Source organism: Mustela lutreola, chromosome X (genome assembly GCF_030435805.1).
Source record: "Mustela lutreola isolate mMusLut2 chromosome X, mMusLut2.pri, whole genome shotgun sequence".
Lineage (NCBI taxonomy): Eukaryota > Metazoa > Chordata > Mammalia > Carnivora > Mustelidae > Mustela > Mustela lutreola.
This window is the reverse complement of record NC_081308.1, coordinates 103,731,101-103,803,189: the sequence shown is the minus strand read 5'-3', so window position 1 is coordinate 103,803,189 and position 72,089 is coordinate 103,731,101. Positions and strand designations below refer to the sequence as shown.

The following is a 72,089-nucleotide window of genomic DNA, read 5'->3' as shown; positions in this document are numbered from 1 at the left end:
CAGGTTCCCCGCTGAGCAGAAAGCCCGATGCGGGGCTCGATCCCAGGACCCTGGGATCATGACCCGAACTGAAGGCAGAGGCTTTAATTCCATGCTCTTGGATCGGAAGAATAAACATTGTTAAAATGTCTATACTGCCTAGAGTAATCTATACTTTTAAAGCCATTCTGATCAAAATTCCACCAGTATTTTTCAAAGAGCTGGAGCAAATAATCCAAAAATTTGTATGGAATCAGAAGAGACCCTGAATCACTAAGGAAATGTTGAAAAACAAAAATAAAACTGGGGACATCACGTTACATGATTTCAAGCTTTACTACAAAGCGGTGGTCACCAAGACAGCATGGTACTGGCATAAAAACAGACACATAGACCAGTGGAACAGAGTAGAGAGCCCAGATATGGATCCTCAACTCTATGGTCAAATAATCTTCGACAAAACAGGAAAAAATATACAGTGGAAAAAAGACAGTCTCTTCAATAAATGGTGCTGGGAAAATTGGACAGCTATATGTAGAAGAATGAAACTGGACCATTAATCTTACACCGTACACAAAAATAAACTCAAAATGGATAAAAGACCTCAACGTGAGACAGGAATCCATCAGAATCCTAGAGGAGAATATAGGCAGTAACCTCTTCGATATCAGCCACAGCAACTTCTTTCAAGATATGTCTCCAAAGGCAAAGGAAACAAAAGCAAAAATGAACTTTTGGGACTTCATCAAAATCAAAAGCTTCTGCACAGCCAAGGAACCAGTCAACAAAACAAAGAGGCAACCCATGGAATGGGAGAAGATATTTGCAAATGACAGTACAGATCCACGATCTATAAAGAACTCCTCAAACCCAACACACACAAAACAGACAATCATATCAAAAAATGGACAGAAGATATGAACAGACACTTCTCCAATGAAGACATACAAATGGCTCTCAGACACATGAAAAAATGTGGAGAAAGGGGAACCCTCTTACACTGTTGGTGGGAATGACAGGAAACAACATGTGTTGGGGAAAATGTGGAGAAAGGGGAACCCACTGTTGGTGAGAATGCAAGTTGGTGCAGCCACCTCGGAGAACAGTGTAGGGATTCCTCAATAAATTAAAAATAGAGCTTCCCTATGACCCTGCAATTGCACTACTGGGCATTTACCCCAAAGATACAGATGTAGTGAAAAGAAGGGCCATCTGTACCCCAATGTTTATAGCAGCAATGACCACGTCGCCAAACTGTGGAAAGAACCAAGATGCCCTTCAACGGACGAATGGATAAGGAAGATGTGGTCCATATACACTATGGAGTATTATGCCTCCATCAGAAAGGAAGAATACCCAACTTTTGTAGTAACATGGACGGGACTGGAAGAGATTATGCTGAGTGAAATAAGTCAAGCAGAGAGAGTCAATTATCATATGGTTTCACTTATTTGTGGAGCATAACAAATAGCATGGAGGACAGGGGGTAGTTAGAGAGGAGAAGGGAGTTGAGGGAAATTGGAAGGGGAGGTGAACCATGAGAGACTATGGACTGTGAAAAACAATCTGAGGGTTTTGAAGAGGCGGGGGTGGGAGGTTGGGGGAACCAAGTGGTGGGTATTGGAGAGGGCACGTATTGCATGGAGCACTGGGTGTGGTGCAAAAACAATGAATACTGTTAGGCTGAAAATAAATTTAAAAAATTTTAAAAAACAAAGAATATCAGCAAAAAAAAAATTTATTTATTTGACAGATCACAAGTGGGCAGAGAGGCTGGCGGTTGGGGGGGGAAGCAGGCTCCCCACTGAGCAGAGAGCCTGATGTGGGGCTCGATCCCAAGACCCTGGGATCATGACCCGAGCTGAAGGCAGAGGCTTTAACCCACTGAGCCACCAGGCTCACCCACATTACATTTTTTTACCTTACTTTTGTTGATTATGAAACAGAAGTATCATACATTGATATAGTACTATTTGAGCCACCCAGGCGCCCCAGTAATTATGGTTCTTAATCACATCTTCAAAATACCTCCACATCAACATGTAGACTGATGTTTGACCTAACAGCTACACACCGTCGACTAGCCAAATGGACACATAAAATTGACTATCTTAGATACCAATGCCATGTAGGAAGTGTAAGTGTTTCATCAGCTTTTAACTATATATCTTTTAAAAAGGACTAGTGAGTTCATTTTGCATAGGATTCCTAGCCCATGAATGCCTGGGCAGCCTTACCCCTAAAACAAGTGGTCACCTGCTCCATATGATCAGGCCTCCAGGCTGTTGCTGTTGGGTTCCTCCCAGGCCACGCCTACTTGTCTCTATAATGGTAGTTATGTGGGATAGCACGCAAGATCTGGTTTCTCTAGGACTACCTAAGACATAAGCCACAAACCCAACCAGTATTGCCAATGCTCAACATGCTAGGACCTACTGATAAAACATGCTATACGCCTTCTAGCCAGAGAAGAAAGATCCAGCTCCTTCTCCTCTATCAGATCACCCCACACCCTGTTTGGAGTGGTGAACAACCTTATTTGTTGTTTGCCTGGGAAGCGCCTCCCAACCTTTCTTCTCCACTAGGTCTCTTGAGGAAACAAAAATGGCCTTAACCAAAGTCTGCTTAGATTTATATCCATACTCTGTGAGGCTGTGCCTATGTTAAGGTCCATTCATCTAGAGAGAGTGCCTGCTTTACTGCCTCTAGAAACTAAAAAAATTAACTTCAGCTTCTTTGCAAATTTTCTTAGGAATACTTTTCTCTAAAGAAATCTTATCCCCAAATCTACTACTACTTTATCTAAAACAGATAAAGGCAAAGTTTCTGTGATTTAAAATAGAGGGTCCTCCCCTAACTTCTCTTGGCTCCCCATTCATCCTGCCGCCATAGGGGCCCCTATGGGAGCTTCTCAGAACCCCTAGGGCTCTGCCAGGGAATAGTTTAAAAAGCACAATGAGGGCATCTGGGTGGCTCAGTTGGTTATGCAACCGCCTTTGGCTCAGGTCATGATCCGGAGGTCCTGGGATAGAATCCCATATCAGGCTCCCTGCTCAGCAGGAAGCCTGCTTCTCCCTCTCCCTGCCACTCCCCCTACTTGTACTTTCTCTTCAACTTCGAAGCCCTTCTATCTGTATCCTCGGGCAGGTTTCCAGCCTTTTTTAGGCATCTAAAAATGGAATGATAATACTTTCCTCAAACACTTCTTGGTAAGATTATATGTAATAATGAAGTTTTTTTTTTTTTTTTAAAGTTCTACGAAAGTTAGGTATCACTTACTGCAAGGATGATTTGGAAATCAAGACCACGTGTGAACGTAGAGTGCTATCCTTCAAGCTGCCCCCAATGGCAAAAGAAGATTCTATAAGAGCATCTCGGCCCATGAACCTTCTAGTGGGGAACTGGCCAGATCAGCCACTACCTCCTGATTTGTATGTCTGAAATGAAACAACATTGAGCTCAAGAAACTTGTCTGGGTTAGCTGAGCATCTGGCACATTTTGTTTCCATTTGAAGAAGCTGATCAACTGAGGAAGGCTAAATAAGTTTGTGAAAAAAGATTATATAAACTTAAATGACTTTATGGTAGGATTTATCAGAGCCGTAACATGAACAATGAATCTCTAAAAGCTCTAAAAGGGCTTTATAGCATGCAGCATCACAAATTTATTTAACAACAGAACACTTTTTTCTTTTCTTTTCTTTTTTTTTTTTTTTGAGATTTTATTTATTTATTTGACAGATTACAAGTAGGCAGAGAGGCAGGCGGGGTCGGGGGTGGTGGAGGAGCTGGCTCCCCGCCCAGCAGAGAGCCCGATGCGAGGCTCCATCCCAGGACCCTGGGATCAGGTCCTAAGCCGAAGGCAGAGGCTTTAACCCACTGAGCCACCCAGGCACCCCTAGGACACTTATTTTCTATTAATTTTTGGAGGGAGAAAGAGAGAGAAGCAAAGGGAGGGAGAGGGAGAGAGAGAATCCCAAACAGGTTCCAATGCTGGGCTTGATCTCAAGATCCTGAGATCATGATCTGAGCTGAAATCAAGAGTTGGACACTTAACTAACTGAGCCACCCAGGCATCCCAACAACACAAAACTTTTTTTATTAGCAGAACCACAATTTCCATTTCATAGAACACTTCACACAACATAGTTTAAGAATCGGTACATCACAGACCTCGTTCAACTCTGTTATTTTATTGTTACTGTTTATTAGAATGTCTTACCATTTCTACCTACCACTTGTGTTTAATCCTGAAAGGTTGTAGAAGATCCCCAGAATGGCTGGTGTATCATTAGAGAGCATCACAAAGTGTTACATGACCTTTCCCTAACTAAATTTAAAATGCCAGCTATAATTGTACTAGACTTGAAAATGAAACTGGAATGTTTCAATTAAAAACTGAACACACAAATAGAAATTCAAGAATCAAGAAGGAATTAGAGGCTTCTTGACAAAAGGCACCTTCTAAAATAATGACCTTATGCTTTTCTTCAGCAATCATTCCTCAGCTTGGAATGGGCCTAGTCAGAGCTCTTCTGGAAACAATGCCTATGTCTATATATGCCATCTAGCTTTCTAAAGAGTGCTTAATGTCACCCAAACAATCAGGGGTTCTCTGCAGCCACTTTAGGGGAAGTATAGAACTCACCTTTTCTTTTCAAATTCTTTTACACATTCAGACCCAATCGTTGACATAGGTAACGTCATTTCTGCCCAGCACACCTGTGCCATGCCTGACTTCTAGAGAACTAAGCAAACCCCATGGGGTGAGGGGCTGGACCCCCAGGAAAGACAGACTTGCAGGTGCACTGGTTTTGGTAGCACCCTGCCAGCAAATATCAACCATTTTTCAGCCCACCAAAATTTGTATGAGGCTATTGCCCCTCCCAACAGAACCATGAACACTATAATGAGAGGTTTCTAATCTGATCATTCTATCTCTTAATTTGGTAAAGGAGCATGATGGTTGCCCCGTGGCAACTACTGCACTCCTTCTTGTCCAGTGGTTCTCAAACTTGAGCCCGCATCAGAATCCTCTGAAGGACTCCCTGCACCCAGATTGCTAGGTCACATTCCCAGAGTCTCAGAGCCAGTGTCTACATGGTATTGATATCAGCCTGGCAATAAGCTTCTCTCCATCCCTGATGTAAACAGTCCATGGGCTATACTCCAATATATTATCATCCTGGACACATCAGTCAACTGTTACTAAGTAAGAACTGATGCCTAACTAAGGCCAACTCAGACCCAAACATAAGATTTCTTCAGATGTGGAAAACTAAAGAAGAAGGGTTATGACACAATTTACCCACAGGCTCACTTTCTAACAGCGGTATAATCGCTTTATTAAGAAAATGCATTGTGGATATGTTAACTTATCAAGACAACAAAAATATTAACGCTTACTTTTTTTTTTAAGATTATATTTATTTATTTGACAGAGATCACAAGTAGGCAGGGAGGCGGGCGGGGCGGGTGGGGGGAGGTAGGCTCCCTGCTGAGCAGAGAGCCTGATGTGGGACTCGATCCCAGGACCCTGGGATCATGACCTGAGCTGAAAGCAGAGGCTTTATCCCACTGAGCTACCCAGGTGCCCTATTAACACTTACTTTTTAATTACAAGCAACCCATTACTTACTGAAACAAAAAACTAAAAGAATTAGGAACTCCTGAGTACAAAGTGAGCCCCTTGTCTTTATTGAAATGCTATAATAAGGTCTATTTACCTAAACACTTTCTTTTTTCCTCCCTTCCTTCCTTTCCTTTAGAAAAAAAAAAAAAATCTGAAGGAAGGCCACGCTCTTTCTTAGTCACATCTGGACTCTTTTGGGATCTTCTCAGGGCACCCAGCCCTACCACCTGAGCCTGGAGATTGTCATTCATTCAGCAAATATTTCTTGGGCATCAGTGACGTATCTGACACATCACTAGGCACTGAAGGAGAATGGTGATCGAGAAAGACAAATCCTCACCCACCTGGAGCTTATTACATTCTAGAGGGAGAGATGTACAAGTAACGAAGCACTTACAAAACAGAGGAAAGGGTACAGGGAGATCACATCAAAGGAACGTCCAACCCAGACTTAAAGGTGGGGCTAGACAGTCAGATTTCCCAAAAGCCAGCATCAGCCTAAACGAATCTTGAAAGATGAAGGGAAGCCGAAGGAATGACAGAAAGAACACAACAGCTTTTAAGGAACTGAAATATTAACAGGACACGGCATGTGATGATGGGGGGGGGGGGGGTAGGGCAGACAATGTGGAAAGGAAAGCAAGTGACAAGACTGAAATGAGGAACGTTGCTTCTTTACTACCTTTTGCTTCCGTGTGAGGTTTCTTACCTTAGAGTTTTGTTCCATCAGCATTGGGCAATAAACTACGAAGGAAAAACACAAATGGGGGGGGGGGGGCTACCTGGTTCACAGAGGTAGGTACCCCAGGGGCCCAGTCTGTGCTGCCTTTCCCCTCTCTTCATTCAATGAACCACTCCTCCTCCCCTCCAGCTCCAGGCACATGGCCCAATTTGTGGCTGCCATGCTTTTTACATGATTCAGCATCCCCAGTCATAGTAATTGGATGAAAAGTGAATGCTGGTTCCACAGCTGGCCGTGGTAGGGTCCCATGCTCTTGGTGATTAGTCCGGTGGTAGGCACACAACCCAAGACCAATCCATCAGAACCCTTCCCCGGGTTTTCTTAGACTGGAGCTGGCAAGGAAGAACCCCTTCCTCTCTGGTCAAAGAGCTGTGAGTCCGAGAGCTCAGAGCTAGCCGCAGCCAAATGCACCACCGTGTGGAGAAGCCTGTCTTTGGTACAAGGAATGAAGCCAACACAGAGAGAAAAGCAGAGACAAGAAGCTGAGAGAGGGTCCTGATAGCTTTTCAGCCTCTGGTTTTGGTCCCTAAGCCCAGCACTGAAGCTGCCTTAGTTCTATCTTTCCCAAGGCCTGGCTGGTCAGCATTGTCTCCAGACCTGTGGGCTACCAGGTACTCTTCCTACAAAGTCTCTTTTAACGTAAGCTAGTTCCACTTGGGTCTTTGTCCAATGCTCGTGTGCCCTCCGTTCAGCATGTTCCCTTGAACTGCTTTTCCCAAAATGGTATGGAACAGTCGTGGACATGAAGCTTACTTCTAACTTGTTCAAGAGGGTTTATCCTTTTTTTTTTTTTTTCCTCATTTCCTTACATCTTTACTCACTTTCTCTCTTCTGAAGATTTAGAAACCAGCAACAGAAACAGAATCAGGTCTCACACAGGACTGAGAAGGTCTCCTCGTGTCTGCCTTCCTTACTGCCCTCCTGGCAGCAACCACTGCTCCATGGAGCCAATTAGCTATTTCAGGGTGAAGGAGAAAAGGAGTAAAGTAGACCTTTTCCGAGAAGCTTCCCACATGCCTTCTAGCCTCTGGCTTAAATCATCTGAGTCACTCAGTACTCTACCCTAACAGGATGCCCAAGTTACAGGAGAAAGGAGGTCAGTGAGCGAAGGGCACAACAAAGATGTCCAATAGAACAGAATCCACTGTTGATTCCTGCACGACACAGCAAAAACAGAACTCACTGTCTCTCTCTCTAAATTAACTCCTAGTCCCAGCTCCCTTCTTCTTTACCTTAGCATTCACCTAGTCACCCAAACCTGAAATGTGAGATTACCATTGTCATTAATTATCATTAATTTCCCAATCTCTATCAAACCCTGCAGCCAATGAGATACCAATTTCTACCAATTTGTTTGTTTGTTTGTTTGAGGCATCTTTTAGATCCATTCTTTCCTCTCCATTCTCACTGCCAGAACCCATATCCAGGACCCATCACTTCCTTTATGACCAATCTCTTAGAGGATCTCTCTCTCTCTCTTTCTCTCTTTTTTAAAGATTTTATTTATTTGTATTTGAGATAGAGAGCATGAGCCAGGAGTAGGGGGCAGAGGGAGAGGGAGAAGCAGACTTCCTGCTGAACAGGAAGCCCAACACAGGGCTCAATCCCAGGACCCTGAGATCATGACCTGAGCCAAAGGCAGATGCTTAACTGACAGTGTCACCCATCTTAGGTGACTATGTCACCTCTCCATCACCTTTGACCAAGGACAGCTCCCTGACTCATTCTAGCCAGTGATCTAAGATAGAGCCTGGCACAAAAATAGGAACTAGGACAATCAGAGCCTCCCTCAAGAATTTGGCCTAAAATTATTAGAGGGAGAGGGGAAGGGGGGAGGGGGTGGGGGGAGGAGGTCAGGAAGAGCAAGAGCTGAAGTTGAAAGGGTGCCCAGAGAGAAGCCATGAGGAAGAGTCAGAACTACAAGGGAAAAAGGAGAAGATTGGAACCCTGATGGGTCATACAAGCCAAAATTATAAGGAAGCCGAAATGATGAGTAGAACAGAAATTGTAAAGTAGAGAAAAGAAAAGAGAACATGAGCACAGGGGAACATCAAGGCAGTGAGGAGAGAGGGAGACTAGAGCTAAGGAGTGCTCATGGCAGACGACTAGAGTTAAGTCTCCAAGTCCTGCTGCTCAAGTCCCTGAAACTGCCATGGCTCTGAGCATGGTTCACATGAGGGCCCACTGCACTCTGCTGCCCCCCCATCTTTGAGTCCCTAAAATCCCTTTCTCCCTTAGAGCTCTTTTACAATAGTCCCCAACCCTTTACTGAATTTGAAAGAGTCTCTATCCCGTGCAGACCAAAGAGCCTAATGAAAATAGTTCAAATCAAATCTTGTCTGGCTTCTGAGATACTCATTATCTGTCCCTCTACCCGCATGCTTATTCAGCCCCCCAGTCCCACAACTCTTCAACAAGGACCATCCACTTCAGAAATATCAACCTTGCTGACCCATCGCTGCCTGGCAGTCAGTCCTATCTCCATACTTTTGCTGACCCTTCTACCTCAAATGCACTCACTTCTCTTTACCCTACATCCTCCAGGAGGACTCTCCTAGCCTCGCCAGCCCGCATCACTTCCCTACTAAGCCCTATAGTCTGAATCACACCGTCTAGCACCCCATTTTATGCTGACCTATATTTTTCTCTATCTATTCCAGGCTTTTAAAATCTCCCCAGTTGGCTCTTAAACTCACGAGGAACAGGAATATCTTTCATATTGTTTTCAAGTAGCCTATGGTAATGAACACAGTAGATATTCATAAGTATTTGTTGCTTGAATAGTATCTACATGAAGCACTAATAGTCCAAGAGACAGATCATAGAACCTCATTACTACAAAACAATCACTAATGAAAAGGCTGCATTAATGGGGCCAATGCTGAATGTGTGGTAGTTAAGCTAAAACCCCAAAGAGAAGGGCTCAGCTCCAAGTGAGGCTGCTTTCAGGCCCATTGTTCCTAGTGGCAGAAGTACCTATTTTCTCCAGCAGGGAAGAGAGTAGAGCAAAGGCCTGAGCCCTGAAAATGTTGCCAAATTGCTTGATATTAGCCAAGATCTCTCCATCTACTCTAGGGGAAAGCATACAAGTCTGACCCTATCCTCCTCTGAAAACAAGCACCTCAACACACAGGCCAGGGAAATGCCAATCTTTCTTCTCATTTCATTCTGGCAGCTTGGGTCCTGGGCTGCCCTTCCCCTAGAAAAGTGCTCTAGCCTCCTCCTCTGAGGACAGCTGCTTTTCCAGGCTGGCCTCAAGTCACCTTTGAACAAGGCCACTGCTCAGCATGGGTCTTTTAAATATCAAGAGATGCTGAACGTTCTTGTTAGAAACTTTCCCTCAATCACAGTATTTCAATACAAGAGAAATTGTGGCTCTACCCAGTGTCATTTCCAAAATTGATAAGGGACCCATGCATCAGCAGTGGCTATTTTGACACTCCATTATGAGTCATAAAATCTCGATTCAACACCCACGTTCTCAGCCCAAGCTATTATTTATTCCACGGGTTCGGCATGAGGTCTCAACTAAGTACAAGATAATCTGCTTCTGAAAAACCATAGTTAAGAAAAGGGCAAGTTTCTTGTCATCCTCAGAAACTGATATGCAAAAAATAAATCTGACTAAGAACATGTGGGCGGGAAGGTACATGGGAAAATGGATTTAAGAAAAACTTCTCCCATGTTACCCACTCAGAAGCTATTACTGAGCTGTGCCTTTATTTCTTAGTTTCCTGTTTTTGCTTATAGCAGATAAAAACTTGATGACAATGATCTTAATCTTCCCTGTCAGCCTTCCAAGCTCATGGTGGTGGCAGGGTGTGGGGTGAGAAGAGAGGGTAGAAATTGTTCCCATCTTCAGGCAGGAAACCAAGGTTCAAGAAAATGGACTCCAACAACAGGAGGAAAATGCAGATGGTCCCCAGAGGCTGCTGTGCAGACATCTAAAACCACCTCCAGACCTGGGACAGGGAAAGCACATTAGCAAGGAGTCTGGATGGAGGTGCAGACATGTGGAGACCATGAGTCTGTAAAATGCAGATGAGAAATGTTAATAGACTTAGAGGGGGTATTTCCTTTGCCTAAGTAGCCCAGGGTTTGAAATTCCAACATTACAGGCTCAGTCATTTCATTCATTTATTCGTATATTTGCTCCTTTTTCCCTGGTGTCTTCTTTTAAAAAGGCAAACATTCATAGAGGAGATTACATACAATCACTGACATTTTAGTGTGAATTAATCTATCAACTTTTTTTTAACTTTTTTTTTTTAAAGATTTTATTATTTATTTGACAGAGAGAGATCACAAGCAGGCAGAGAGGCAGGCAGAGAGGCAGGCAGAGAGAGAGAGAGAGAGAGAGAGAGAGAGAGAGAGAGAGAGAGGAGGAAGCAGGCTCCCTGCTGAGCAGAGAGCCGGATGCGGGACTCGATCCCAGGACCCTGATATCATGACCTGAGCCGAAGGCAGTGGCTTAACCCACTGAGCCACCCAGGCGCCCCTAATCTATCAACTTCTTTTACTAAGTATATACAGAGAGAAGAGGGGGAGAGAGGAATAGGGAGGAAGGAAGGGAGAGAGGCAGGGGTGGGCGGGGAAGGAAGGGAAGGAGGGGAAGAAAACCAAAGTCATGTTTTCCAGGCTCCTAAAAATGAATTCACGATCATCTCTGCCAACTCGAGAATATCAGGATAGGTGTCAGAGATGGAAAGCTTCACTTTCAGTTCCTTCTGTGTCTGGTCAAGGCACCTGCCAGCTATCTGAGTCCTTATATGTTTGGAGGGATGCAGATGAAAGGAAGATCAATAGAGAAGTCTTCATGGTTCCAACTCCTCCCCGCTCCAAAGCCCACCACCATTGCGTTCCATAAAACTGCCTGAGCCACCAAGACTTCATTTCTATTCCCTCAGCCTAGAATGCTGAGTCCCAGCTCACTGCCTCAGTACTGGCTATCCCCTCTGCCAGAATGCTATTAGTCCTCCTGCAATTTATATAAATTACACATGGCCTCCCCAGGCGGGCCTTTCTTACCTAGCACATGTCTACTCTAGCACCTTGCCAATTTCTTTTCTTTGTAACACTGGTTAGTACCTGATCTTATCTGATCACCTTTCTTTACTTGTTTAATCTTTTCTCCCCTCCATACCACCAAATAGAATTTCATGAAAATTTCAAGAATATTATCTGTTTTGTCCACATGTGAGCCTGGAACAGTATCTGGTCCATTAAAAAGCACTGAGTAAATATTTATTGAATAAAGGAAAGGATGAGTAGATGAACAAAGGAGTCTCTACTTTCAGTCCCAGCCATAATGGTTGTTCCCATGACATTAAAAAGATACTGCTCAGAGGGGGCCTGGCTGGCTTAGTCAGTAGAGCGTGCAACTCTTGATCTCGGGTTGCGGGTTCATGTCCCACTTGGGGCTAGAGACTACAATAAGTAAACTTATAAACAAACAAAATCTTTTTAAAAAAGATACTGCTCAGCATACGAAAAGATACTCTACACCACATGCATCAGGGAAATGCAAATCAAAACAACAGTTAGATAACACTACAGACCTATTAGAAGGGCCAGAATCTGGAACACTGATATCACCAAATGCTGGTAAGGATGTGGAGCAACCAGAACTCTCACTCACTGCTCATGGGAATGCAAAAACAAAACATACTCTTATGACATACAATCCAGCAACTGTGCTCCTTGGCACTTGCCCAAAAGAAATGAAAATGTATGTCCACACAAACACCTGTACACAGATGTTTATAGAACTTTATTGGAAGCAACCAAGACATCCTTCAATAGGTGAATGGTTAAATAAACTGAGGTGTAGCCAGACAATGGAATATTATCCAGTGCTAAAAAGAAATGAACTGCTGGGGCACTGGGTGGCTCAAGTCAGTAGAGCAGGCAACTCTAGATCTCAGGGTTGTGAGTTTGAGCCCCACGTAAGGTGTAGAGATTACTTTAAAAATAATAAAACTTTTTAAAAGCAGCACATGTGAAGCACAGAAAGAACAATGGAACAGAAATAAGGCAGGAGAGTGAAAAGTTATAGGCCCTCATGTTTGACAACCAAATCATGCTGGTGCTCTAAGACTTGACAAGGCAGTCACACCTACAAGGACCTGTTTAACAAAGAGTAGGTAGAGGCCTCTGGGGAAAGGCCATAGAGGTGTTCAGCATCCGGAAGACCTGCAGAAACCAATGGTTAGGACAAAGTGAGCCAGGAGCCAGAGAGCAAACTAGTGTGCTAGGCTCAAGGAGACCCAGGTTCAGAGGTCAGTCCCTGCCCTGATCAGGAAGTTTCTTAGATGTTTCCTACAGCAAAAGAAACCAGGATAAGGAAGTAAGGAAGTAAATCAGCCTAACTCCAGTAGGGAACATAAGGCGGAGGGTAAAAAATAAAAACATCAGCAAATTCTACAAAGAGTTTTGTTGAAGACCACCTAAAATGTGAATCTAGAGAAAGAAGGCCATGGGTGGGGGGCATGGAGGGGGTGGAGGAGTGCCCTTCAGAAGTTTCTTGAATGCAGAAACCAAAGGTACTGGCAGTTATTATATGACTGGGCTCCAAAGAAGGACCGACCCCTGGAGGGGAACGGCTCTGCCCTGCGGCACCCTGGGAAATGCTTTGTGATCCTCCTGGAGCATGAGACCAGGAGAGGCCTCTAAGGAGCTATGACAAGGCCATCTCCCACTCACCTCCCTACCTCCCCTGCGAGATTGGTATAAGACAGTTTCTCATCACCTCCCCGGCTCTGATGAGGGGGGATTTTCTGCTTTGTTTCCTCAGAATATAAAAACTGCCTTAATGTATAATATATAAATAAACTATTAAAATGTTACATAACCATAAAGTATAAATATGCTTTATGAAGTTATATATGCATATATTCTGCAGAATATACGACTACTTAGTGGCAGCCTAGATCAGACTTCAACAGCGTGTCCCACAACATGCATGGCAGACATCTGGCTCCTTTTGTTTCCATGTCATCCTTTCTAGTGTGGGGGACAAGGACCACAGTAAGCTGGCATTTTAGGCTTATTCTTCTTTTCACTGTCTATGTTAAGTACAAAACCATCTAACTCTAAAAGTGGCTCACTGTACCCTTACCAGTGGAATCAGTCAGGCCTTGGCCTTGGCCTTGTCCTTGAGATTGACAGGTATCAGGCAAAAAGATAGGTTATCTAATTTGTACCATGACGTTCGTTGTGAAGGATTTCTCTGCTGGGCAGTTTGGGTTAAAACATTCTGATATGTGTTAATCCCATCGGAAGAAATGCAGAGGTAGTCCAAACCTACTGCTCAGACCTTAATCACCAGGTCCCTGCAGACACACCTGCACTTTGAAGCTATCAGCCATTTGCTATAGGAAGACAGGGCATCCCAGCAATGTCACCTCAGGGGCCCCACAGCCACTGTCCTTAGAGAATCACAACACTTCATGGTGATCAAGACCTCACTTAAGCAAGTGTCCCCTTCACTCATCTCCATCCAGTGAAGACACAACCATTTGTAAAATTCTGAGGAAAGATCTGCCACCTCTTCCCTCAACTACTGCTATCCTTAATCTACCAGGGCATTTTTATTTACTTGAGTCTTACAGGATTCTCACACCAGAGGGGGCGACCAGCAAAGTCCCTCCCTGTCTCCGTGAAGGCAGAGAGCCCAGTGCTGAACCCCTGGGTGGGGGGGGGGGGGCTTGCATAATATAGGTTTTGATTTTTTTTTTTTAAGATATTTATTTATTTATTTGAGAGAGAGACAGTGAGAGAGAACATGAGCAAGGAGAAGGTCAGAGAGAGAAGCAGACTCCCTGTGGAGTTGGGAGCCCGATGCGGGACTCGATCCCGGGACTCCAGGATCATGACCCGAGGCGAAGGCAGTCGTCCAACCAACTGAGCCACCCAGGTGTCCCCATAATATAGGTTTTGACTCCCAAGAATTTACACTCTAAGAAGCAATCAAATTGAACCACAAAAACAACCACTTAGCTATACAATATAGGGCACTATATAATAAAAAGTTGCAAACCAAGGGTTACAGATGTGAAGGAAGAAAGGAAAATTTCCTTCCAATTTAAGGGATTAGGAATGACATGATGGAAGGGATAGCATGGAGTTGGGCCTCCAAAAACTAGATGAAACTCCAATAATCAGAGAAGGGAGGAAAACTGAGCAAACAGGAATGATCAAACAGGAAAAGTTAAAAGGCCCTGGAATACAGAAAACTCTGGAAACACAAGACAATTTTAAAGATTCTATCAAGAAGGAAACAACGGCTTTGCACACATTAGACCAGATGGATCTCACAGATATATACAGAACATTCCATCTGAAAACAGCTGAATACACATTCCTTTCAAGGGCACAGGGAATATTCTTCAGGATAGATCATAGGTTAGGCCATAAAAACAAGCCTCAGTAAATTTAAGAAGACTGAAATCATATCAGGCATCTTTTCTGGTTACAATGGTATGAAGGATGGATCAATTACAAGAAAAAAAACTGGGAAAAACACAAATACATGGGGGCTAAACGATATGGTACTAAATAACCATTCGGTCAACAAAGAAATCAAAGACGAAATTAAAGAAATACATGGAGACAAATGAAAATGAAAATACAATGGTACAAAGTCCTTGGGATACAGCAAAAGCTGTTCTAAGAAGGAAGTTCAGAGTTCCTTCTAAGAAAAAAGTACAGGCCTACCTCAAGAAACAAGAAAAATCTTGGGGCGCCTGGGTGGCTCAGTGGGTTAAAGCCTCTGCCTTCAGCTCAGGTCATAGATCCCAGGGTCCTGGGATTGATCCCCACATCGGGCTCTCTGCTCTGCAGGGAGCCTGCTTCCTCCTCTCTCTCTCTCTCTCTCTCTCTCTGCCTGCCTCTCTGCCTACTTGTGATCTCTGTCTGTCAAATAAATAAATAAAATCTTCAAAAAAAAAAAAAAAAAGAAACAAGAAAAATCTCAAACCAGAAGCCTAACCTTACACCTGCAGGAAACAGAAAAAGAACAAACAAAGCCAAAGTAAGCAGAAAGAAGGACATAATAAAGATTAGAGCAGAAATAAATGAAATTGAGAATTTTTTAAAAAATAGAAAAGATCAATGAAACCAAGAGCTGATTCTTTGTAAAGATAGATGAAATTGATAAGCCTTTAGCCAGATTCATTAAAAATAAAAATAAAAGAGGACTCAAATAAATAAAACCAGAAATAAACGAGGAGAAATAACTGAGACCACAGAAATACAAATGATTATAAGAAAATGTTATGAAAAAATTATATGCCAACATATTGGACAACCTAGAAGAAATGGATAAATTCTTAGAAACATATAATCTTCCAAAACTGAATCAGGAAGAAACAGAAAATTTGAGCAGACTGATTACTAGGAATGAAACTGAATCATTTATTAAAAAAAGAAAAAAAACCTCCCAAGAAATAAAAGTCCAGGACTAGATGGCTTCACAGGCAAATTCTACCAAACATTTAAGGAAGAGTTAACACCTATATTTCTCAAACTATTCCAAAAATTTGAAGAGGAAGGAATGATTCCAGATTCATTGTGCAAGGCCAGTATCACTCTGATACTAAAACCAGAAATAAGACATTACTAAATAAGAAAATCACAGACCGGAACGCCTGGGTGGCTCAGTTGGTTAAGCAGCTGCCTTCGGCTCAGGTCATGATCCCAGCGTCCTGGGATGGAGTCCCGCATGGGGGGGGGGGGGGTGTCCTTGCTCAGCAGGGAGCCTGCTTCTCCCTCTGCCTCTGCCTGCCATTCTGTCTGCCTGTGCTCGCTCGCTCTCCCTCTCTCTCTGATAAATAAATAAAATCTTAAAAAAAAAAAAAAAAAGAAAATCACAGACCAACATCTCTAATGAACATAGATGCAAAAATCCTCAACAAAATATAAGCAAATAGAATCCAACAAGACATTAAAAAAGGCATTCACCACAGTCAACTGGGATTTATTCCAGGGATGTAAGGGTGGTTCATTATTTGTAAATCAATCCACGTGATACTTCACATTAATGAGAGGAAGGATAAAAAACATATGATCATCTCAAGAGATGCAGAAAAAGCATTTGACCAAATACAACATGCATTCATGATTAAAACAAACAAACAAACAAACAAACCTCTCGACAAAGTAGGTTTACCAAAAAAATTCTCATTATTTTCTTCAGGGTGATTTGAGATGACCTTTGCATCTACAAAATATGGACAGGTTCCTGCAAGCAAGAAAAAGAGAACAAGACAAAGCTTTGGAATTTAAAATATAATTACCAAAACAAAGGGGAAGGATAATGAGAAAACGCAGAAGGGAAATGTAAGGATAACCCGGGGGTTAGAAATATCCAACAGCTGAGGGGAGGAGAGAGGAAAGAGAGCAGGCAATTAGCAGGATAGTCACAGGAGTGAAAGTAATAGTAGCAGCTATGGATTGCCTAATCCCTACAAACTGCCAGCTGCTTTGCCCATACTCGTTTAATCTTCGCCAAACACTGCAAGGTAGGGAGCGTTACTAAGAAATTGAGGCTCAGGGAAATGGAGTTCCTCTGACGTCAGGCAAGTAGCAAGTGGATGAGGTAGGTCGGCCTCCCACCTTGTTGCCCTTACCTCCCCCTCTTGTAGGAAGGCAGGGAGAAGTTGTAAGGAGATGAAGAGGCTGAAGAGGGCCAGAGCCGAAGTTGATGTGTAGGGTTGGGGGCAGGATCCTTCAGGAGCTGGGAAGGGATAAGGTCTCAGGAACAAGGTGGGAAGGGGCAAGGTGATGCAAAATTAGCCTTTCTTCCTCCAAGACTCTGAACACCTGCCAAGAGGACCCGGCGAGGCTGAACGAAGTGGGAGCAGACACGCACAAGATCCGAGAGGACCTTGAAACCAACGCCAAGCCTGCCTCCGGGAGCAATCTGCTTATGTCTAATGACTCATTCCCTAGGACAAGGCCAGATCCTGGCCAGCAGCCGCTAAGGATGCTTCTGCGGGGCGCTCCTCTGTACTCGGGGCGCTCCTCTGTACTCGTGGGTGCTGTCACATCCCGACCTCCTCCGCGAGGCTCCAAGAGGTGTGGCCGGGATCTAAAGCCACCTTTGACTTTGTGTCACTAAACCCTTTTATTCTTTGGGGCCAACTAGAGGGCAAAAAGGATAAGAGCAAACCAAGGAGGGGATGTTGCAATTCCAAATTGCTCTCCAAAATGCTTTCTAGAGGCATCCGAGAATTGATTAATTATAAAGAGCAAGAGGGCACAAAACAAACAAACAAAACAAAACAAAACAACGAATTGCCGGACCCTTGAAAATTGTTCAAGAGTAGATGCCCCGCAAATCTGAATTCCAAAAGCCCAAAGCAGGTGGCCTTTTCAAAGAGCGAAGTTGATTTTATCACTATCTTTAGTCTGAATTCACCACGCATTTCCTCCCTAATCCAGGATGTGATAAGAAACCAACATAACAGGAATTCATCTTCCCCCAAGAAAAGGTGAGCATCTCTGAGTTCAACAGAGACAACCGGAACCTAATTACATCACCTCTTTTCAAGCTTTCTGGTAAAAGTGTAAAATGAAAGAGGGCTGAAAGAGGCTGTTTAGCACAGCTACAATGTGACCACATTTTCCTTTCAAAAGTGACACACCAAGTAGCTGCCATTTTTAGCAAACGATCTGAAATCAGAGCCATTGCAAAAATAAATAAATAAATAAATAAATAAATAAATAAAGCGCTCGCTTTGAGAGCTCTGGAACCTGGGCCCGGAAGGGCAGTATTTCCTTGTTCTGTCTGATGAATATTACACAAAGGGTAGGCAGGGAAGGCTGGTCTACAAAGAGAAAAGCACCTTTGTGAAGAAAACCAAGTATGTGGCCTTCAGGGAGCTAAGCACATGTTTAATTTTGTGTTTTAAACTTCTCAGCGGACTGCAGATCTATAAAGGGAACCACTGAAAGTGAAGATCACGGCGACTTACCCAGAGCATCAGGCTGTTTTCCGCAAGACGGGGCGAGAAGTGAGAAAGCAAAATCTTTGCTTCAGTTACACAAACTCCCTCTCCTTTGCAGAGAAACTTGAGAGCTGAAATGGAGCCAGACGCTAATGCGGGACCAGCTGCGAACAGCTCTGTGCTTGTCAAACACTGACATCTACTGGACAGTTTTGAAACGCATGTTTATTTCCGAAACTGATCCATTTATGGCATCAAATAGATCGATTCCCCTGTGCTTTTTATCGTGGAGGATTTTTCTCCTTTTTGCCCTTTGGAAGTCATTGAACTATAATTTAATTGCTTTTGTAAAACACGCAGAGCTCTTTAATTTATGGTTTAGCTTTTAAAAATTACTAGGATTGCTATTCTCATTAAATAGGGCTTGGCAAGTACGAGAGAAGAGCACCGGCTCTCTAATCCGAATTCATTAGGTATAAATAATTATCCCTTATATCCATAAAGCACTAATCCGTCTCCAAAGCATGGCCGGTTATATTGTCTCATTAGCTGTCAATAACCCTGTGAGATGGGACGATCAGGATCACCCTATTCTGCAGAAAAGGACACAAACGCTCAGAAAATCTAGCTAATACATCCAAGGTCACAAAACAAGTCAGAGGTGATGCTAGCGCCAGAATCGAGGTTTTCCAATTTATAGGCCAGGACTCTTATCATCGAGGCATATTTCTCTTGGTGGAAAGAAATAAATTACTCTCAGCTGGTGAGGGGCAAGGCGAATGGGGACATGCAAACACACACACCCTTTCTTTCGCTCGCTACTGTTAAAGCCCTGACATTAACTAATGAGCAGAGGGAGAGAGCCGCCGTGGATGATAGCTGCACTCCATTTTCATACACCAAGAAAGACTTGGCTAAAGCTAATGAACCCACTGGGCATTATTAACCTTCCCCTCCAGCACGCCAGAATCAGCCGCCACAGTGAAGTGCAGGCGCCCATCTTTAAAAACACACTGACTTGTCATCCAAAGAGATTGAGAATCGGTTACCTTATGCCCAGATTGATTCACCTTCCCTCAGCCAGGGCACAGAGCTGCATCCTGATGATGATAACAAGCTTCCTAATTATCATCGAAACTAGAGGCACAGAAAGAACCTCAGGACAAAGGAGGCATACCTGAGGGTAGGGTGAATGGATTATAAACACAACCTTTTCTATGCTGTGGGCAACTTACCAAAGGCATCTGAGCTTTGTTGGGACTTTTTTTTTTTAACAGGATAATTAGCTGGAGCTCTAAAAGAAACATCAAACCATGGAGGTTGGAACCTAAGCGGGCACTTCATAAATGTTACCTGGAATGAAAATATTGCCATGAGATTCCCAAAGAGGCATGGAGCATCTGCCTTGGAGGCCTGTGGCCAAGCTTGTCCTGTTAGTGCTTTGCTAACAGAGGAGGAACTGTGCTGTGGAGTGGAGATGGTGGGGAGCTAAAAGACAGACCAGTTAACCAGACAATAGAGGGGTTCAATCCACCCTCAGGAGTATGGACAGCTCAACCCACAAAGGATCTCCAGCCCTAGAAAACCAAGGTGTCAAGGTCAACCATTAAAAGCAAATTAAAGGATAGGATATGGCTGGCTGTATCAATGCTCTTTTTGCATGCCTAGAAATTCTGTCCCAACTCGGGAGCCTGAGCTCTTAAAAACAATAGTAACAGTGAACACTAATACAGGACTCATTAATACTCATTAATCCTGACAACAACCCCATGAGGCGGGTGCTCCTATCAGTCCCACTTTATGGGAGTTACCCATCAGCTGAGGCACAGGGAGTAGGTAACTCAACCAAGATTCCACATCTTTCAAGTGGTGGGACTAGAATGTAAACCCAGGTCTGTCCAATTTCAGCGTCCATTCCCTTCACCTCTATATCAGTGGTTCTCAACATGTGGTCCCCAGATAAGCAGGATTAGGATGACCTGAAAATACAATTCTCAGCCTTCTCTCTCCACACCTGTCCCCAACAGACCGACTCAAACAAAAATTCGGGGGCCCAACCCCCTAAACTTTAACAAGCCACAAAGGTGATTCTTGTCCACAAGAAAGTGTGAAAACTACTCTGTATGATACTACTTGTCTCTAAAAGGTACCTGAAGGTCTAGAACATTCAGCTCAAAAAGAACACTGACAGGGTTGCGGTTTGCCATTTGCTGATGAAACGAGCGTGAGAAGGTAATTCAATTTGATTGTGAACTTGGATTAATCTTGGCTGTTTCGGTATCATTCCTTCATCCTAGAAAAATTCCAAGATGCAATCCACTAATAGCAGATCCAATTTTCAGATGTAGAAATCAAAGCCATTTAAGTCATCAGATCATTGGCAAAACACCTCAGTGATTAGTCCATTCTCCTTTCTCCAAAAAAAAGTGCACATTACCCATCTGAGGCTAGCAAGTGATTATCTCCACAAGAAGGTCTTCATACCACAAGGATCCAGTTTAACGTTTCCTAAAGTGTGTGTGAGCTCATTTAAGACCCTAACACTGTGAGGTGCTTTGCAGGAAAATGGTTCGAGCCAGACCAGATTAGCTTGTATTCACTGAACGTGTCCTAAGGGCCAAGAACTCTTATAAGCACTTTATATATATATATTATAACCATCCTATGAGATAAAATTGTCCTCCCCTTTTGATAGATGAAGACCAGTGAGGCACAAAGAGGAGAAATAAACTTTTCCAAATTCCCACAAGACCAATCCTAGCTGGGTTCTAAACCCAGAAAGTCTGCTGGCAGAGGCCCTCACTCACCATAGTATGCGTTCCTTCCTCTCTGTGGGAAATTCTTCATATTTCATCTATGCTTTTTGCCTTCCTGGAAAGTCTCCACACACATGAGCCCACTGGGAAGTCCTGCAGTAAAGAAATACGCTTACATCGTACAACCCGATGCCTTCCGTGCTTACTTGATCAGGGGACCCGTTCTGTGCACTTCCTGCAACAGCTGGTCTTAAAAACACATTTTGGGAAAACCCAGTTTGGCCTGACTGAGGAAGATAACTCTCGCTCAATCCCTAAAACCATTGTGAGAAGGCAAATGTACTAATGGGGTGTATGTGTGTATGTGTGTGTGTGTGGGGGGGGGGTGTTTCTTAGTGCCTGAAATAGACTAAACACTACAAAAGCATTTACTTTTGTGGTTGTTGCTGGCGGTGTCATTAATGACAGGTACCTAACCCTTTACCATATCTTGGGCTAACCTTCAAGGACAAGAAAGACAATGAAATCCTCATGAGGGAAAGAAGCTTCTTTTACTTCTCTTAGAGCAGGCAGAGGCAATCATGCTGTCATCTCAGCCCTTGCATGGGCGACACTTCCTCAGAGGAAAGTACGGCCATGCCACCCTGCTAGATACCTAGATACAAACGGCTAGCAATCTCCGTGCGTGTAGTAAATGTCGGCTGGCTTCCCCCATCCTGACCCCCGCACCTCAGAACCTCCAAAGTGTTTACCACCTTCAACCAAAACATCCTGGAAGTTTCAGCCTATTGGCTTGAGTAACTCCAAATGGTCAGACGGAGATTTGGAGTCACATTCAGAAACTTCTCCAATCTCTGTGCTTCTAGGAATTCTGCTAGATAGCATAGAGTCTTGAACTTGTAGCATGTTGGAGCAGGAGGAAGGAGGTGGGATTCTACCTTTAATAATTAGTACTTCTCATACTGGGGAACAGGGCTCCAGACTAGTGGGTAAATTGTTATCAATCTGACCTTTGGAGTCAGGTTAGTCATCTGAAATTTCTCAAACTATACCGAACTCTAGGTTAAGGAAAAAAAAAAAAAAAGGAGTACTAATGATTTCCATTCAACCCTAGGTCCTCTATTTATCTCTCCTACTCAGCAGCGATGGTCTCAAGTCTGCTTCTCAGTGTTGGAGTCTCCCGAGGCTGCCACTGCCTACGAAGCCACATCACAAGCACCTCCTCTTTGCTACCAGTATTTACTATGAAAGATAAAGGGTATTAATGTCTGTACCAAGGACACTGCTCCCTCTGTTCCCAAAGCCTCCAGAGCCACATCAAGCCTGACGCTGCTTCGTGCTGCTCTTGAAACAAAATGGCACCAGGTGCGGCTGCTGGGCCAAATACTGGCGTCTGGGTAGCACCTGCAGTTCTGTGCTGCCCCTGGCGTCACTAACGTGCTACAGCCCTCCGCGTGCCAAAGCGGAGTTCTGTTCCCTGGAAACCCCATGTGCCAAAGTTGGCTACGTTCTGAGCTAACTCTCAATTAGGTAGGCATAAAAGCTGTGCTGCCTTATCTCCCTTCCAACGTCTCACAGAGATCTTTAGCGAAACGACTGTTTTCCCGGCTTGTATTTTGTTTTTCCTTTCAGCACTCCTCAACCATTGTGTCTAGACACACATCCCAGGGGAACTAGAGTAAATGTGAATGGCAGGCAATGAACTCTTCTCAGATTTGTCCCAACTCTCTAACAACTAAGGCTCCATTAGTGGACCTAGCATGTGTACATGGCCCTCTCTCAGAAGTCTCCTTGGTAGCCCGTGGGGCAGTCGGGTGGGGAGCCTCTTCCCAGCACGCCCAAAGATACCAGCAGCCTAGGGGAAAACCAAGCCAAGGCTTTCGCTAGAGTCTCTTCTACAAGAGCTTTTATTCCCAGCACAGCAATCTTGCAAACCAATCTGAAAGACCATAGGAAGATGCAGTGGACTAGACAAAAAATGGCCAGAATTCCAATTCCAGGTCTATTAATTATCAGCCATGTGGGCCCTGGGCAGGCCATTCCACCTCCATCTACTAGGATAACAATAGCTTCCCTGACTAACCCCAGGCCTAGCCACTGAAGAAGGACATGTTGGGCTTCTTTCTAAAAGATAGAACACTAAATGCTGGGCCTGTTGGAGATAACAAAGAACAGTCACAGATTTCCCTAGCTAACAGCGTACAGACATGATTTTTGAGAAAAATGTTAGTGGAGTTCTTATCGTTTCATACTTTACGTGCTATCTCCTTCCTCATAATAACCCTATGAGGTGAGCATAATTAAGCCCATTTTACAGATGAGGAAGACAAGTTCAGTGAGGATCACAGACTTATCAGTCGCACATCCAGTAAGTGAAGGATCTAGGATTTAAATCCAGGTTTGTCTCATACCAGAATCTGTGATTTTTTTTTTTTTCCCCACCAAACCACACTGCCTCCTGTATATAAATAGCTATAGTACGAGGTAGGAAGTTATTCATCTCATAAGGCATAGATGAAGTGCCATGGAAGCAAATGAGATGCATACGAAAATGTTTTATAAACAGTCAAGCTGACACAAATGTAAGGGGTTTCTGTTATTATCATTAGGGCAAGTGCTCTATAAATATATGCTGGCTGTAAAGTTCCATCTGTAAATAGGAGTTAACCAAGCCTTGTAGAGGTATAAAAGAAAGGAGTATTTAATTTCAGCTGCAACAGATCATTGGAAGGCAACTGGTGCCTCAGATTCCATCACTATTCTAAATAGCCCAACATCTGTATATGGGCATGGGGAACCTATGTGAACAGATCGAGAGCCCCCAGAGCTCAATGGTGGCACCCAAGCAGAATGAAAATCAGTTTAGCACGTTGCAACACGCTGGATGGGCCTCCTGAGAAGACATGTTGGGATGGGTTATTAAGATCACTTGGTGAAGTGAAACCTTGTTCAGGGTGTGTGGTCTGCTGTGAGCAAGAGCTGTGTAATCCAGCAGGGTATGAGAAGCCGGTTTTTTTTTTTTTTTTAAAGATTTTATTTATTTATTTGACAGACAGAGATCACAAACAGGCAGAGAGGCAGCCAGAGAGAGAGGAGGAAGCAGGCTCCCTGATGAGCAGAGAGCCCGATGCGGGGCTCAATCCCAGGACCCTGGGATCATGACCCGAGCCGAAGGCAGCCTTTAACCCACAGAGCCACCCAGGCGCCCCAGAAGCCGGCTTTTGAATGTGGACTGACACAGAGGCTCTTTGTTGTGAGTTCAAGGTCTAATCATCATAACTTATGTATATTAAGCACCTACTATGTGCCAATCACTGAGCTAAGCATGGGAAGAGTCCATATTAAGTCATCACATTATGATGAAGCTAAATATACTCCTCTGATTAAGAGCATAAGTTTTGAAGTAATACAGACCGCTGTTTGTTTTACTATGGACAAGTTAGTTCATCACACCAAGCCTCAGTTTCCTAATCTGTAAAACAGAGATCATAATACCCACATCATAGAGTTGTCATGAGGATTAAATAAGCTAATGACTTTAATACAGTAGAGCAATTAATACTATACTTAGCACAAATAAACTACAATAAATGGTAGACGATGTTGTTACCATTAGATTTTTCTCTTGAAAGTCAGCAGGGATCGTGCGTGGGGTACCTGGCTGGCTCTGTGAGTATAGCATGTGACTCCTGATCTTGAGGTTGTAGGTTTGAGCCCCACATTGGATATAGTGATTACTTAAAAATAAATTCTTCTTTAAAATTATTATTTATTTATTTAGAAGCTTTTATTTATTCATCTGAGAGAAAGAGAGAGCACAAGCAGGGGGAGGGGCAGATGACAAGGGAGAAGCAGACTCTCCACTGAGGGAGGAGCCTGACATGGGGTTTAGTCCCAGGATCCCAAGATCATGACCTGAGCTGAAATCAGACACTCATTGACTGAGCCACCCAGGTGCCCTGCTCTTTCCCTTCTATTACCATCTATAAAAACCCTATAATAAAAAATAAGTAAATAAAATAAAAAATCTTTTAAAGAAAGTCAGCAAGAATCATTCTTTTTTTTTTTTTAAGATTTTATTTATTTGACAGACAGAGATCACAAGTAGGCAGAGAGGCAGGGAGAGGAGGAAGCAGGCTCCCTGCGGAGCAGAGAGCCTGACGTGGGGCTCGATCCCAGGACCCTGGGATCATGACCTGAGCCAAAGGCAGAGGCTTTAACGCACTGAGCCACCAAGGTGCCCCAAGAATCATTCTTTTAAATTTTAGGAAATAGTACTAGAAAATAAATTCTAGGCATATTGGTTACCTATCACATAACAAATTACCTCATAATTTAGTGGCTTATAACAATACATTTTATCTCAGCGTTTCTGTGATCAAGATCTGGGCATAGCTAAACTCAGTCCTCTGCTTTAGGGTCTCTCACAGGCTATCATTTAGGTGTTGGCCAGGGCTGGGGTCTCATTTCAACGCTCAATGACTAAGGAAGGATCCACTTCCAAGCTCATTCATGTGGTTTTCAGCAGGATTCAGGTCCTCACAGGCTGTCAATCTGAGGTTCCTCACTGCCTATTGGCTGGAAGCTACCCCTGGTTCCTTGCCAAATGGGCCTCTCCAGTCCCCACTATCTTTCTTCGTCAAAGCCAGCAAGTGTCAGCTGGCAAATGGAATTCACAGACGTATAACCTAATCACAAGAGTGATATTCCATCTTTTTTGCTGTATTATATTCCTTAGAAGCAAGTCACTAGATCCAGCTTATACCCAATGAGAATTATGCAAGGACATGAACACCTGGAGGTGGGGATCATTGGGAGCCATCTTAGAAGTCTGCCTTCCACACGGGGAAAAGTCATAAACTCAAGAGTCAAAGAAAATCTTTTAAAAGTCTATAGGGTATATGGGAATGCAAGCTGGTGCAGCCACTCTGGAAAACAGTATGGAGATTCCTCAGAAAGTTGGAAATAGATCTACCCTACGACCCAGCAATTGCACTACTAGGTACTTACCCCAAAGATACACATGTAGTGATCCAAAGGGGCATCTTCACCCCAAGGTTTATAGCATCAATGTCCACAATAGCCAAATGATGGAAAGACCCCAGATATCCATTGACAGATGAATGGATAAAGAAGATGTGGTAGATATACATGATGGAATATTATGCAGCCATCAAAAGTTGAAATCTTGCCATTGGCAACAATATGAATGGAACTAGAAGGTATTATGTTAAGTGAAATAAGTCAATCAGAGAAAGACAATTATCATATGATCTCACTGATGTGTGGAATTTAGGAAACAAGGCGGAGAACCATAAGTAAAGAGAGGAAAAACTAAAACAAGATGAAACCAGAGAGGGAGACAAACCATAAGAGACTCTTAATCATAGCAAACAAACTGAGTGTTGTTGGAGGGGAGGTAGGCAGAAGGGACAGGGTAACTGTGTGAGGGACATTGGAAGGGGATGTGTTGTAATGAGCCCTGGGTATTACATAAAACTGATGAACCACAGACCTGTACCTCTGGAACCAATAATGCATTATATGTTAAGTAATTAAATTTAAATTTAAAAAATTTTTAAAAAGTGGGGCGCCTTACTTTTGACCATGAACATATATATCCTGTTTTTATCTCCCATACCCGTAATTCATAAAATTTATCCCCTGCAAGATTGATAGTAGTTGTTGTTTGGAAATTGAATACCAATTTTTATAACCTATAGCAAAACATCTTTTTTAATTCATAGAGGTGATATGTTGTTTGTGTTTCTGTGGTCCTCCTCAGGTGTTAGGTGGTATTCTGTTAATGCTTTTCTAAAAGTACAAATACTAGTCAGGATTGGTTTTCATACCATGCTTGTCCATATCAGCAACCTTTGCCAGTGTGCAGTAAGCTAGATTTTCAGCATGATTCAAAATATGTACACTGAAACATTCAGAGCACCTTAGTACTTAAGACCAAACACGGACAACAAAAGGAGTTATCATGGGAGTGGTATAGGAGTAACCCAGGCTCTACTACAAGAATATATTTTTTAAAGCTAAAAAAGCAAGTTTTACAGGCAGACATATAGTCATCATTGACTTAGCACCCAGGGTATACACACAAGGAACTAAGCTCATTAAATAGTGAGATGCAACACTCTACAAGACATAGGCGATCCAGGCATTCAGGTTGCATTGCAAAAGCCCCTCAAAGCAGACACTTCCAGACGGAGTCACTTTCTATCCAGATTAACTGTTTAACACTACAGAATGAATTTTTTTTTTTAAAGATTTTATTTATTTATTTGGTAGAGAGAGACATAGCGAGAGAGGGAACACAAGCAGGAGGAGTGAGAGAGGGAGAGGCAGGCTTCCCGCTGAGCAGGGAGCCCGATGCGAGGCTCGATCCCAGGACCCTAGGATCATGACCTGAGCCTAAGGCAGACGTTTAAGAACTGAGCCACCCAGGCGCTCCCAGAATGAATTTTTTTTGCTGCACCAGGTTTTTCCTGCATGTAATATAAAACATCCTATCCATCCTGTCCTCACCTGTGTTTGGCTAGTGGGCTTTCTCAGATCTTGGAGATGGTGTTACTTACCAAGGCAGGATTTCTGAGTTAGACTGGAAACATCAGTATGTATGATGTGTTTCCATTAATCTTTTAAGGGAGTGTGTGTATGTGTATATAGACAGATACTGAATATACACATACATACATACATACATATTCTGTATATGCTCATAATGTATTTCTGGAGGGACATGCAGAACAATAGCAGCAGCTTTTAGGGAGATGAACCGGAAGACTGGGAACGTGGAACTGGAACAGGTGGGAGAAGGAGGCTCACTTTCCATTGTATGATCTCTTGCAGAATTTTAACTTGTTACCATGATTTTGTATTACTTTTTTACTTAAAATACTTTTAACTTTACTGAACATGATTTTAAGGGTTCAACAAATAAATCAAGAGATCTTTTTATTTTCTAAAGATTTTATTTATTTGACAGAGAGAGATCACAAGTAGGCAGAGAGGCAGGCAGAGATAGAGGGGGAAGCAGGCTCCCCGCTGAGCAGAGAGCCCCATGCGGAGCTCAGTCCCAGGACCCTGAGATCATGACCTGAGCCAAAGGCAGAGGCTTTAACCCACTGAGCCACCCAGGCGCCCCAAATCAAGAGATCTTAACTAGGTATACAATCAGAATATCTCATAGAGCTTTTGTCAAAATACGCATAGAGGTAGTTTAACCTTGATAGCTGGGCCTCTGGAGTCAGACTGTATGGACTAAAAGATCTCTAGTGCTGGGCAAGACATGAGGCAACTTATCTGACCTCTCAGAGCCTCAGTTTCCTCCTCTGTAAATGGTGGCTCTGTTATAAAGCCTACTTTTCTGGGAACTGGGATGAAAGGAGGGGGCCTTGCAAGGGCTAATCCTTTCAAGGACTTGCCTCAACCTCATCCACCTGCTTGCCAGGCTAAATGAGCTTCCACTCCGCTTACTAGTCTACAGTACACCAAAACACTTTGCTCTGAGCATGAAGAGACACAAGTGAAAAGGAAGACCGATTGGATATTTCTAAAACAACAACAACAAAACCCCTCTAATCTGCTCTCAACAGAAAATACTCTCATTGAGGGATTTCTTTTCAAACTTGGTCCAAAAAGATGGCTATTGGCAGGCAAATACTTTTCAATCGCACAAATTTCTGGAGATGTAATGAATCCCAAGTGGCTTCCAGGAACATGGCTGTTACTCTAGCACACAGCTGTCTGGTACGATTTACTCCATTAAGAGTCACTACTGGGGCGCCTGGGTGGCTCAGTCGGTTAAGCCTCTGCCTTCAGCTCAGGTCATGGTCCCAGAGTCCTGGGATGGAGCCCCACATCTGGCTCCCTGCTCAACAAGGAGTCTGCCTCTTCCTCTCCCTCTGCCCCACCCCCACCCCACTCCCTCTCTCCCTCTCTTACTCTCTCTCTCAAATAAATAAAATCCTTTAAAAAAAAAAAAAACCCTCACTACCGAAGTATTGGGGGTTATGCTGTAGTAGGGAGACTAGCGTAATGTGGAATTAGAGGAGACATGATCACGTCACAGCGGGGACATGTGGCAGGATGCTTCTTCCATTTAAAGGCCTAGGAATCGACTAGAGAAGACTTTATAGAAACAAGATTTGTAGGACCCTCTTCAAATCTACCAAATTAGAATCTCCAAGGAGCAGTAACAGAGCTTGTACGATATTAGTAAGTCTGATATCTAATATCTATTGAGCATCTGCTCTGTAGACCAGGCTCTATGCTAAGCATTTTTCATGTATTATCTCATTAATCCTCACAACACTCAAAACTTTAAGCACTACTATTATCACCATAACCCAAGACTCTTTTCACTGGGCTCCTTGTTCAGCATCTTTCTTCAGTATCCTCCCTTCATTTGAAAACAAATCCTCTTCTGTATGACCTAAATTGTTGGGATTTTTAACCTCACATGTACCCATTTTATGGTACCATTTCCTTAGGGGAAATAAATGCCTTTTCTCAGCTGAAAACCCAAGATCCAAGCCCATAGCACTGCCTGCCTTATATGGCTTCCCTATCTTGCTTGAGGACCTATAGAATTCACAGTGAGGCTGCTTGGAAAATCAGTTCTGAAAAGAAATTCTTTGCACATGTGAAGTGTTCAATAAGGGGATGGCAGAGGCCCTGAGGCTGTCTTTTGAAGGCAAAAGGGTCTTCTTGGTCTTAGAATAACAACACATATCAACTTCTACAAGTAGGTTATTTATAACAACAATAACAGCTAATATTTATTGAATACTTTATTACTCTCCAGGCACTGTAACATATTTACTATCCCATCTAATATTAAATATGACCCTGTAGGGCAATTATTATTATTATTATTATTATTATCATCCCCCTTTTTACGGATGAGAAGACAAGGCCAAAAAGGCAAAATGACTTTCCAGAGATCACTCAGCTATTACTTGACAGAACGGGAATGAAACCCAGTCTTGTGTGACTCCAAAGTTAATATACTTAACTCCTCTGTCCTTAATGTCAAGACCAAAAGAAGAAATCAATTGGACTTGGCATCTTTTTTTTTTTTAAAGATTTTATTTTTAAGTAATCTCTAGACCCAATCTGAGGCTCAAACTCACCACCCTGAGATCAAGAGTCATAGCTCCACCAACTGAGCTCACCGGGTGCCCCCCGGGCTTGTCTTTAATTGTGCTTGTTTGTGTATACGTGGGTTTCAAGGATTGGTTTTTGTTATTTTTGTTTGTTTGTGAAAGAAGAAGAGGGTTTTACTTTCTAGTCTCCTTGGCTACAGGAAGCCAATATTGTGAATTAGTGGAATTTTGAAAGAGGACTACTTTCTCAGAGATTCCCTTTCTGGCCTGGCTGACGAATATGACAGAAAGACAGAATCAGCATGTTAGAACTATTATCCTTTTATCAAGTAGTACAAAGAAGTAATTGCTTCCTCTCAAGTTAACACCTAAAGAAATTACTCAGCACCCAATTCACTTCTCAGGGGTGGAATCTTACTCTTCGTATCATCCCCCCACGCCCATATTTCCATCTTGGCAACATAAAGAGCCAGATCTTCTAGCCTAGATGACTACACAGAGATCAGCAATTCTGAAATTCTGCACCCTGCTCAGAGATCCTCCAGTCCTCTCCCCTCCTTCGTGGTAGAGATCTTGAAAAATGCTCCCCAAACGCGCTTTAGACCCCCAAAATACAAAGCCTTTTTCTCTACCACCCACAATCAAGTGGCTGTTAGGGACCAAAAAGCCCTTGTTAGTCCACATTACTGCTTTTGAGGGGAATGCAGGAGCCCTTATAACGGATGACACAGCTCATAGTGGGTAACCACTCTCCTCTGAGAGATAGGAAAGAGGGGAAGACAATTCTCAGCAGTACAGAAGCACCTCTCCAGCTGCCACCAGCTGTCCTTCAGGTGGCTGAGCTATCAGACCTGGGAAGGGCACGGGGAGGTGGGTGCCCATTCGCCTTTGTGGCCAGATACTGAAGTGCTCTCTCTATTTTGGTCTCTCTGCAACTTTCCTTCTTACTGTCCTTAGTGACTTTCTGTGTGTCCCTACCACACACTGGCACACACACACATTCTGCTCTGCAGCCTTTGCCATTGGTTCCATGCTGTCGATACGACTTCCAATTAAATCAGTGCAACTACAAAGAAATACCATAGAGATGAGTTTATATTTGCCTACAGAATCAGGATCAATTGCATTTCCTTATAACTACACACATACACAAACACAAACATACACACACACGCCCCTACACCTACAGGAATCCCTCACTTTTCACAAAAGGATGCTCCTGAAAATCCAGTAAATGTTAAATTGCATAGATGAAAGTCGATTTCAACTCCAATGACTTTCTTAATCATTTTCACATGTATAAATGTTTATTTCAATAAATGCAATTTTCCTTGGTAGTGAGCACAAAAGCAAATAAAATGTAGCTGAAAATATTTTGCCAACTGTAAACCATCAACAAGTGATACTCATAGTTATTCACTAAGCAGGTAAGGGTGATAATGAATGCAATTTAAAAGGCTCTACTGTTAACCATTTTTATAACATGATTAATCCTTCCTTAATGTAAACGTTTGTACAAATGGATTAGAATACATTGGATCTGATGTAGGTCTTCTTACATTTAAACAAATCTACTTACATTACACTGTGATTGCTCTTCATTTCTATTATATCCAAATTGGATTATAAACTGTTTTTAAAGCAATAGTGGGTATGACATTAAAAGAGCACTGAATGAGAAAAGTTTTTTCTTTTTAATTGAAGTATAATTGACAACAAAATATTATATTAGTGATTTGCAAGTGAGTGATTTGACTTTTCTTAAATCAACAGAGTGATTTGATATTTATATACACTATTAAATGCTCACCACTGTCTAAGCTAGGTACCATCTGCCACCACATAAAGTTATTACAATATTATTTACTATATTCCCTATGCTGCACTTTTCGTCCCTGTGACTTATTTATTTTATAACCAGAAGTCTGAAGCTCTTAATCCTCTTCACCTACTTTGCCCATCCCCCACCCACTTCCCCTCTGGCCACCACCAGTTTGATCTTTGTATCTAAGGATCAATTTGTTTTGTTTGAATGATTGTTTTGTTTTTAAGATTCCACATATAAGTAAAATCATACAGTATTTGTTTGTCTCTGACTGACTTACTTAGCTTAGCATAATACCCTCTAGGTCCATCCATGTTGTTGCAAATGGCAAGATTCTATTCTTTTTGATGGCTGAGTAATATTCCATCATAGATAGAGAGATGATAGATAGATAGATAGATAGATAGATATGTCTATCTATACATATATACACACACACACACACCATTTCTTATTTATCTATTCATCTATAAATGGACACTTAGGCTGCTTCCATATTTTGACTGTGGTATATAATGCTGCAATAAATGTAGGAGTACGCATATCTTTTTGAAACAGTGTCTTCATTTCCTTCATATGCTGTTTCTATTTTAAAATTTTTGAGAAACTTCCATACTATTTTCTTTCCCTTTTTTTGGTGGGGGTAGAGAGGAGGGGCAGAGGGAGTGGGAGAGTGAGGATCTCAAGCAGGCTCCATGACCAGCACAGAGCTCGACACAGGGTTCAATCTCATGACCCTGAGATCACGACCTGAGCCAAAACCAAGAGTTGGACGCTCAACCAAATGAGGCACCCAGGCATCCCTGCATACTGTTTTCCATTCTGGCTGTACCAGTTTACATTCCCACCAACAACCCATGAGGGTTCCCTTTCCTCCACATCCTTGCCAACATTTGTTATTTCTTCTGTTTTTTTGTATCAGTCGTTCTGACAAGAGTAAGGTGATAACTCATTGTGGTTTTGATTTGCATCTCCTGGATGATTTTTTTTTTAAGATTTTATTTATTTATTTGACAGAGAGAAATCACAAGTAGGCAGAGAGGCAGGCAGAGAGAGAGAGAGGAGGAAGCAGACTCCCTGCTGAGCAGAGAGCCCAATGCGGGACTCGATCCCAGGACCCTGAGATCATGACCTGAGCCGATCTTAACCCACTGAGCCACCCAGGCGCCCCTCCTGGATGATTTTTGATGTTGAGCATCTTTTCATGTGTCTCCAATTTTTGAATCAGATTATTTGTTTTCTTTGGTGTTAACTTCTATAAGTTCCCTAGAGTTTGAATATTAACCCCTTATTGGATGTATCATTTACAAATATCTTACTCCATGCATTAGATTGTCTTTTCTTTTTTATGGATGAGTAGTATTCCATGGCATATATAAACACCACATCTTCATCTAGTCTATCAATGGACACTTGGGTTTCTTCCATACCTTGGCTATAATGCCGCAATAAACATATGGGTATATATATCCTTTCAAATTAGTGTTTAGTGTTTTCATTTTGGGGGAGGCTAATACCCAATAGTGGAATTACTGGATCATATGATATTTATGTTTGTAATTTTTTTTAAGATTTTAATTATTTATTTGACAGAGAGAAAGAATCACAAGTAGGCAGAGAGGCAGGCAGAGAGAGAGGGGGAAGCAGGCTCCCTGCTGAGCAGAGAGCCCGATGGGGGCTCAATCCCAGGACCCTGGGATCATGACCTGAGCCAAAGGTAGAGGCTTAACCCACTGAGCCACCCAGGCGCCCCTGTTTGTAATTTTTTTGAGGAATCTCCATACTGGTTTTCTACAGTGGCTGTACCAGTTTGCATTCCCACCAACAGTGTACATGTGTTCCTTTTTCTCCACATCCTTGCCAACACTTGTTGTTTCTTGTGTTTTTTATTTTAGTCATTCTGACAGGTATAAGGTGATATCTCTCTTTGGTTTTAATTTGCATCTCCTGAATGATTTGTGATGCTGAACATTTTCTCACGTCTGTTGGCCATCTGTATATCTTCTTTGGAAAAATGTCTATTCAAGACCTCTGCCCATTTTTAAATGAGATTACTTGAGCTTTTTGGATGTTGAGTTGTTGAGTTCTTCATATTTTTTGGATATTAACCCCTTATAGGATATATTATTTGCAAAATCTTCTCCCATTCAGTAGGTTGCCTTTTCATTTTGTTGATGGTTTCCTTCACTGTGCAAAAGCTTTTTGGTTTGATGAACTCCCAATTGTTTATTTTTGCTTTTGTTGCCCTTGCCTAAGAAGACATATCCAAAAAATATTGCCTAAGGCCAATGTCCAGGAGTTTACTGTCTGTTTCCCTTTAGGAGTTTCATGGTTTCTGGTCTTACATTTAGGTCATTGACCCATTGTGAACCATCTTGAGCTTTGTTTTATTGTGTGTTTTTTTTTGTTGTTGTTGTTTTGCCATTTGCATGGAATACCTTTTACCATCCCTTCACTTTCAGCTTACCTATGTCTTAGGTCTGAAGTGAATCTCTTGTAGGTAGGATATAGATGGGTCTAGCAAGATAGATGGGTAATGTCAGAATTGGTTACCCATCTAGCAGTGGGCCAACTAAGCTGAAGAAAGGCAAGAAAAATGGCACTAGCCAGTACTTTCATTCCCAAAGAAAGTTCCTATAGATTCCTGTTTCTCTGACACACATCCTAAAATTAGTCAATAAATCTGCTTCACATATAGCTTGGGGGCTTTTCAAACTGCTGTCTCTGGGCTGAGTCTCTGAGTGAGTAATATCACGTCTGCGCCTTTTAAGAGTAGAATCTTGGTTTCCTATAGCCCTCCAGCTCTCCTAGAATTAAAGCCACTGATTTTCAAAGCCAGACCTTATGGGGGCTTATCTTCCCAGTGCAGATCCCCAGGGTGGGGGTCCCTGATGTGGGGCTTGAACCCCTCGCTCATCAGGGAGGACCTCCTCACTTGTGATGTCCCTCCCACCTGTGAGTTACTTTGCTAGGGCCGTGGTTCCCAACTTTGTCTCTACCCTCCCTGCTCTTCCTAATGTAGCTATTTCTTTATATATTTACCTGTAGGAGGGTTGTTCTGCTAGTCTTAAGCTGTTCTCAGAGCGAGTCATACCATACATATTTGCAGCCTTGGTGTGTCCATGGGAGAAGATGAGCTCAGGATCTTCCTACCCTGCCATCTTTTCCTCTCTGAGAATGGGTTTTAATTCCTTCTCTGTCATCAACTGGCTGCTTTTGATTGCTCCAACTTCCTCATATGTATTTTTTAAAAAGTGGTAATCATACCATCCTGCCTATTTAATATGGTTGTTAAGAAATATGAAATCAGGGGCGCCTGGGTGGCTCAGTGGGTTAAAGCCTCTGCCTTAGGCTCAGGTCATGATCCCAGGGTCCTGGGATCGAGCCCCGCATCGGGCTCTCTGCTCTGCAGGGAGCCTGCTTCCTCCCCTCTCTCTATCTCTGCCTGCCTCTCTGCCTACTTGTGATTTCTCTCTCTGTGTCAAATAAATAAAATCTTTAAAAAAAAAAAAGAAATATGAAATCATATATGTGAAGACAAACCTTCACAGATAAAGCATAAGCAGTGTGGTATGTAGAATTCTGATATGACCCCAAGATTTAGGTCTCTGGTGTCCCAGTCATTCAGTCAGACACAAGCCTGGGTGCTCCTGTACAGAGATTTTTGCAAATATAATGAAGGTTCCAAATCAGCTGACCTTAAAACAGGGAGTTTTATTACTCTGCACTGGGCCTGACCTAGCGCATGAGCCCTTTAAATCTGAGATTCAAAATACAAGAAGGACTTGACACACTGTTGCTGGCTTAAGGATGGTGGGAGCCATATGACAAGTAACATGGGTGTCCTCTTTTTGCTAAGAGCAGCCCCCAGCTGGTAGCCAGCAAGGAAATAGGTACGTCAACCCCACAACAGCAAGGAACTAAGATCTTCCAACAACATGAATGAGCTGGGAAGCAGATGTTTCCCCAGAGCTTCCAGATGAGAACTCAACCTGCCTGACACCTTGGTTTCAGCCTTATGAGATTCTAAGCAGAGGAACCAGCTGAGCCACAATGAACCCACACTTCTGATCTAAAGAACTGTGAGCTAATAAATGCCTGTTGCTTTATGCCACAAAGTTTGTGATAATTTGTCATGGAGCAATGGAAAACTAGTATCAGGGACATACAGCTACCTAGCCATTATTTTCCACCAGCTATAGCTAGAAACACACTGAATTTGGAGTTAGAAGGTCTGGAATTAAATCCTACAGCTATTATTGGCTATGTACCTGGGATTAAATCCTACAGCTTTATTGGCTACGTAACTGGATATATCATTTGACCTCCTTGATCCTTATTTTCTTCATTTGTAACACGAGGAAAATAATTCACATTTCCCAGAACTGTTGTGTGGATTAAAAGAGGTAATATGAAAACCAGCTATCATTATGCCTGGCCCACAACAGTAGGTCCTGTATAAATTTCTTCAACAATATTTCATAAAAATACGCTCATTTATTTTACCTTTCTTGTGCTACGCCTCATGTTATGTACTTGGGATACAAGACCATTAAGACGTGGTCTATGTCTTCCAGGAGTTTAAAGTATAATAACAGACAAATGAATAAACCAGCAATTTCCATACAGAAAAATAATGACCATTATTATGGAAGCCAAGAGAAGGAAGAAGTTGATCAGACTGGGGTTTCAAGGAACTTCTCAAAGGAGGTGAAGTTTGACTTATAGTTCAAAGTGCTGGTTTTTAAACTTGGATGCACAATTTAACTACCTAGGGAGGCTTTTGATGCCTCCTCACTCCACCAAGACATTGTGATTTAATTAATCTGGGGTATGGCCTGGGCAAGGAGAGCCCTCCAAAGAAACAGCATGCGCAAAAGCTCCTGGCTATGAAACTGTATCCAGCAGGAAACTCTAAAGAGTTCCATAGGACAGGCATGAAGGGAAATTGTGTCAGGAAGAGGAGTCAAGTCATGCAGGACCCTGTATGCTAAGGTGAGGGGTTTGAAATTTATAAAGGGCAATAAATAACCATTGAAAGATAAGAGAGTCTCTATCATGATCAGATGTATTTACATTTCTAAAGATCACTCTGGCTTCAATCTGGAGGACAGATGTTTGTAAAGGTAACAGACTAGAGTTAGGAAAACTAATTGAGAGGTTTTCTGGTAAACCAGATAAGAAATGAGGGCCATACCTAAGGCAGTACTCTGGGGGTAGAGACCGAGTCAAAAGAACAGATTCAAAAGATATGAAAGCAGTAGTACCAAAAGGACTTGGTGACTAACTGAATGTCAAAGGAGGAGGAAAGGAGTCATATGTGTATGCTTGGGTAGGGGTGGGGATGCCCAAGTTGAGCTTAGGTAAGGATATAGATCTATCTAGGTACATCTAATAAACTAATGCCACCCATCAATTCTTTGGGGTCTTCTGTTAAGAAATGTGAGTAATTGGAAGGGGAGATGAATCATGAGAGACAATTTGAGGGTTTTGAAGGGGCGGGGGGTGGGAGGTTGGGGAACCAGGTGGTGGGTATTATAGAGGGCACAGATTGCATGGAGCACTGGGTGTGGTGCAAAAATAATGAATACTGTTATGCTGAAAATAAATAAAAAATAAATTAAAAAAAAAGAAATGTGAGTTATTGATTAATGGTGACCTCATTTGTATGCCAAAATAGTGATCTGGGGAAATTCGAGGTTATGCTAAGAGGACTCCAAGGTTTCCAGGTTAGGGAACTAAGTGGATACATTTTAGTGTAAGCCTCCCTAGAAATTTCTCAGATTAATAACAGGAATCCAAGACTCTAAGCATTAGGGTCAGGCCGCACTGAGGCTGGAGCCACATTGTGCTTTGGGATCCTAGATGGCTCTTGACCTACATGCTAGTGTTTCACCACTCAGTGCAGTTCTACTCTTCAAGTCTGATTATTTCTGTCATGCTACCAGATGGCAGATTCCTTCTTGGTAGAAGCCAAATGATATTGACATATTAACCACAGTGCTTCACATCCCATGATTTCCTATTATTCTTATACTTTTCTCATCCCTCCCACCCATACTAAAGGACTCTTTGGCCACAGATGATGAATCAGATGGAAGCAGATGAATTTTATGCTAATGGAATCAAATGCTAATTTTATGCTAATCCCTGTCCCCTACCAGCCTAAACCAATTTCTTGGGGACAACCACAGAACTCAAAAGATAGGTTTGGAGGTTCAAAAATAAATACGACCTGTGCCTAACTTCCTGGGTGGAGCCCGGAGAAGTGGCAAGCCCTGTGGAGTTACCTCTCAGCAACATGTAAAAGGAACAGTAGATATGGCTATGTGATGAATCTATGCAAATAAGCCTGGAACAGCCTCATGGAGCCTGCCCACAGTGGTGTGAGGAACAACCAGATGTTTCCTATATATCCAAGGAAGCAAGGAAGTAGCTGAGAGAGCTGAACTTGGAGACAGTGATCCAAATAAGAAGAACTCGACAGTGGATGGATACCATAGTAGAAAGAAGAAATACCTCAAACATAGATGTCATCTGCAGCTGGGGCAGAGGGGGTTGGTACTCTGAATTCACCAAGGAAACCCTGAATTGACTGAGATTGCTTTAAAAAAAAAAAAAAAAGACCCAAACTAAGTTTCTGCTAACAGGCTGAATGCAAGATGAAAACAGATATAGGGAAAATGTTCCATTTCCAGCAAATGTAAGTAATATGGACTGAGATGCCTATCTACTGCATTTGCTTCTAGTTGAAGTTCCTCATTAAGGAAGAAATCTGATTGCCTCCACTTATGTTACAGGGGAGGCCCTGGGGTCCTGAGCCAGCGAGGAAATTGCTGTCTTTGAAGGGTCAGATACTCATACCTAGTCTAAAACTCATTAGTAAAGGTGGGTTGATGACTTCAAAGAAATCTCTGTGGCTTAGCAGAAAATGGTCTGTTGGTTTATTACTCACTCATGTCACAGTCTAATATGGATTTTGGAGAGGGGCAGAGAGGAGGGGGTTGTTCCAAGCAATCCTTTGGCTATCCATCTCTTAAGGCCTCTGTGTCCTCCCCTGGATTCTCTTCATCCAGAGAGTGCACAGAGGGTTAGGAGGGACATTCTAATGTGCCAGGACTAGAAGTGGCATTCATCCCATCAGGTCACATTCCATTGGCAAGAACTGTGACCCAGGGCCATCGAGAGCAAGCTCGCAAGGAAAGGCAATCTGGTGGTGTGCCCAGATAGAGGAGCAAACAGATCCTAGGGAGCCCTAATCATTTCAACCAGGCAGTGCAGACTAATGAAGGGCCAAACTAAGTAGTGGTAACTCTTATCCTTTCTCCCTCTCCAGCAGGCCTCATGCAATGCTTTGCAGTAAGTAGACACTTAACGTCTAATGCTACAAAACCACATCAATAAGTTCCCTGAGGTAGCATCTGTTTTTAAAGCCGAAGTTGCCAGAATAGATAATGCTATGGAGAAGACAGGAAGAAGTCAAGTTCCTCACACTAAAGCTGCCTAAGCACTGAAGGTTTCAGACAAAAGCAAAAAAGCTTGAGCAAGTCACTTTGAAAGCTGTAATTATGATGTATGCTGATTATAGCCATAATGAGCCATAAAGCTTGGAATTTCAGCCAGTGTCAAAGCCTCCAGGTATGGAGCATTCTTGAATCTAATTTTTTTTCTATTTTAATTTTTTTTACAAACATATAATGTATTTTTAGCCCCAGGGGCACAGGTCTGTGAATCGCCAGGTTTATACACTTCACAGCACTCACCACAGCACCTCCCCGCAATGTCCATAACCCCACCCCCCTCTTCCGACCCCCCTCCTCCCAGCAACCCGTTGTTTGTTCTGCGAGATTAAGAGTCTCTTATGGTTTGTCTCCCTCCCGATCCCATCTTGTTTCATTTATTCTTTTCCTACCCCCCAAACCCTCCAAGTTGCATCTCCACTTCCTCATATCAGGGAGATCATATGATAGTTGTCTTTCTCCGATTGACTTATTTCGCTAAGCATAATATGCTCTAGTTCCATCCACATCGTCGTAAATGGCAAGATTTCATGTCTTTTGATGGCTGCATAGTATTCCATTGTGTATATATACCACCTCTTCTTTATCCATTCATCTGTTGATGGACATCTAGGTTCTTTTCATAGTTTGGCTATTGTGGACATTGCTGCTATAAACACTGAATCCAATTTTTATTCTGACCAAAAAGTGAGAAGCCAACCACCAACAAGCCAACTGAAAAACCCAGAGTCCCCTTGATACATTTTGTTCTTAAGGGAATACAGGCAGAGACATTCAAAGAGGACCGCAGGAATGCAAAACCCCCAACCTTCCAAAGTCCCAAATATCTACAAAGCATATCTATAATACAAATTCTGGTGTTTTATCTTGTAAATTAAATCCCACTTTAGGAAAAATAAAACACTTCTAGAGATGTCTGGGTGACTCAATCGGTTGAGCATCAACCCTGGATTTTGGCTCAGGTCATGATTTCGGGGTTGTGGGATTGAGCCCCGAGTGGGATGACGCACTCAGCAGGGAGTCTGCTTGTCCCTCTCCTTCTGCCCCTTCCTCCGCACATGCACACACTCACTCTTAAATAAATAATATCTTTAAAACATTTCCAGAAAAATATGAAAATACTTAAGACATATGTATCGTATTTACGAGCTGAGGAATTCATGCCATTGCTACTTCTTTCCCTTTTGCCATGGATTTTTTAAAACGTAGGTCTTCTCTGCAAAGGAAGAAGAATATTAGCAATACTGTTTTGTAGTTTAAAAAAAACTATTTTTTGTGCAAACATCCTCTTCCTTTAGGCTTTTAAGATTCTAACTTGAAAATCAACTTTAACAGTTGCCTTTTCACTTACAGGTATACATGGTTAGCCTGCAGTTAGCCAGAAAATTCCATTCTTTGAGCATTTTGTTTAAAAGAGGTTTTGCTAAAAATATTTCATAAATGATTAAATAATGAAATTGAGCCAACCTGACTGCAAATGTCCCTGATTGATCTATAGGTTTAATGTCTTCTATGTTTTTATTAAAGATTTCATTTATTTATTTGACAGAGAGAGCACAGGCTGGGAGACAGAGGCAGAGGGAGAAGCAGGCTCCCCACTGAGCAGGAAGCCCAATGCGGGGCTCCATCCCAGGACCCTGGGATCATGACCTGAGATGAAGGCAGAGCCTTAACCCACTGAGCCAACCAGACATCCCAGTTTGATGTCTTCTGAAGCACTAATTGCCTGACATGTTATCTTTGGACGAATATTGTTGCCCATCATGTTCTTACTCTCTCAAAAGTTTCATTTGCTTCCTGCAGGAAACTCTCCGAACCCCAAAATGTGAAAAGAAAACTGGGAGCATTTGTATTCACAGGCTTCTCGAGGGTCTGTCTGAGCATTACCATGGAGGTCATCTTCATGATGAATGACTTTCAGTCAAAGCCCACTCCACCCAGCCCAAATCCTTCTAAAGCAAGAGGCTAGTCTCCTCCTGATGTGGAAAATCATCTGCTCTCCCACAGATGTGACCTTGTCAAATTTTAAGGTCAAAGCATCCACCCTTCCTGTTAACATCTTTGCTCAACAATGGAGATCTATTATTTTGATTAGCATACGCACAGACCTTCCTTACAGCCTACAGAGCAAGCTCCCCCGCCAAGCAATGTCCCTACTGAACATTCTGAAAATTCTCTCTTCTTCCCTCTAAACTCTTTATTCAATAAGAATCTATACTGATTTTTTAAAAAAATACATTTTATTTATTTATTTATTTATTTGAGAAAGTGTGAGAGAGAGAGCGCAACCTGGGGAGAGAGAGAGGGAAGAAGCAGACTCCTTGTCGAGCAGGGGGCCCGATGCGGGGCTCCATGCCGGGACCCTGAGATCATGACCTGAGCCAAAAGCAGACACTTAACCGACTGAGCCACCCAGGCACCCCAAGAATTTATACTGATTTAGCCTAAACTGCAATGACGTTTGTATCGTTGCTATTTTGGAAGAATTTATTAAGCAAATAATCAGTGTGAGTACATTAGTTGTGGGGCTTCATGAGTTTCAGTTTAAAAAGCATTCTCAACACACACCTCATTTTATCCTCATAACCACCCTATGGAATAAGTTCTGTTGTCCCTATTTTATAGATGAGGAAACTGGAGCTCAGAGAGGTAAGGTGACTTGCTCCAGGTTATACAGATTGGGTTGTGAGTAAGGATACAAACATCATCATCATCCCTATTATTATACATAATAATAGCATTTAATATCTATTGGCCAATGATTATGTAGCAGGTATTAACTATTATATTTGCATATGACATTTTGTTTATATAATCAGCCTGTAGATTAAGTATTATTACAAGTCCCATTTTAACAATGAAAGACAATGTCTCAGAGGAATAAAGCAACTTACCCAGGGCTATAAAGATAATAAATCTTGGGATAAGTTTCACCTAAGAAAGTAAACTGTATTTTTTTTTAAAGATTATTTATTTATTTGATAGACAGAGGTCACAAGTAGGCAGAGGCAGGCAAAGAGAGATGAGGAAGCAGGCCCCCTGCTGAGCAGAGAGCCTGATGTGGGGCTTGATCCTAGGACCCTGAGATCATGACCTGAGCCGAAGGCAGAGGCTCCACCCACTGAGCCACCCAGGTACCCCTGTAAACTGTATTTTTAAAAAGATTTTATTTTTAAGTAATCTCTACACCCAATGTGGGGCTTGAACTCACAACCCTGAGTTCAAGAGTCACATGATCTACCAACTAAGCCAGCCAGGCTCCCCTTGACTGGCTTATTTCACTCAGCACTATACTCTCATCCATGTTGTTGCAAATGGCAAGATTCCATTATTGTTATGGCTGAATAATATTCCATTGTATGTATATACACCACATCTTCTTTATTTGTCTATCGATGGACACTTGGGCTGCTTGCGTAGTTTGGCTATTGTAAATAATGCTGCAATAAACATAGGGGTGCATGTATCCCCTTGAGTTAGTGTTCTTATATTCTTTGGGTAAATACCCAGTAGTGTGATTGCTGGATCATAGAGTAATTTCTTTCTTTCTTTCTTTCTTTCTTTCTTTTTTTGAGAGAGAGAGAGAGAGAGAGAGAGTGAGCAGGGGAAGGGGCAGAGAGGGGGAGAGAGAGAGAATCTCAAGCAGGCTCCATACAGAGACAGACATGGGGCTTGATCTCAGGACCCTGAGATCATGACCTGAGCCAAAATTAAGAGTTGGACTCTTAACTGACTGAGTCACCCAGGTGCCCCAGGGTAGCTCTATTTTTAATTTTTTGAACACCCCAATACTGTCTTGTACAGTGGCTGCACCAGTTTGCATTCCCACCAACAACGCAGGAAGGTTCCTCTTTCTTCACATCCTTACCAACACTTGTTTCTTGTGTTTTGTTGGTTTTTTTTTTTTGTTTTGTTTTTGTTTTTGTTTTTTTTTTTTTAAGTAAGCTCTATGCCCAACATGGGGCTCAAACTCACAACCCTGAGATCAAGAGTCATATGCTCTGCCCACTAAGCCAGCCAGGCCCCCCTCTCTTCTAGCATTTTTTTTTTCTGAAGATTTTATTTATTTATTTGACAGACAGAGATCACAAGTAGGCAGAGAGGCAGGCAGAGAGAGAGAGGGAGAAGCAGGTTCCCTGCTGAGCAGAGAGCCCAATGTGGGGCTAGATCCCAGGACTCTGGGATCATGACTTGAGCTGAAGGCAGAGGCTTTAACCCACTGAGCCACCCAGGCGCCCCTCTTCTAGCATTTTTATGGTTTCAGTCCTCAAATTTAGGTCCTTAATCCATTTGGGGTTTATTTTTGTGTACAGTGTAAGAAAGTGGACCAGTTTCATTCCCTCACATGTAGCTGTCCAGTTTTTCCAGCACCATTTGTAGAAGAGACATTTTCCCATTGCATATTCTTGCCTTCTTTATAGAAGATGAAAAAGCATATTGTTATCATTGCTTTTATTTGATTTTAGTCATACTTAATTCACTTTGAAATTTCAAGCGGTATGGAAAAAGAGTGTGAAATTGTATACCTATCAAAAGGCAGCAAAAATGTCATTGCTGTAGTTGATTGTTGATTCTCCTCTCCGACACATACACGCATACACACACACAGCACACACACCCAGTAACCCGTAGCAAACTAAGCCCCTACTGTATATCCACCAGCTCATAGCATTACAACACGTAATAGTCCTGAAACAATCTGACTGGAGAAATAAAACTCACGCAGGCAGAGTCAAACAACAAGCCACAAGTACTACCGAATGGTCAAGTCTTTTGGCTATTCGTTAGAATCATCCTGGGAACTTGTTCAAATATAAGCACCCCGGCCCCATCCGCAGACTCTGACACAGGGAGTCTGGCTAGGTACTGCTCCAGCTGACTCTAGGAGATGCTTAAGGTTGTGGACAGAACCTCAGAGTGTGGTTTCCTAATGTCTTGTTTTCAAAGCAGGGCTTAAAGGCAAACGTGGCGGGTCATTAGCAAATACAGACGGCATCTCCATCCAATTTACAGCAGAAGCAAATCTGGGAGGGACTGAGAAACTAACCCCGACAGTCCTTCCGCAATCCCATGAACAAATCAACCAACACGTAAAATTCCTCGAGAGCCACCACATGCCTCATGAAGGCAGGAGAAGATAGGATAACCCCCGCATCTCACACACACGCGCGCACAGCCAGTCATCTTCACGACGTCCACAGCTACCCGCCGCCAAACCCAGTCCCCCAGCCTCGTGTCTGTGCTCCGGGAGAGAACTGCTTGCCACTCTGCCTGGCCGCCCTTACATGATGTGGCAAGGCCTTTCTGCTTGCAGACTTCCAAAACCCTAGCGGAACCCCCCGTGTAACATGCCCGGGGCTGCCAAAACTCCAGAGGGGCCTCTTGGGCACCTGGGAAGAGACAGGAGGCCAGATGTGACTGTCACAGAGATGGACTGCCCAGATCCCGCTTCGAAGGAGGCCTTACCACCCAGCGCGCAGGAGTGAGGGTCGATCATCAATCTGATGCTGCTTTCGGGTTGGCTTTGGCTGCAGAGAGTTAGCCTCGCCTGAGATCGTTCCCCGTACAGCCTGCATCCGGGGACTGAGCACAGCAGCGGTCTGAAAAGGCCAAGCCATTGCGGGCCTGCCCAGGAGAGCTCTGAGGGACAGGCCTTGCTCCAGCACTTCCCTACCACCCTGGCCAAAGCTGTGACTGGCCTGTTTTACAGTTCGATTTCCTCTGCCCAATGCTGCTTCCTCCCCTTTCACTTCGCGGGTATTATTAAATCCCTAATAAATAGCTTGCACCTCAAACTCAATTTCAGCATCTGCTTCAGGAGAATCCACCAGGTGACACCAGACTGGGCCAGTTCAGTGAAAAGGCCGAGTGTGCTTGCAATAGGAAAACACAAGTGGCTTCCGGGGCCCTTGGTCAGGGCCGCCACGGCCTTGGGGGTCCCTGAGAGGCAGAAACTTGATTTGTTCTTGCTTCGAGACACTGGCACTGAGATCTACTTAGATATGTCCAGGTCCCTGGTACTAAGGGTAAATCTGATGGCAGAAAGGCAGGAGAGAGAGGCCTTATCCCTTATCCCTGAGGAGAAATAGCCATCAATATAGAAGACTGGTTAATGCATTCGGATACGCTACTATCCTGGAATGATCTACAGCCCTTAAAAGATGTAAAAATATATTTGCTGGCATGACAGGATGTCCAAAATATGTTGTCATCTGAATTTTAAAAAGCAAGTTTTAGACCAGTTTTTTAAATATGGCCCCTAAAGTTAACATGGTGTAGTCACATTTTAAATGAATTTAAATTATAAGACTTTGAAACACTTTTCTATGAGAATATTTTAGTCCCAGCTTATGTACAACATTGGAAACAATGCAAATCTCCCCAAATCAAAACCTCACTAAGAATCACACAATCTCAAAGGCCAAATGAATTGTAAGCCGTTTACACTCTTGCCACATGGTGGCGCCACTTCAGCTAATAAACAAATTCTGGCCGCCTTTTGTTCAGCCTGGTCTCGAATTATGCAAATTTCTAACGATGTGGGATCCTCAGGAACACATTCCTTGCATAAAACACATATGCCCCGAAAACGGGTAGGCGGAACATCTGGAGAAATACGTCCCAAAGTGAACTGGGGTTATCTCTGGAGAGGAGAAATGGGGAGCTTGCATGCGACCTGTGCACGCTATATGCTTCTGATTTTATTATTTTTATATTCAATCACCAAGGATGTAGAAAGGGAAACAATTTCTAATGAAAAGGGAAATTCCTTGGATTCTTAAGTAAAAAACCCCCAGTGTATTTCGAATACCAGGCAGATGGCAGATGGCACTCGTGAGACAGAGCAGGAGGCGCGTCGTCCTCTGGCCAGGCATCTGGTGCTCCGTGGGAGACAGCCAAAGCCAGAGGAATACGGATGCCTCAGTCCCTCCGGCCCCGGCAGGCCCATGCGCACCGTTTCCTCCCCGACTCCCTCAGCACAGCAGAGGGCACGCGCACAGCCATTGGACAGCACCCCCTCCCCCCGCCCGCCCCCCGCCCCGATTCTGAGCCTGCGGCTTCCAGCAACCTCAGACAGATCGCGTGCAGCGGGAAAATGCTGCCAGAACTGGCGAGGAGCCCCCTCAGAGCCCTGCAACACCATGTCACTCGGGTCGTCAGAGGAGGACTGAGGGGGCAGGCTGATCCAAACACGAATAGACCCAGGTCTCACTTATTTTTATTATTTTTTAAGATTTTATTTATTTATTTGAGAGAGAGAGAAGGGAAAAGCGGGAGGAGAGGAAGAAGGAAGGAGCCTCTATCCCAGGGGCTCAAGCCTAGGACCCTGAGATCGTGACTTGAGCCAAAGACGGCCACCTAATCCACTCAGCCACCAAGGCGCCCCCTATCATTTTTTTTTAAAGATTTTATTTATTTGAGAGAGAGAACTAAAGAGAGCATGAGCTGGGGTAGAGGCAGAGTGAGAGGGAGAAGCAGATTCCCCACTGAGCAGGGAGCCCGATGCAGGGCTCAATCCCAGGACCCAGGGATCATGACCTGAGTTGAAGGCAGAGGCTTTAACCCACTGAGCCACCCAGGTGCACCGGCAGCTATCATTTGAGAGCTTACCCTGTGCCAGTGTACCAAGTGCTTTGTATCTGATCTCATTTTATCCTCGCCATCCTGCGGTGGGTGCAATTATTACATCTTCCAAATGTGGAAACTGCGACAGACCAGAGAAGTTAAAGACACCTGCCTGAGGTCAAAAAACAACCGATAGATGGGAACCTGGATCTGTCCGACTCAAGTGTCAACGTTCACGCTTTGCAACTAGCGCTTCTCTGTTTGCACTTAAGCCCTGAAGCAAAGCAGAGCTGAACGCTCAAGAGCCTGACTACATTTCCATGGACAGATATTATTATATGGCTTGGAGCCTTTAGACCCAAATCACAATAAATCGCTGAGCTAGAGACGGACCAGATACCTAGAAAGACTGCCTGTCCATTTCTTCATTTATTCATGCGTTCATTCTGATCTCTATGCAGATAACACTCTGCTTTGTTTTCTGGTCACATATTAGATCGAGGATGTGCAGGCAGGTGAGTGTAAGGCCAGACCCTAAGCTCTGGTTAATTCGGAGATCCTTGACAATGTTTGCACCTTAGGGAGTGAAGGACATATAATAAGAGATCATCAGTAGTTGGCAGGAAGAGCCAGAAGACCAGAAATGGGAATCTGAGAAGGAACTCTGACACCGGAGCACATAGTTAATCTCAGACCCTGAACCAAAGGTCTGCTGTGTATAAAGCACGCGGGGGCAACAGAGCCCAGTGTGTGTGTATATGTCAGCGCCCCAGGCAGCAAGGGGGCAAGGGTTTCCTTTGCTCTCCCTAGATTATCTGATTTGCTAGACCAAGAACTCTCTGAAGACAGACACAAGCAACACAGCCTTAGTCTCCAGGACAGGGCCTGGCACAGAACCAGGACTCCATGAACAGTGCTCAAATCGACCTCTACCCACTCCGCCACAATCTGATCTGATTTTATCTGATTTTATTTTGATTTTGTTTTCTGCTCAGGTTTAATGTTGTCCATTCAGAAAAGATTCCTGATCTATTTGCTACCTTCTAGAGACAGGAAAATTCAAAAGAAATGGACACTATTGGCCAACCTTTCTAGGGGTTTACATCCATACTGGGAGATAAGATGAACCACAGGTACACGACACAGTTACATAAAAATATTGGAAAATGCCAGCAGTCTTCAGTTCCCAAATGCCAGGTCTTGGGACAAATTCATCCATTTGACAGCCACTGCTGTGCCACCTTAGTGCCATGAAGACTGTATCCATATATCTCCATTGTCAGAAATGCCTGGCTCACAGGGACTAGAAGCGATTTAGGATTGGTCAGACATCGTAACATAGAAAGTAGAAACTGGTGAAATCAGAATGAAACCCCGGCATGTCATTTACTAATTTTGTTTTTTGTTGTTGTTTGTTTCTTAAAGATTTTATTTTTTAAAGATTTATTTATTTATTTAATGGGAGGAGGGGCGGAAGGGGAGAATCTTTCAAGCAGACTCCCTGCTGAGTGGGGAGTCCAGTGCAGGGCTCAGTCCCACGACCCTGAGATCGTGACCTGAGCAGACACCAAGAGTTGGACACTCAACCGACTGAGCCACCCAGGCACCCCTAAAGATTTTATTTTTAAGGATTGTCTATATCCAACGTAAGGCTTGAACTTACAACCCCCAGGATCAAGAGTCGCATGCTGCAGTGACAGCGAGCCAGGCAGCCCTGTCATTCACTAACTTTGAGACCAAATTATTTTCCTGCTTAACTCTCAATACACCAGGAAAAATAGTCATAATTACTTAACCATCTGGGTCCGATGGACCTTTTTATGGTTTTATATTTTAAGTACTTTTACAAATAATTAAAGAACTAAGGATAAAGGGGGTAATGAAAAACAATTTGGTTAGGAACTTTAATAAGAATTTAGACATTGTATATCAAATGTACTCTATATTCCCCAGGATTTGAAGGTTTTCCTGGTTTCTATCTACCCCAAATGGGCAACATCCTTTGAATGTAAACTGCTCATTACCTGCCATCCAGAAACCTGGAACATATCCATCTTGTAAATACTGATTTCAGACTTCAAATACATCTCTAACAGCTTCCAGTATATCATTGCCTTTGGTTCTTATTCATATACTTAAAATGTCAAAATAACGCCTTTGAAAACTTTGATGGCTCATAATTTTGCTGAAGACAGCCATCTTCTTCACTCCAAAATTGTAAGCCATTTTCATTTTTAGAATTCTAAATACAGATGAGAATGATCAATTCAATGATGTGGTTCTTTTCTAGGGAGGGAGAGGGAGAGAATCTCAAGCAGACTTCCTGCTGGGCACAAAGGCCGACATGGGGCTCGATCTCACAACCCTGAGATCATGACCTGCACACAAACCAAGAGTCAGACAGACACTCAACTGACTGAGCCACACAGATGCTCCTCAATGATGTTTCCTTTTTCATTTCTGCATCATCTTTTCTCATCCATTCACCTTTGGATGTACATCTGCTTTCGGCATGTATCCACTAGGAACTACTTCAAGTAAATTTTTGTGCAGAAACATCATGAAAGAGGAAAGAATAATGTCACATGACCTTTTAGCAAAACAGGATAGTCCAGGTTCCTGTCACAGAATATAGCCTGATAAAGTCCTTCCTACTGAATGACTAGCTGGATAAGAATACTATATTTCCTTTTCATCCTTGGAGATATACTGTTTCCTCACAGATTCTTGACCTTGAAAATTGTACCTAGGATATCGACATCTCTAGACCCACAGCCCGAGATTTCATTTATATGATCAATTTCACCATCCCCATTAGTGTAGAGTGCTGCTGTCTGTTTGGATTCATCTTCTGATTTACCTAATAATTGGGAAACATCCTCTCAATTTTCTTCTCTTGGTATAAAATTAAAATTTCTGAATTTTCAACTGTGTTTATAAAGTCTTTTTAAAAAACCTAAGAAGATGTGTTTTCAAACTTCTTCATGTATTTTTGAAGGGCAATGAATGACTTTGGACAACACAATAAAAAAAGAAGCCGGAAGGTGGTGTAATAGTCATAATTTATTCCAGAATTGCATTATCCTTCCAGACTAGTCCACAATTCTTCTATTTCCTTATTATTTTAGTCTTTTTACTGTAGTTGAGAATAATTGATGAGTAATGATGAAATAAATCCCGAGATGTTGAAATAGCAAAACGTTTCAAGATATTAAAAAAAAAAGATCAGTAAGATACCATAATGTCCTTTAACTTTATAGAAGGATTCAATGAGTTCACATGGTAATTGCAAGACAGAATAAGTTGTATTCTGTTCTTTAAAAAACTAAGTCAAACTGAGGGTTGCTGGGGTGGGGGATAGGGAGGCTGGGTGATGGATGCTGGCGAGGGTATCTGCTATGGTAAGTCCTGTGAATTGTGTAAGACTGATGAATCACAGACCTGTACCCCTGAAACAGATAATACATTATATGTTAATTCAAAAAAACCAAAATTTCTCTTTGTTCTTTTGGAAACCTCTAAGGAAAATAAAAAGGGTCATGAAATACCAATCTTCACCATTAATAAGAACTGTCAGAAATAGACACTTAAAAAAAGAAAATTGGGTCCAATAGGTCCTGATAATGTCCTGAGGGCTAAGCCATCCAAAGGTTCCCAGTTGCCTTCAGGGTAAATTCCTTGACTAGAAGGACCTCCCTCATCTGATCCTTGCTTACTCTTCCAGCTACATCACTGGATGTCCACTCCAACTCCAAACACTCCACACTCCAGTTCTGCCGAACCAACTCTAGTTCCCCTGAATACATCAAGCTGCTTCACACTTCTGGGCCTCTGCTCATACTGTTTCCTCTGCCTGTGATGCCTTCCCTCCCCAATCTGCTTGGTGAATTCCTCATTTTCTTTCATTCTTAGCTCATCTAGCTCCTCTACCAAGCAGCCTTCCCAGGTTTGTTTCCTAGTTCAGCTCGCCCGAGTTAGCAGTACTCCGCAACATCTTCAGCCTACTCTTCTCACTGTGTGCTAACACGCTATATTGCAATGGTCTGGCTCCCTTACCAGCCAGTCTACTCCTTTAAGCCAGGAACTGTTTCTCATTCAGGCCCATAACCTCAGTGCCTGGGCACTCAGTAAATGTTTGTTGAATGAATGAATGAATGAATGCACCAACAGGTACGGAACAGAAAGTGTCTGTTGGAGTACACTGGAAAATCAGACTCGAGAGGGAAGGTAGGGCCAAACTATGAAGGGCTTTGAGTAAGGATCTTTACATTTATTAGAGTTTAATAGGCTTTCAAATACTGATTTCATGTGATCTTCCAACCACCCAATAAAGTTGGCACGGAAGAGGGATGAAGAAGTGGATTCTCTGACCTGTCAAATAACGAGCTTGAAGACACACTACCGATTGGAAACAGACTTCCTGGCTCCTATTTCAGTGCTGTATGACACCAGAGTACCTCTGGACCGAGGCTCTTGGGCTTTAACTTTTGGGCACCTTTCCACACAGGAATCACTGTGTGGCAGAGCAACTAGAAAAAGTTAATGTCAGAATTTTTAGCTAGGAGACAGGTATCATTACTGTATATTAAGAATAAAATCTGGGTATACAATATCTGCAAACTAAGTAACAAAGGCAAACTGTGATTTAATCAGACCTCCTTATGTCCAAAAGCCACCCTCCAAAGTGGAAAGGGGGTTCAAGGAAGCTTAAAGTGCATCTTTACAGGTTGTCTTGAATCTGCTTCAAAATAATCTGGGGGTGTGGGCTAAGAGTGAGGTATAGATAAAATAAGATTAGCCGTGAGTTGATCATTGTTGAGCTGGGTGATGAGTACAAGGAGGTTCTATCTACTTTTACATATTTCTTAGTTTAGATTCCCTAAAAGCAGAGCCTAAGACAAAGACGTGGGTGCTGGTAGTTTATTTGGGATTCAATTCCAGGGAGCAGGATTAAGGGAGTTGGAAGAGTGCAATAGAGAAGGTGGAAAATAGAAGAATGTTAGTGAGATCACCACTGTGGGCAGTGGGGACTCACATATGCTAGGACAACCTGCGAGGCATACAGAATGCCTCCCCAAACTGACTACCTAAAGTGTGGGAGAAAAACATATTCACCCATCCACATTGGTTGGGGGCTACCCAGAGCATAGGAAAAGGTCCTAGGGTGGAAAGTAGAAAGAAAAGAGTAATGTATTAAAGGTTGGCTACTGTCCCTGTGAGATGGGTCTGAGCTCGTGTGGACTTGTCCATTCGAGCTGTGGCTAAAATCAGAGAGGGATAGCAGGGGGCTATGGGAGCACCATCTGCTGCAATATATGCTTGCAATTTCCCACTATAACAAGCTAAACAAAAAATAAAATGTATCTTCTTCCATCTTTATTCCACCCAGGAAGGGTAGCCAGAAGGAAGAGGCCTTGGGTCTGACTATGAGAGCGCGAAGGTCTTTGGGACTTTGGGGATGCCAAGTCCAATTCACCAGGACTGAGATATAAAGAGATACAAATGCATGGCGATTGTTCTGAGAGGTGAGATAATTGCATTTGAGTCTTCTTTTTCCCCCCTTGAACCCACCCAGGAATCTGTAGCTGATGTAATTGACAAAGGATGCTTTCACTGATATATCTTTCATCTGCATCCTTGGCAAGGTTTCCTGAGCACTGCACACCCTTAACGTCCCCAGCTGCTCTGCACAGCTTGGAATTGAGGAACCCGCCAGTCTAGTCCATGAGCTCTTGGGCCACAGGACTCTTCCTAAGGATGGAAGAACAGGAGGAACAGGAATAGAGGAATAGCTGTGGAGACGTTTCATCTGAACTGTTTTGTCAAAGATGGGCACTAATAATCATAACGCTAATAGCTAATACTTACAAGTAATAACTGTTAAGCTCCGTTCTGTGGACTTTATACATAGTAATGCATTTAATTCTCACAAAAACCTTATGAGGTAGGTATTATCATTAGCTACATTTTACAGATGATGAAACGCAGGAACAAAATGGTTATGGGACTTTCCCATGATCACATGGCTAGTACGTAGGTGGCAGAGCCGGGATCTGAACTCAGTCTAACTCCAGAGCCCACACTCTTAACCTCCACCCTATACTGTATCTACTGAAAGCTCCTCCTCCCCCACACTCGTCTCTCCCCCTACCCCACCTAGAAACGTATGCCTTCACTAGTTATTAGTTGACCCTGGAATTAGTATCATTGAATCACTTCTTCAGTTTGGCTAAAACAGCAGGCATTACTCCCCAAGGACCTGTCTCCATAGACAGGGGTCATCTGGTATACAATTGGTACTTATTACATGTTTGGCAACTGAGGGAGGGAGTGGAAAGTGGGAATGAATTCTTGGCACCAGAGAGGAGGCCACTGGACTTGTACCGTGAGGCTGGAGAAACAAATCCAATCTGTCAAGCTCTAACTTTGGAAAACAGCCTGGTTCAGGATCCCTGCAGCCCCCATCTCCTCCCAAAGGGATCATTGCTTCCATTCATAGGCTGAGCCCCACTTAGCTTCTAACTCTTCTGCAGAGCAGTGACAGGAAGTCCAAAGGGGCCCTCTAACAGCGCCCAGGAGTTCACCAGCCCACCTAAGACATGGGGCCCCAGCACTTCATTAGGCTTCTGTCTTGTCCCTTAATTCAAGTCTCCACTTGCTGCCCAGTTCTGGAAATGCATTGGGATTGCTTCACTGAAACCTAGGCCCTCCAGACTTGTAGGCCCTTAAATAACAATAGCAGTAACCTAACAAAAAATGACAGACCGCTCCTTCTCAACCTTCAGTAGCCCCCTCTTCTGGTCAGTATGAAACCACATTCTGTGCAATGGCCTCTACAGCCATCAGAGTCGGCCACGTCCTATGTCTCTGGCCTCTTAGACTGTCTCACCCTCCCTCATTCTGCCCCGGCCATATTACTTCCATGCTGCTGTCCCAACGCTACAGGCCTATTCCTGATTCAGAGCCTTTATACTTGCTCTATCCTTTGCCTAGAACACTGTTTCCACGGATTGCTTATTATTTGCGAGGGGAAAAAAACTGTAAGCATACAACAGAGAAATTGGATAACATTTTAACAACGTGATCAAGATTGGCATTACCAAGGAGGGGCAGATGGATATCACCTGTGTCTGTGATACCCTGAGAAGGACCTAGCACTAGTTAGGTTGTTTTCCAGCTAGGGCTGCATAACCTGAATCTAACCATAAGGAAAAAAGACAAACCCAGACCATATACAGTAACAGTCACCTTACAGGCAATACAATGGCACTAAATTCATATCTCTCAATAGTTACCCTGAATGTGAATGGGCTAAATGCCCCTGTCAAAAGACACAGGGTATCAGAATGGATAAAAAAACAAAACCCATCTATATGTTGCCTCCAAGAAACACATTTTAAGCCCGAAGACACCTCCAGATTTAAAGTGAGGGGGTGGAAAAGAATTTACCATGCTAATGGACATCAGAAGAAAGCAGGAGTGGCAATCCTTATATCAGATCAATTAGATTTTAAGCCAAAGACTGTAATAAGAGATGAGGAAGGACACTATATCATACTCAAAGGGTCTGTCCAACAAGAAGATTTAACAATTTTAAATATCTATGCCCCCAACGTGGGAGCAGCCAACTATATAAACCAATTAATAACAAAATCAAAGAAACACATAAACAACAATACAATAATAGTAGGGGACTTTAATATTCCCCTCACTGAAATGGACAGGTCATCCAAGCAAAAGATCAGCAAGGAAATAAAGGCCTTAAATGACACACTGGACCAGATGGACATCACAGATATATTCAGAATATTTCATCCCAAAGCAACAGAATACACATTCTTCTCTAGTGCACATGGTACATTCTCCAGAATAGATCACATCCTCGGTCCTAAATCAGGACTCAACCGGTATCAAAAGATTGGGATCATTCCCTGCATATTTTCAGACCACAATGCTCTAAAGCTAGAACTCAACCACAAAAGGAAGTTTGGAAAGAACCCAAATACATGGAGACTAAACAGTATCCTTCTAAAGAATGAATGGGTCAACCGGGAAATTAAAGAAGAATTGAAAAAAATCATGGAAACAAATGATAATGAAAATACAACGGTTCAAAATCTGTGGGACACAACAAAGGCAGTCCTGAGAGGAAAATATATAGCGGTACAAGCCTTTCTCAAGAAACAAGAAAGGTCTCAGGTACACAACCTAACCCTACACCTAAAGGAGCTGGAGAAGGAACAAGAAAGAAACCCTAAGCCCAGCAGGAGAAGAGAAATCATAAAGATCAGAGCAGAAATCAATGAAATAGAAACCAAAAAAACAATAGAACAAATCAACGAAACTAGGAGCTGGTTCTTTGAAAGAATTAATAAAATTGATAAACCCCTGGCCCGACTTATCAAAAAGAAAAGAGAAAGGACCCAAATAAATAAAATCATGAATGAAAGAGGAGAGATCACAACTAACACCAAGGAAATACAAACTATTATAAGAACATACTATGAGCAACTCTACGGCAATAAATTTGACAATCTGGAAGAAATGGATGCATTCCTAGAAACATATAAACTACCACAACTGAACCATGAAGAAATAGAAAGCCTGAACAGACCCATAACCAGTAAGGAGATTGAAACAGTCATTAAAAATCTCCAAACAAACAAAAGCCCAGGGCCAGACGGCTTCCCGGGGGAATTCTACCAAACATTTAAAGAAGAACTAATTCCTATTCTCCTGAAACTGTTCCAAAAAATAGAAATGGAAGGAAAACTTCCAAACTCATTTTATGAGGCCAGCATCACCTTGATCCCAAAACCAGACAAGGATCCCACCAAAAAAGAGAGCTATAGACCGATATCCTTGATGAACACAGATGCGAAAATACTCAACAAAATACTAGCCAATCGGATTCAACAGTACATTAAAAAGATTATTCACCACGACCAAGTGGGATTTATTCCAGGGCTGCAAGGTTGGTTCAACATCCGCAAATCAGTCAATGTGATACAACACATCAATAAAAGTAAGAACAAGAACCATATGATACTCTCAATAGATGCTGAAAAAGCATTTGACAAAGTACAACATCCCTTCCTGATCAAAACTCTTCAAAGTGTAGGGATAGAGGGCACATACCTCAATATCATCAAAGCCATCTATGAAAAACCCACCGCAAATATCATTCTCAATGGAGAAAAACTGAAAGCTTTTCCGCTAAGGTCAGGAACACGGCAGGGATGTCCATTATCACCACTGCTATTCAACATCGTACTAGAGGTCCTAGCCTCAGCAATCAGACAACAAAAGGAAATTAAAGGCATCCAAATCGGCAAAGAAGAAGTCAAATTATCACTCTTCGCAGATGATATGATACTATATGTGGAAAACCCAAAAGACTCCACTCCAAAACTGCTAGAACTTATACAGGAATTCAGTAAAGTGTCAGGATATAAAATCAATGCACAGAAATCAGTTGCATTTCTCTACACCAACAGCAAGACAGAAGAAAGAGATATTAAGGAGTCAATCCCATTTACAATTGCATCCAAAACCATAAGATACCTAGGAATAAACCTAACCAAAGAGACACAGAATCTATACTCAGAAAACTATAAAGTACTCATGAAAGAAATTGAGGAAGACACAAAGAAATGGAAAAATGTTCCATGCTCCTGGATTGGAAGAATAAATATTGTGAAAATGTCTATGCTACCTAAAGCAATCTACACATTTAATGCAATTCCTATCAAAGTACCATCCATCTTTTTCAAAGAAATGGAACAAATAATTCTAAAATTTATATGGAACCAGAAAAGACCTCGAATAGCCAAAGGGATATTGAAAAAGAAAGCCAACGTTGGTGGCATCACAATTCCGGACTTCAAGCTCTATTACAAAGCTGTCATCATCAAGACAGCATGGTACTGGCACAAAAACAGACACATAGATCAATGGAACAGAATAGAGAGCCCAGAAATAGACCCTCAACTCTATGGTCAACTAATCTTCGACAAAGCAGGAAAGAATGTCCAATGGAAAAAAGACAGCCTTTTCAATAAATGGTGCTGGGAAAATTGGACAGCCACATGCAGAAAAATGAAATTGGACCATTTCCTTACACCACACACAAAAATAGACTCAAAATGGATGAAGGACCTCAATGTACGAAAGGAATCCATCAAAATCCTTGAGGAGAACACGGGCAGCAACCTCTTCGACCTCTGCCGCAGCAACATCTTCCTAGGAACAACGCAAAAGGCAAGGGAAGCAAGGGAAAAAATGAACTACTGGGATTTCATCAAGATCAAAAGCTTTTGCACAGCAAAGGAAACAGTTAACAAAATCAAAAGACAACTGACAGAATGGGAGAAGATATTTGCAAACGACATATCAGATAAAGGACTAGTGTCCAGAATCTATAAAGAACTTAGCAAACTCAACACCCAAAGAACAAATAATCCAATCAAGAAATGGGCAGAAGACATGAACAGACATTTCTGCAAAGAAGACATCCAGATGGCCAACAGACACATGAAAAAGTGCTCCATATCACTTGGCATCAGGGAAATACAAATCAAAACCACAATGAGATATCACCTCGCACCAGTCAGAATGGCTAAAATCAACAAGTCAGGAAATGACAGATGCTGGCGAGGATGCGGAGAAAGGGGAACCCTCCTACACTGTTGGTGGGAATGCAAGCTGGTGCAGCCACTCTGGAAAACAGCATGGAGGTTCCTCAAAATGTTGAAAATAGAACTGCCCTATGACCCAGCAATTGCACTATTGGGTATTTACCCTAAAGATACAAATGTAGTGATCCAAAGGGACACATGCACCCGAATGTTTATAGCAGCAATGTCCACAATAGCCAAACTATGGAAAGAACCTAGATGTCCATCAACAGATGAATGGATCAAGAAGATGTGGTATATATACACAATGGAATACTATGCAGCCATCAAAAGAAATGAAATCTTGCCATTTGCAACAACATGGATGGAACTAGAGCGTATCATGCTTAGCGAAATAAGTCAAGCAGAGAAAGACAACTATCATATGATCTCCCTGATATGAGGAAGTGGTGATGCAACATGGAGGCTTAAGTGGGTAGAAGAATAAATGAAACAAGATGGGATTGGGAGGGAGACAAACCATAAGTGACTCTTAATCTCACAAAACAAACTGAGGGTTGCCGGGGGGAGGGGGTTGGGGAGAAGGGGGTGGGATTATGGACATTGGGGAGGGTATGTGATTTGGTGAGTGCTGTGAAGTGTGTAAACCTGGTGATTCACAGACCTGGGGATAAAAATATATGTATATAAAAAATATATGTTTATAAAAAATAAAAAAAAAAAAAAAAATAATTTTCACCAGTTTCAGTGGGGAGCAGGTCTGTAGAACTTCTCATACTGTCACGACCGGAAGTGGAACTTCTTGATGAGTTTTTTGTTGTTTTTGTTTGTTTGTTTTTGGTATGAGAAAATGAATCTGAAACTCTAAAGTACAAATTGGAGATACTACTCTTATTATTCTGAAAAAGAAATCCTAAAATGTAATCCAAAGACCATATGTGGGCTGCTACATCTATGGCCTGCTAAGTTGGAAGAGCTGTTTGATTTTTTCTCCCTACACTTAGTCTCTCAATGCCTTTGTAAACATCCAAGATAAAAAATGGAATCTGAAATGAAATTTAAATTATTTTGAACTCCTATGAAGCATTCACCTTGGCCTATGATACAATTCAGCCCTTCTAAGTCAAGTTTTATGCCAGATCCCAGCTGGACTAGAACTTCAGAAAGTAAAAGGTTTAGGATGCTTTTGTGTGTGTGCATGCACACATGTGTGAATGTGTGTTTTAAAGAAATCAAAATGATGAAAATGATTATTTTTAAAGTTACTGTCTTCTAAGTAAGAGTTGTACTAGTGTCATGTAACAGAATATTCCCTAAGGTGAGACATCAAATAAAATTTGAGTCAAATTTAAAAAAAAAAAAAAAAAAAAAAAAAAAAAAAAAAAAAAAAAAAGACAAACCCAAAATGAGGAATGTTCTATTTTTTTAAAAGGACTTTATTCTTCGAAAATGTCAATGCCATAAAAAAACCCCAAAGGCTGTGGAAATATTCCAGATTAAAAGAGGCAAAAGAAATCGCTTCTCGGCCTTTTGGCTAAGATCAAGTGTAGTATCTGTTCTTATCAGTTTAATATCTGATACGTCCTCTATCCGAGGACAATATATTAAATGGATTTTTGGAGCAGGGAGGTGTAATAGGAGCTTGCTCCGTCCACTCCACGCATCGACCTGGTATTGCAGTACTTCCAGGAACGGTGCACCAAAAAAAAAAAATAAATAAAATAAAATAAAATAAAAGAGGCAAAAGAGACATGACAACTAAAAGCACCCTAACTTTAGATGGGATCCTGTACTGGGGCAAATAATGCAATAAGGAATACTACTTAATCAATTGCAAAAATTGGCAGAGTCAGTAGATTAGATAAAATATTGTATCTGTATTCAATTTGCTGAAGTTGATAATTATACTGTGTTATGCAAGAGAGTATCCTTATTCTTAAGAAATATCTGCTGAAATATTAAAAAGCTATGATCATGATGATATATAATAATTTACTCTCACATGGTTCAGGACCCCACTAAGAAAATGAAAACTCAAGCCACAGAATGAGAGAAAATATTTGCAATATATAAATCTGACAAAGGATGTTTATCCAGAGTATATAAAGAATAAAAAAATAAATAAATTAACACATGGGCAAAATATTTGAACAGACCCTTCCCAAAAGAAGATACATGAATGGCCAATAAGGACGTTAAAAGACTGTCAACAAAGAGAGGCAGATTAAAACCATAATGAGCCATCATTCCATACCCACTAGAATGGCTACAATTAAGAAGACAAACAATACCAAATGCTGGCAAATGAAACTCTCATCCATTGTTGCTAGTGGGGATGTAAAAAGATATACACTCTTTGGAAAACTGTTTAGCAGTTTCTTACAAAGTTAAATACACAATTATCCTATGTTTTCAATCCCCAGAATTCAATCCATATGTATTGCATTAATTTTTCTACACTGCGTAATAAATTACTACCAACATAGTGGTTTAAAACAACTCAAATTTATAATCTCACATTTCTCATGGTTCAGGAGTCTGGGTGTGGCTTAACTGGGTTCTCTATTCCGGGTCTCACAGGGCTGCAATCAAGGTGTCAACCACAGTTGCAATGTCTTTTTCTTTTTTTTTAAGATTTTATTTATTTATTTGACACAGAGAGAGAGAGATCACAAGTAGGCAGAGAGGCAGGCAGAGAGAGAGAGGGGGGAAGCAGGCTCCTCGCTGAGCAGAGAACCTGATGTGGGTCTCAATCCCAGGACCCTGAGACCATGACGTGAGTTGAAGGCAGAGGTTTAACCCGCTGAGCCACCCAGGCGCCCCCACAGTTGCAATTTTATCTGAGGTTTGGTGTCCTCTTCCAAGATTATGTGGCTATCTACAGAATTCATATCTTTGCAGTTGCATAATTCATGGCAATTTGCTTCTTGCAAGCCAGAAGATGGTCTCTCAGACTATTAGACACTCTTTTAAGAGTGCTTGCCTGATTAGGTAATGCCACCCAGAAAAATATCCATTTAACTCAAACCAATTAGAGACTTTAACTACACCTGCAAAATCCTTTCATCTTTGCCATATAATGTGACCTAATCATAAGAGTGATCTCTAGTCATTCACAGGGCCCACCCACATTCAGTGGAGGGAATTACACAGGATGCACAGACCAGGGAGCAGGAATCTTGGGGGCCATCTTGGAATTCTGTCTACCATAGATACTTACCCAAGAGAAATGTCATACTTTTCAGTATTGTACCACATTTCTTAAATTTGCTATTCTGTTGTTATTAGTAGTAGTAGTAGTAGTAGTAGTAGAAATTATTTTCTGTTTGCATTTCAGTTCAGTAAGTTTCTATTGCCCTATCTTCACATTCACTGATTCTTTCCTCAGCTGTGTCAAGTTTGTCACTGAGCCCCTCAAAAACATTCTGAAAAGGGGGGGGGGTGCCTCAGTGACTCAGTTGGTTGAGCCTCTGACTCTTGATTTTGCCTCGGGTCATGATCTCAGGGTCATGGGATCGATCCACACTTGGGGCTCCATGCTAGGTGTGGAGCCTGCTTGAGATTCTCTCTCTCCCTCTCCTTCTGCCCCTTCCCTGCCTCTCTCTCTCAAAAAACAAAAAAGCAAAAAAGAAAGCATCCTTCGTTTTTGTGTTATCTCTAGTATTTCCTTTGGACTCTTTCTTATACTCTTCCTCTCTGTGATTATATTACCCATCTGCTCCTACACATTATCTACTTTTTCCATTAGAATCCTTAACATATCACAGTTACTTTAAATTCTCCATTACTTTATTATTTAATTTATTTTTTATTTTTTTATTTTTTTGTAAGAGAGAAAGCAAGAACTGGTGGGAGGAGGGGCAAAGGGAGAGAATCTTAAGGCTCCACACCCAGCACAGAGCCCATCATGGAGTTTGAACCCACAACCCTGAGATCATAACCTGGGCCGAAATCAAGAGTTGGACACTTAACCGACTGAGCCCCCCAGGTGCCCCATAAATCCTCATAGTTGCTTGAAATTAAATACTTTAAATCCTGTGTCATATTGGAGTCTTGTTTTGATTACTTTGTCTCTTCAAACTACTCTCGATTGCTTTTTGGCATCCCTTGTAATTTGGGGCTGAACACCAGAGGTGATATGTCAGTAGGGAATTAAGCAAATAGATGTGGTGTATGTTAATATGGCTTGAAACTAGACTGTGTTTAAGGTGTGTTGTCATTATAGGTACTCAAGTCCTCAAATTCCTCTAGTGTCTTTGTTTTTGTCTCGTCTTAACTTTGATCTTCCCCAAGTATTTCTCCTTAGAGAACATCTGTGTCCTGCAGCTCTTCCAGCTGTTAGTGTACTAGAGGCTGATTGGGGTGGCAGGAGTTGTTGTAGGCATTCTATACTCTTCTTGTTAAGTCTCTGTCCTTGAGTCGTCCAGGATCTCTGGGATGTGGCCTTCACAAGTATTTTTGTCCCTTCTCCAGGGCCATAGCTTTTTTCCCTTCACCCTGTCCCTCAGTCCCCACCCTAGCTGTAGCCCTCCCAATCCATTTCCTTGAAACCCTATCCCCTCGTTACTCTCTGATTGTTTTTGTTTTTGTCTGTCTTGCTTCTTAAGTGTGATAGGAATTCTGGAGCCAGCTGGAATGGGGGTAGAGAGCAATGCCCTTATCCCAGGTGGGGTACAATTTCTGTATCACTCAGGGGTGATACAGGTTTTCCAGTGATACAGGTGGTTCCAGGTTTTCCCTGGAAAGGAGGACTTTGTCATGGAGCAGGCTTCTGAATTGTGTGTTGCAATGGCTCCTCTTCTTCCCCAGCTAGCCAGGGCCAGGAAGACACCCTTCCCAGGTCCTCACTTTGACATCCTGGTGGAGTTCCTGGAGGGAAAACTCAGCTGCCTGTGACTATGGCCCCCAGGAGTTTTCTCACTCTCATGCTGGCCCACATACAGACTCCAGCAATTTGTCAAAATTACTAGTCAAGAAAGTGGTCCAACTATCTATGGAATCCAGTGCCTTCTGCTCCATGTAAGCAAATCTCCAATACTATATCTATGTGCCTTGTCTCTCCAGATTTAGGGGTGACATTTGTCCTCTGACCTTAGTTCTCTGATGGGTCCCAAAAAAGTCATCGATTTTTCAGCTTGCCCAATTTTTCCTGTAAGGATGGGAGCAATGACTTCCAATCTCCAGAGCTGAAACTGAAAGTCACGTCCCTAAGAGAATGAAAATATATGTCCCCACAAAGACCAGTACACAAATATTCACAGACCTTTATTCATGACAACCAAAAACTGGGGGAAAAAATCTCCATCAACAAGTGAATGAATGAACACTGTGATATAACCCTACGATGAAATACTACTCAGCGATAAAAAGGAATGAACTAGTAACAGACATAACAATATGGTTGAATCTCAAAGTGCTCTGAGTGAAGGAAGACAGACCAAAAAACTACTATATAATGTATGATTCCATTTACATTCTAAGAAATATATTCTATTCTGGAGCACCAGGAATGAGACCAGTAGTAGAGGCAAGGATGGATTGCAACACAGAAGGAGGAAACTTGGAGGTGTTCTGTATTACGATCATTGGTGGTGGTTTCACGAGTATATTCATGTGTTGTTCCCATCACCTGGGAGTTTATGGAAATGCACCTTCTCAGGCTTCACCTGAATCAGAAACTCTAAGGGATGGACCCAACAATCTGTGACCTAACAAGCCCTCCAGGCGATTCCAATGCACGTGAAAGTTTGAGAATCACTTACACTAGTCCAACGTTCCATTTCACAAATGAGAACACTGAGACCCAGGTGTCCAAGTTCACCAAGTTCTCTCTGAGAGGTCTTGTGCTCTGACCCTCAACCCAGTCCTCTTTCCAGTATGCCACAGAGTTCCAGAAACATGTTTGCTGACTACCAGTGGAAAGGAGAGTAACCTCTTCCTTCTACTAGGAAAGAGCTTAAAATGTCATTAAGTGTTCCTGTGAACTCAGGAAGGTTACCAAACATGTGGAATGAATCAAGTCCAGCCACGTGCATTCCAAAGGCCAACAAGAGACTGTTCCTGCTTTTAGCATTAATTTCTCATCCCTTGACATCAGAGATTCTGGATAACAACCACCTTAAACAAATATTTGCGGTGGTTGGCTCACTCCGCTTGCTGCAAGCAGCCGGAAGCAACACAGAGAACGCTGAACACAGACATATCCAGGCCTTTCAGAAACAGCAAATAAAGGGCCCCTGAAACCCGGCTCTCTGGGCTGCTGCAAGATGCAGCTAGCATAGCTGACCAGGGAGGCCAGCCACAATTCACCAGCCGAGACAAGGGGTAACTGAGTAGCCAAATCTTTTTAAAAGGATCCCGATGAGTGGAGCAGTAAGGAACCCATACATCCAGGCAGGGCCAGCCTGGCTGGGCAGACTACTTCCTCTGAGCATGTTGAAACTGATTCATGTGAAAGGGAGAGGGCCTGACAACCATTCAAATGATGTCTTCAGCACTTCAAATACCACTGCTGCTACCACAAGATCCAGAAAAATCCGAGATGCAGGGCATGGGATGGTATCTAAGCAACAGTTTTAGAACAGTTAGAACTAGAATATACAGTATTTGGGGGGGGGGCACCTGGGGGTGCTCAGTCGGTTGAGTTCTGACTCTTGACTTCGGCTCAGGTCATGATTTCAAGGTTGTGAGAGGGAGCCCCAAGTCGGGCTCTGTGCTGGGTGTGGAGTCTGCTTGTCCCCCTCCCTCTGCTCCTCTCTCTCAAGTAAGTAAGTAAACAAAATCTTTTTTAAAAATTAAAAAATAAAATAATATGCAGCATGCCACCATTGAGGCACAAGAAATTACTCAGGGCCAAATTAGCACAGAATATATAAAATAATTTTGCCCATAAGTCATCCATAGAGAATAAGACATCAGCAACAGGTTCAAAGTTGGGGAGGTAAGGAAGGAGGGACTCTGCTCATTCCTTCTCTTGCCATAAGGATCTTTCCTTCACTTTGGTTTCCTAAATCTGTGATTCTACAACTTCCTTTTACATGTTTTTCCTCCCTTCTCCCAGCCTTTCTTTTCCATGCCTCTCCTCTCCTCTACCTTGTTCCTTCTCTTAGGCTCGCTCTCCTCCAAGTACAATCCTTACTCTGTCGTAGGCCCAGATAAGCAGCCCGAAATTCGGGTGGGGTCTGCCAGCTTCACCTGTCCCATGGCGGAGCAGGGGGAAGCACTGTTTGGGCGCACACAGCTGCCAGGGGACTGGGAATCACTCAGCTTGCCCCGGGCCAAACACAGCCTCCTTGCTGACTTTTTTCGCTGGAAGTTCACCTAAATGGCATAGATGCTGGTGGCATTGGCCTCTCTATGTCTGTTTACCAAGGCCCCATTAGTGCTGGCAGCTTCCGTCTCCCTGAAGCCCCAAGCCATACGATGCTAATCTTGGGGACCAGACCGGCCCTATTTTGACCAAACTCCTAGGCAAACAGGTATAGAAATGGGCATTGTCACCATCTTTGCCTTGTACCCTCCCGAAATGCACTCCTGTCACACTTCCCATAACTACAGAGCTCCCATAACTTCCATGACAGTAACCCTGTCCCCTTCTTATTGGGACTTGATATCTGGACTGTCAGGTTCGCCCTCCCACCTCAAGAAGCTGGATTTTATACCATTTTCCCCTTCCTCCTAATGGAGGTTTTATTCCTCAGTTCCCTAGTGCGTGGTCCCAGCATGACCTCTGGCTCTATCAATACCCTGCTGGGGCCGAATTAGAACCCCCTTTCCCCCACCTTTCATTGCTTTTCTCACCCCTTCCTTTTTTCCCCATCTCCTCTCTCTTTTACTTTTTTTTTTTTTTTAACTCTCTAAATTCTTCTCCCTCCCTCCTGTCCCTTCCTTTTCCTTTTCAGAATCCCTCCCCCCGACCGTAATTATGGCACATTTAGTGTTCTACATGAACAAGACAGAACAATCACTCTGTGAACAGGATCCGGAGACCGAAGTGTCTCTTTATGACCTTGACCATTTTACACAACCAATTTTCAAAGAAGATGGATTAATCAAGGTTGATTTGAACCTGCTGCCCCCTGTCAGAGTCTCTGAAGCTGATCTTCCCGACGCAACAATTTTCCATTTTAACAGAGGCTGTCAGGGATGGGGATGGTAAGACAGTCAAGTGCTCTTTGCTTCCCTCCAGCCACCAAAAAGCAATTTTCACTAATGCTGGTGAGGATTACATTAAAATTGTGTAAAAGAAAGACATGATCTCATTTTTTTTCCCCCGTCGGCTGATGCTCAGCGGGGCTGCGAAGCTGCTTTCTCCCACCAGCTCTAGCTACCAACGTTGACCTGAAATGTTAAAAACCCAGGGGTTGAGTGGACAGGAATCATTCACTTTGGATCACCATAATCTGTTACCACTGGTTGAGCCTAAAACCTCACTGACCTCACCTCTTCCAAACCATTTTTCATGCTTCTTGGAATTCAGGATAACTTCCATTTCAGATCTTTGGAAGGAACAAGGTCGGTCCAAATTGATACGAAGTTTAAATTGGTTGGTCATTCTCAACTGATTCTGATCAATTTATATATCCAAAACATCCAGGATTCCGGTACTATAATCTTCCTTCTTAATTTAAAGCACAGAGTGTGACTTTAAGTGTCCCCCTCCCCACTAGTCATTGCCAGGGAGCAGTCCTCAAGAGGCCTAAGAAGAAAGGTTAAAGCAGGGTGCCTGGGTGGCTCAGTGGGTTAAAACCTCTGCCTTTGGGGGCGCCTGGGTGGCTCAGTGGGTTAAGCTGCTGCTTTTGGCCCAGGTCATGATCTCGGGGTCTGGGATCGAGTCCCACATTGGGCTCTCTGCTCAGCAGGGAGCCTGCTTCCTCCTCTCTCTCTGCTTGCCTCTCTGCCTACTTGTGATCTCTCTCTGTCAAATAAATCTTAAAAAAAAAAAAAAAAAAGAAATGTTAAAGCAAAGGGACCTTCAAATCGCATACTTTCAAAACCCCAAAATGTGTCACTTGCACATTTTATTCTCTCTCTTTTATATTATACACGTAAGTAAAACAATTAGCTGTACCAGTACAAGTGACAAAGAACTATAAGGCTCAGATCTGCCACTAGATCTTCTATGTATTCTTGTGTTCTTAGACAAGAATCCCTGAAAATGACATGTCCCATGTTTCTAGCAAAAGAGACAATATGGGTACATTTTGTTTTCAGTAGGAGAAAAAAAAACCTCCCTACTTTTTAAAATAACTACTTAAGTCCCAAGAAGACCTTCATCAAATCAGACCCCCATTTGCTCAAACTCTTCTCTATTTAAAACTAACAGTGGCCAAACTGACCATGGCTTCTGGTCCTTGGCTCTGGTGGTCTTAACTTGCTCAAAGGATTATGGGCAGTACAAAGCTGGGGCTTTCCTAGCCAGGGAGGGTAAATTACTACCCATTTCTAAATACTGACCTTGATACCGGGGTTAAGATTCTCCCTAGGGTTGCCCTGTAACTTCTTTGTGCATTATGTCCTTTTATCTTCCAGTACTCACTATGTCATTATGTTCTTTTTTTAATCTTCCAGTATTCACTCACTCAAATATGTATAAAATGCCTGCTATGTGCCAGCTACTAGCTAGGTACTAATGAGAGAGGTGGCCATATGGCAATGAGCAAGGCAATCATAATGTCTTCCCTCAGTTTACAATACAGTGTTCTCCTGGGTCTACCGTCTGTCTGATTCTTGGACCAGATTCCTTTCCTAAGTCCCTTCCTTAACCCAGTGTTTCTACTCCACTCAGACCAATTGTGGGCATTGAATCCAGTCCACAGGGGTTTCCTGCCTTAACTCCAGGCCTGAGACCCAAAGCCTGGCCAGAAGGATCTTCATAGGCCAGAAACAAAGAGGCCAGACAGGTCACCATCACCCCTTGAACTGGTCCTATCTTTTTCCCAGTCATGATCTATCTATATCCAGATTCCTGAAACTCATGTCGCAGAAATCTGACTGATGGCCTTTTACATTCAAGTTAGATGGTCATAACACCCCAAAATCGGTTTCAGACCTGTAAAAACAGAGACATCATTCAAAACCTGTATGAGTAAGTGTCCCATCAGGAATTAGATGGCGTACTCAAAATGAGTATTTTGGAGAGAGAGGGTTAGCAAATTAACTATTTACAAAGGTGCAGACAGGGTGCCCAGGGCTAGTAACAGGAGATGGGGATGCCTTTACCATGGAGGCAAGAGGCCTTTCCTGTCATGCCTACAGGACAGCCTCCAGAGGCCGAGTGCGGGATGGAGAGGGATGGAGGGAAGCTCGGGAGGGGCAGATGGAAGCTGTCCAGCACAGAACTTCTCATTCGGATTTTGCAATAATTCAGAGGAGCGGAGATCAAGGTCTTGTTCCTTGGACCGTGAAAATTGGCTTTGTTAACCAAATGAGCAGGATAAGCTAAATGGTAAAAAGAGCTTTTAATCCTCTGGAAGAAAGTAAACATTTTCAGACAACCTTAAACTATGTAAGAATCCATTTGCATGAGACAATGAACAAAATTTTTCTTATCAGTTTATTAAAATAGGTCTCACTTTGACCCTTTGCTAGCATTAGCTCATGTTAGTAAATGTGACTGGAAGGAATGGAACTGTATTGATTGAAAATAATCTGGGTTTTGGATTTAAAGGTATTTCAGGTTGGTTTTCTTGCATCCTTGCTCACCCCCGGAATAAAAACTAGGTATACCAAATTGAGGAGGTTGGATGCTTATGATAACATAACACTGTTATCAATGAACGAAACATTGCTTATTTATTAGAGAGAGGGGGAGGGGCAGATTCTTTCCGAATCCTCCCGCAGACTCCTGGCTGAGCTCGGAGCCTGATTCGGGGCTGGATCTGACGACTCTGAAATCATGAGCGGAAGTCAAGAATCAGATGCTTAACGACTGTGCCACTCAGGTGCCCCAGGGCCCTTACTTTCAAAAAAATAATAGTAAGTGCACCTCCTTTCCCGAGCTGCTGCCACATGGCTCAGGCTCCTGACGTCCCCCTCCGCCTGCACCGCTGACCCTGAGCGGTCTCCCCAGACTGGCCACGCCCTAAGGTTGAGGTCCCGTCTAAAGCCGCACAAGTAGTCCCAACAGAGTCTCTGATGGACGGACTGATCGCGGAGGCTGATCCTCCACGTCAGACACACTGGCTTAGCCATTTATTAGCTGTACGGCTTAGGGCGAGTTATTTACTTTCTCTGAGCCTCACCTTCAGCTAGAAAACAGGGAGAAGTCTAACATCATCAGTTGGTACAGTGATCACACAAGACAATGTCTAAAAAGCACCTCGCATAGTGCCCGGCACATTATAAGTGCACGGTAAAAACCATTATTTTTCTCCTCAGACACAAGAGCTAATGCGAAGAAAAGGAGGGAAAAAAGCAGGGGTGAAGAGTGGGTTACCTTTCAATTAACTAGCGTGTTACATTGCCCAGACTCCCATTCCCCAAGGGGTGCCATTAAGTCCGCATTTGTGGTATTGATTTTTTCCAGGACACCGAACATTTTACACATTAAGCACCTCTACCTCCCGCCGCTGTCTCACAGGTGGCCGCTCTAATAAGATCTCCACTCACATCCACGCAGAAATCTTTATCTCCTTCTCTGTCAAAAGCGGGAGGTAAAACAGGACAAAAGACCTCCGTCACTACGGGGGTGTGGGGGAGGGATGTGCCTGAGAAGCTTCAAGAAATAGACTGGGAAGGAGATCTGAGGTGGAATGAGAGACAAAAGGGGAAGAAATTCAAGTTGCCACAGTGTGTTTGGCTCTTAATTCAGAGAAAACACATCTGCACACGTTAGGCGCACTCTCACGTCTGATTCATTTCTTCCTTTATCATTGTGGCACAAAGTCCAGGGTCACGGATTTCCCCACTCCCCCACCCCCACAAGGGGAATGGCTAAGAGGCGACAAGAATGTGCAGGCCAGTCTGTACACTCCCCCAGCCCCCAGCATAGCCTCCCTCCTTCCATCCTTGCGGCTCTAGCCTATCTCCCGCATAACGGCTCGGGGATCGAGTCTGTTGCCCTGCAGTGCAGGAAGCCCCTCGTCTGCTCAAACCCATCCAATGTCTTTCCATCTCCCTCAGAGTAAAAGTCCTAGTTCTGGGGCTCCTGGGTGGCTCAGTCGGTGAAGTGTCTGCTTTCGGCTCAGGTCATGATCCCACGTCCTGGGATCGAGCCCCGTGTCAGGCTCCTTTCTCAGCAGAGAACCTGCTTCTCCCTCTCCTTCTGCCCCTCCCCACCGCTTGTGCTCTCTCTCTCTCTCTGTGTCAAATGAATAAATAAAAAATTTTTTAAAGAAAAGTCCTAGTCCTTACAATGGCCTATAAGGCCCTAAGCAACTTGCCGGCCCCAGCCACTTTCCCCTTCACTTCCTTCCAGCCACACTTAGGCTCCTGGTTTTACCTAGAACACCAGGCACACCCCTGACTTGAGCTCTCTGCATTAGCTATTCCTTCTGCCAAGAACACTCTTCCATGATCTGCATGGTTCACTCCAGCAACCTCTTTCAGGTCTTCTTTAATTGTCCCTTTCCCTGAAGTTTTCCTTGACCTCTCTTGGACTAAATGTTTGTTTCCCCTGGCCAAAATGCATATATTGAAATCCTAACCCCCAATGTGATGGTATTAGGAGGCAGGGCCTTTGGGGGGGGGTGGTTAGGTTATGAGTGTGGAGCCCTCATGAATGGGATTAGTGCCCACATGAGACCCCAGAGAGTTCCCTCACCCCTTTTGCCACATGAGAACAAAGTGGGATGACAGCTGTCTATGAACCAAGAAATGGGTCCTCACCAGACACCAAATCTACTAGCCCCTTGATCTTGGACTTCCCAAACTTCAGAACTTTGAGAAATAAATGCTTGTTATTTAACCCACCCAGTCTATGGTATTTTTTAAGATAACCTGAAGGGACTGAGACAACCACCCCAATCCAAACTGCACAACACATCACGCCTGCCATCCCCTATCCCCTCTTCCTTACTTTATTTTTCTCTACTGCATTTATCATCATCATATCGAAATAATATATATTGAATAGTTTTTTATTGTCTAATTTTCCCATTGAAATATAAACCGTATGATGGTAGGGATTTTCATCTCTTAGCTGTTTTCCTGTTTTTAAAAATTACTATTATTATTATTATTTTAAATAAACTCTACACCCAATGTGGGTCTCAAACTCATGACCTTAATTAAGATCAAGAGTCACATGCTTTGCTGACTGAGCCAGCCAGATACCCCTCTGTTTGTTTTTTTAAATTAATATACACTGTTAGATTAGTTTCATATTGTCTTTTTTTTTTAAGATTTTATTTCTTAATTTGAGAGAGAGCATGAGTGAGGGGAGGGGCAGAGGGACAAGCAGACTCCCCACTGAGTGTATAGAGCCTTACATGGGGCCTGGCAGTGGCAGGGGGGCTCAATCCCAGGACCTCAAGATCACAACCTGAGCCAAAGTCAGATACCCAACCAACTAAGCCACCCAGGCACCCCAGTCTCATGTTGTCTCTTGACTATCTTCATGGCTGTACTCCCAGGGCCTTTAACAGCTGCTGGCACACGACAACCACTCAGTATTTGTGGAATGAGGAAATTCACATAGTTTCAAGCAGTAGTTCCCAGCCCTCGATGTACATTTGGAATCTCTTAAGTAGGGGGCATTTAAAATTTACTGATATCCATTAAATTTGAATCTCTGGGAATAGGGCCCAAGAATCTTCTTCTTCTTCTTTTTTAAAGTTAACTGGGTGATTCTAATAAGCATTAACTCCCGGTTCAAAAAGTCAAAATAGCCCTTAATATCTTACAAATAACAAGAACAACCCCTCTGCAGAGAAAACCAATAAGTATTCATTAAATAAAGAATCTGGATGAGATCAGGTTCAAATAATCACGGAGTGGGGGACGAAACGGGCAGTCAGTGGAGTATGGTGAAGGCAGAGTTGTGGGGTATCATTGAGTGTGCTACGGTTAAGAGGTAAGACAGGCTACACTTCCACGTGCACCTGTGCCTCCATGGAATCAACCAAGGTCCACGAGCTAGCTTTCAGTTTTAGAGATTAGCAAACTATTTTGTCAGCCCATTCAGAGGGGATCTTCATGAGGGATTAACTCCCATTCACCAAACTCCCAAAAGACTGATAACACGGACTACATTATTATGCAGCTACAGGACTAAGTCACAGTGCCACAGCCCTGACAGCGAGGAGAGCCATACACAGAGGGAATATTGGATGCATAAGTCTTAATTTAGGGGGAAGGAAGGGGAGAGAAGGCAATCTGCAAGGGGGCACTGCCCAGGTAGGCCCTTCTTGGAGAGGCACGCCATGTG

The 72,089-nt window shown here is 42.9% G+C and overlaps 1 non-coding gene across 1 annotated transcript; it reads left to right on the top strand.

The window, feature by feature from the left end:
• The first annotated feature begins 59,235 nt into the window (after positions 1 to 59,235).
• On the top strand, positions 59,236 to 59,426 carry LOC131822411 (U2 spliceosomal RNA). Its single transcript, XR_009350269.1, has one exon. It is a non-coding gene; the product is annotated as a U2 spliceosomal RNA (small nuclear RNA).
• Positions 59,427 to 72,089: the final 12,663 nt, after the last annotated feature.